Source organism: Lemur catta, chromosome X (assembly GCF_020740605.2).
Source record: "Lemur catta isolate mLemCat1 chromosome X, mLemCat1.pri, whole genome shotgun sequence".
Taxonomy (NCBI): Eukaryota; Metazoa; Chordata; class Mammalia; order Primates; family Lemuridae; genus Lemur; species Lemur catta.
The window spans coordinates 54,654,909-54,722,417 of record NC_059155.1 but is presented as its reverse complement, the minus strand read 5'-3'; the positions used below and the strand labels follow the sequence as shown (position 1 = coordinate 54,722,417).

General features: G+C 47.8%; 2 protein-coding genes across 3 annotated transcripts; one reads left to right on the top strand and one right to left on the bottom strand.

Moving 5' to 3' along the window:
• Window positions 1–18,212: 18,212 nt before the first annotated feature.
• On the top strand, window positions 18,213–23,381 carry TSR2 (TSR2 ribosome maturation factor). 2 transcript variants are annotated; one of them, XM_045537602.1, is made up of 5 exons: window positions 18,213–18,304; window positions 18,467–18,557; window positions 21,081–21,172; window positions 21,890–22,066; window positions 22,296–23,381. In XM_045537602.1, the coding sequence occupies exons 1-5, from the start codon at window positions 18,221–18,223 to the stop codon at window positions 22,428–22,430; spliced, it is 579 nt and encodes a 192-aa protein (XP_045393558.1). In that variant the 5' UTR covers window positions 18,213–18,220; the 3' UTR covers window positions 22,431–23,381. The 2 variants fall into 2 exon arrangements, with proteins under 2 accessions (XP_045393558.1, XP_045393559.1); XM_045537603.1 differs by lacking the exon at window positions 18,213–18,304 and adding an exon at window positions 19,813–19,917 and having other exon boundaries at window positions 18,488–18,557.
• FGD1 (FYVE, RhoGEF and PH domain containing 1) lies at window positions 23,333–66,568 on the bottom strand. The gene is made up of 18 exons (XM_045537601.1): window positions 65,467–66,568; window positions 45,161–45,334; window positions 44,662–44,839; window positions 44,093–44,534; window positions 42,372–42,461; window positions 41,491–41,639; window positions 40,023–40,179; window positions 39,780–39,918; window positions 33,599–33,657; window positions 33,327–33,473; window positions 32,833–32,925; window positions 32,586–32,665; window positions 27,528–27,558; window positions 26,917–27,018; window positions 26,420–26,545; window positions 26,081–26,242; window positions 24,846–24,989; window positions 23,333–24,278 (listed from the first exon to the last, which is right to left on the bottom strand). The coding sequence occupies exons 1-18, from the start codon at window positions 65,771–65,773 to the stop codon at window positions 23,973–23,975; spliced, it is 2,886 nt and encodes a 961-aa protein (XP_045393557.1). The 5' UTR covers window positions 65,774–66,568; the 3' UTR covers window positions 23,333–23,972.
• Window positions 66,569–67,509: the final 941 nt, after the last annotated feature.

The following is a 67,509-nucleotide window of genomic DNA, read 5'->3' as shown; positions in this document are numbered from 1 at the left end:
TTCTAGGATAAGAATACAGCAGTAAACAAAATAGACACAGTCTTTGTCTTTGTGGAGCTGAAATTCTAGTTGGAGACACAAACATTAAATAATTGATTGTACAAGTATTTAACTGCAATGAATGCTAGGAAGAAAAAGTACAAAGTACCTTGAGATTGTGCACTTAGGCCCTAAGCTATTCTTTAGTATTAGGGAAGGTTTGCCCTGAGAAAGGGACAGTTAACATTAAGCAAAAGGATGGGAAGAGCATTCCAGGCAGAGAGAACAGAATATTATCAACGTCTAGAGGTGGCACACCTAGGGGAACAGAAAGGAACCCCTGATTGTTATGGCACAAAGTGAGGAGGAAAAGGAGGCTAAATGAAGCCAGAGAGGTGGCAAGGCCCAGAAGTGACTTTGTAGGCCAGCCCTTCTTTTTTAAAATTTTTAATTGTGGTAAAATACACATAACATCAAAGGTACCATCTTAACCATTTTTAAGTGTACAGTTCAGTGGCATTAAGCACATTCACATTGTTGTGCAACCATCACCACCATCCATCTCCAGAACTTTCTTCATCTTGCAAAACTAAAATTCTGTACTCATTAAACAACTCCCCATTCCTCCTTCCCCTGAGTCCCTGGTAACCACCATTCCGCTTTCTCTCTCTAATTTTGATTACTCTAGGTACCTCATTTAAGTGGAATCATGCAGTCTTTATCTTTCTGTGTCTGGCTTATTTCACTTAGCATAATGTCCTCAAGGTTCACCCATATTGTAGCATGTGTCAGAATTTCTCTTGGGCCAGCCCTTCTTAAACTGTAATTCTGCTGCTTTTTGGACATACTTTGATGAACAAGGTTGTAGGCCATGCTAAGAATCTTAGGCTAAGTTCTTGAAATCTTAATTTTTGTGCTTTCTTTTTTGCCTTAGCTTTCCTGGTTCTTCAACTAGGAAACAAGAACATCCATGTTTGTATTAGTTTTCCAGGGCTGCCATAAAAAAGTACCACAACCTGGGTGGCTTAAAACAACAAAAATTTATTCTCTCATAATTCTGGTGGCCAGAAATCCAAAATCAAGGTGTTGGTAGGATTACTCAGTTCAGGAAGCTCTGAGGGAAAGTCTGTTCCATGCCTGTCTCCTAGTTTCTGGTGGTTGCCAGCAATCCTTGGCATGAGATGCATCACTCAATCTTTGCCTCTGTCTTCACATGGCCGTCTCCCTGTGTGTCTGTCTTCTTGTATCTAGGTCCAAAATTCACTCTTAAAAGGACACCGATCATTGGATTTAGAGTCTACCCAAATCCAGTATGACCTCATCTTAACTGGAATACGTATTTCCAAATGAGATCACATTCACAGGTTCTGGGTGGACATACATTTGGAGAGGCCACTATTCAACACAGTACATTGTTGCTTCAAAGATAATTAGGATTGTTACAGAAGGAACATAGAAAGATGTAGACAATATTCAGTTTTTTGTTTTATTTTACTTCTAACTTAGGCTTTTGAACAAAGTCAATGTACTTTGACTTTGTGCAAAAGAGAATCCTTAACTGGAGGAGAACATATTTTAATGAAGATTGGAAGGAGGGGAGAGAAAAATTGAGACCACTTTCTGGGGCTCTCCCCTTATCAGGTACTACTTGAGGGTCACTTAATTTGATAAGGAAGAAGGAGTAGTGACAGTGACCTCAGAGGAGGTCGAGGGGCCTAAGAAGAAAGTATCGAATGGAAGGGCCACGAAAACGGGCAGGAACAGATTGAAAACAGTGCTGAGCACTGTTGGTGACAGTTCAGGGCACAGCACCTAGTAGAAAAGGACTGCTCCTGATGTATGTAGTAACAGGAGAGGCTATGGTACCTACCAGGGCAGTGCAAAGTAGCAGCAGAGCCCAAAATAAATAGAAAATCTGGCCAGGATAAATGAAATTCCACCAGGAATCTTTGGAAATGTTGGGGAAGGTACTGAGGTTTTCCAAGGTATATTGGCTAGGATTTGAGCCGTTTTATGAGAATGTTTAAGAACGAGGAAGTGGCCGGGCGCAGTGGCTCACGCCTGTAATCCTAGCACTCTGGGAGGCCGAGGCGGGTGGATCGCTCGAGGTCAGGAGTTCGAGACCAGCCTGAGCAAGAGCGAGACCCCGTCTCTACTAAAAATAGAAAGAAATTATAGGGACAGCTAAAAATATATATAGAAAAATTAGCAGGGCATGGTGGCAAATGCCTGTAGTCCCAGCTACCTGGGAGGCTGAGGCAGGAGGATCGCTTGAGCCTAGGAGTTTGAGGTTGCTGTGAGCTAGGCTGATGCCATGGCACTCTAGCCAGGGCAACAAAGTGAGACTCTGTCTCAAAAAAAAAAAAAAAAAAAAGAAAAGAAAAGAAAAGAAAAAAAAGAACAAGGAAGCCACATCAGGCTGTACTCGTACTCTTTGGGTACATCCAGGCATAAAGCATTTAGGTGACTTTTGGATTTTTTCAATATCAATGCCTTGTCTTGAAGCTCCCTACAACATTGAAACCTCTATCACATTCATTCATTTAACAAACGTTTATTGGGCACCTACCATGGGCTAGGTTCTGGGGATGCAGGGATAAATGAGACAAGCAAAGTCTCTGTCCTCACTGGTGTAGTCCCGAGTAGCTGGGACTACAGGCATGCGCCACCATGCCCGGCTAATTTTTCTATATATATTTTTAGCTGTCCATGTAATTTCTTTCTATTTTTAGTAGAGACGGGGTCTTGCTCTTGCTCAGGCTGGTCTCAAACTCCTGACCTCGAGCGATCCACCCGCCTTGGCCTCCCAGAGTGTTAGGATTACAGGCGTGAGCCACCGTGCCCAGCCCTCACTGGTGTTTTATGTTTTATGGTTGGGAAGAGAGACACCAAATTAATAATTACATATGTGTGTGTATATATTGTATGAACAGCTCCACAACTCTTGAGGTGCAAGTACAGTCACATCTTTTGTAAATCTCCAAATTAAATTAAAACTGGTTTGAGCCTTCACAGTCCAGATTAGCAAGAAGTTCAGTACCACCCTCTCTGGCTCTTCTCTTTCTCTGGTTTATCCAGGAATTTACACAGTCTGCAAAAGAGATCAGCCTGAGGGGGGGAAAAGCCTCCACTGCCATGCTTACCATTGTGCCTCATTGCCACAAAGTGTCGCTATTGAGCACCAGTCTGCTTCCATCTGGTACCGCTGGTGTACTCTAGAACAAAGCTTTGCTGACCCCACCTTCCAGTACAGATCAGTGTGGTCCTGATCCTCAAGTTGCAGCTCTAAGTGACCAGTCATTCTGAGTATACACTCAGCTCTTCTCCTCAGAGACCTCACTGTCTCAGATTGAGTCCTGTGTTTGCCCATCGTAGACCCTCCCTCTTTTCCATTCCCTAAGGATTTATCCCAGGGGTTGTGAGCCCCCCTTTTTTTTTGAGACAGAGTCTCACTAAAGGGCTAGAGTGAGTGCCGTGGCGTCAGCCTAGCTCACAGCAACCTCAAACTCCTGGGCTTAAGCGATCCTACTGCCTCAGCCTCCCGAGTAGCTGGGACTACAGGCATGCGCCACCATGCCCGGCCAATTTTTTCTATATATATTTTTAGTTGTCCAGATAATTTTTTTATTTCTATTTTTAGTAGAGACGGGGTCTCGTTCAGGCTGGTCTCGAACTCCTGACCTCGAGAGATCCACCCGCCTTGGCCTCCCAGATGCTAGGATTACAGGCGTGAGCCACCGCACCCGGCCACGAGCCCTTTCTTTTCAAGCCCCTGAACTTCCCTTTCTTGGGCAAAATAACTTTGTTGCCTCCAAAGGGAGCCCAGATGTGATGAACACACAAAGGTTTGTTAACACTTCAGGAAAGAAGGACCAAGGGTCACCAAACATGAAGCAAAGAAGACCAAGGGTGAAGTGGACATTTATTTGGTTCTTGGCCACCGAGCATTCATTCTCCATTCTTTTGGTAATAGCACCCTGATTTGGAAGATTTCAATTATCACTTCTCCCACTGGATATAGTCTGGTAGGACTGTCAGCCATGATATCTTGCTTTTCTCTAGTCAAAGAATGGGCACATGATCCAAACTAAATTAGCTAGACCTTGAGTAAGTAGAGCAGTGCTTCTCCAAATTCTATTTTATTTATTTATTTTTTTTGGTGACAGAGTCTCGCTCTGTTGCCCGGGCTAGAGTACCGTGGCATCAGCCTAGCTCACAGCAACCTCATACTCCTGGGCTCAAGCGATCCTCCTGCCTCAGCCTTCCGAGTGGCTGGGACTTCAGGCATGCGCCACCATGCCCAGCTAATTTTTCTCTATATATTTTTAGCTGTCCATACAATTTCTTTCTATTTTTAGTAGAGACAGGGGTCTGGCTCTTGCTCAGGCTGGTCTCGAACTCCTGAGCTCAAACGATCCGCCTGCCTCGGCCTCCAAGAGTGCAAGGATTACAGGCATGAACCACCGTGCCCGGCCTCCAAACTTTAATATGTACACTACTCACCTAGGAGTCTCGTTACAATGCAGTTTCTGAATCAGTGGGGCCTGAGATCCTGCGTTTCTAGAAAGCTCCCAGGTGATGCCAATGTTGCTGATTCATAGATCAGCCTTTTTTTATTTTTTTTAATGGTGGGTCTTGCTCTGTCATCCAGGCTGGAGTGCAGTGGTGCAATCATCATAGCTCACTGCAGCCTTGAACTCCTAGGCTCATGCTATCTTTCTGCCTCAGCTTCCCAAGTAACTGAGACTACAGGTGTACACCACCACACCAGGCTCATATATCATCCTTTCAGTAGAAAGGGAGTAGAGTAAGCAAACAGCTGGAGTCCCTTCACCTAGATGAAACAACCTTAATAATCCATCAACTCACAGCTGCTCTGGATCCTGTCCTCTCTGGTCTGAATCTTCACCCTTTCCTTCCCTTCTGCAAGCTCCCTATATTTTTACAGTAAATTATTTTTGTATTTAAGATGACAGAATTGATTACTGTTGCTTGCAACCAAAGGAAAGAAGGAGGAAAGGGAGAGAGGAGAGGGAGGGTCAGAGGGAGAGAGAGAGATTTTTCTTCAGCATGCAATCCATAAAGTAGGTGAAAATACCATTGTCTCTCCATACTGCCAGCACCTAGTTTTCACCTTTTATGCATTGCTGATGTCATCAAATACATTCTAAAAAAATACATTCTATGTATTTATTTTTTTATTTAGAGATAGAGTCTCACTCTGTCGCCCAGGCTGGGTGCAGTGGCGCCATTATAGCTCACAGCAGCCTCAAACTCTTGGGCTCAAACAATCCTTGTGCCTCAGCCTCCTGAGTACTTGGAACTACAGGTATGTACCACCATGCCCAGTTATGGCTATGTGGCCCAGGCTGGTCTCAAACTCGTGGGCTCAAGCAATCTTTCCACCTCAGTCTCCTAAAATACCAGAATTACAGGCATGAGCCACTGTGCCTGGACAAATTCATTCTATTTTGTGAGCTCCTTTGGGAGACTGTAAAGGCTCTTAAGAGGTCTTCAAAGTGATAGAAAGTTTCTTTATCCAGCAACAACTGGAAGAAAACTTTGGGGCACTATATGCATACATGCTTGGTTGTTTGTCTAGTTTTGCTGCTTTGGTAAAGAAAGAAGGTCTGCACATCACTGTGATTCTTTGCATTGATGTCAAAGTCTCCATTAAATAATTGTTCTGGTTCATCCAGTTACTGGAAGGCCAAGTATTACAAATACAGTGGTTTATTAAAGGCTACGTGGCTGGAGAGAGATATGATTAAGGGGTTATCTGAGCTTCATGTCCCAAAATCATTGTTCTCATAAGCTGGGTCTTTATAACTTCAAAAGTCAAGACAAGGTATGAATTTCTCAGTGTGTACCTGAGACAGATTGCTATCAGCTGATATGGTCATTTCAGAAAGTTCCTCTTTAAAAAAAATAAAATTAAAAACAGACTCAAGATCTCTGTGAGGGTTAATCTTTGAATAAAACTCTCACATGAAGTCCCTGGTTCCCACAGATGGAACGAATGCTTGGGGACATGGGCATCATTGTGGATGAGGCCCAGCCAGCAGCTGGGAATTCCAGGAACTGTTCAGCTCTGGTTTCTCCCAGGCAAGGTAACAGAACACTCTTATGGGGTTTCCATCTGGGGTCATATTTGGTATGAAACAGATGCCATAGTGGAGGAAGCAAAAATCTGGGTGAGCTTTGCTTGTCCCCACTGCTCTCACAATAAGTGTTCCCAGCCTGGCCAACATTTTCCCCAAATGACTTTGTCTCCAAGTGTCCAGAATTTTTTTGACAGCAAATAGTATGAGATATTATGTCCACTCAAACTTGGGATTACAAATTAGGCTTATTATTTCCTATCACATAGTAATTTAACAGGGTTGACCCACAGAGAACAAAACTTGAATCTGTAACAATTCAGTAATTAGAATTTAGAATGCTATTCTGGGGGAGGGTGGTGCTTTCCTCAAAATCATTCTAACAAGGCTGGGTGCGGTGGCTCACACCTGTAATATTGGCACTCTGGGAGGCCGAGGCAGGTGGATCGCTAGAGGTCAGGAGTTCAAGACCAGCCTGAGCAAGAGCGAGACCCCGTCTCTACAAAAATAGAAAGAAATGATCTGGACAGCTAAAAATACATAGAAAAAATTAGCTGGGCATGGTGGCACATGCCTGTAGTCCCAGCTACTCGGAAGACTGAGGCAGAAGGATTGCCTGAGCCCAGGAGTTTGAGGTTGCTGTGAGCTAGGCTGACACCACGGCACTCTAGCCCAGGCAACAGAGCAAGACTCTGTCTCAAAAGCAAACAAACAAACAAACAAAAAAACCAAAAAACCCCCAAAATTGGACCTTTGCCAGGCACAGTGGCTCATGCTTGTAATCCCAGCACTTTGGGAGGCAGAGGTGGGATGATCACTTGAGGCCAGGAGTTTGAGACCGGCCTGAGCAACATAGCGAGACCCTGTCTCTACAAAAAATAGAAAAAATTAGCCAGGTGTGGTGGCATGGCCTCTAGTCCCAGTTACTCAGGAGGCTGAGGCAGGAGGATCACTTGAGCCCAGGAGTTCGAGGCTGCAATGAGCTACGATTGTGCCACTGCACTCCAGCTTGGGCAACAGAGCAGGACCCTGTCTTAAAAACAAAATAGAACAGAACAAAAATAAAAACTGAAGCTTCACTGGGTGCAGTGGCTTACACCTATAATCCTAACACTCTGGGAGGCTGAAGCAGGAGGATTGCTTGAGAGCAGGAGTTTGAGGTTACAGTGAGCTATGATGACACCCCTGTACTGTACCTGGGGCTACAGAGTAAGAGTCTGTCTAAAAACAAAACAAAACAAAAAAACAAAAAACTGAACCTCCTCCCAAAATTTCAACTTCAAACATACCACTCTCTAATCATTATTTCCTGGTCCTCTTGCTGACTTGTTCTTATACCTGTCCCTCATAAAAATTCTCTCTCTCTCTCTCTTTTTTTTTTTTTTTGAGACAGAGTCTCACTCTGTCACCCAGACTAGAGTGCCATGGCATCAGCCTAGCTCACAGCAACCTCAAACTCCTGAGTTCAAAGCATCCTCCTGCCTCAGCCTCCTGAGTAGCTGGGACTACAGGTGTGTGCCACCATGCCCGGCTAATTTTTTCTATTTTTAGTAGAGACAGGGTCTCACTCTTGCTCGGGTTGGTCTTGAACTCCTGAGCTCAAGGGATCCTACTGCCTCAGTCTCCCAGAGTGCTAGGATTATAGGCGTAAGCCACATAAGAATTCTTCAACCCCATCTAGTCCTCTGATTCTTTGGCCCCACCACCTATTTATTGCCCCTCACTGCCCTCGTGTCCTCACTTCCCTCTTTACCCAGTGTGGTAGTCAGAATTCTCTGATGGCCCCCATAATATCTCTTCCCCCTGTTATGATGCCCCGTATAATCCCCTTCCTTTGAATGGGGTGGGACTTGTGACTTGCTTCTAATAAATAGAAAATGGCCTAGGTGATGAGATTTCACTTCCCTGATTATGTTCCTCACCCCACCCGCCAGATAGATAGGTAGATTGCTAAATATATAGAGATGATATAGATAAGATGCTATAGGTATATATACAAATATAGAAACAGATATGGCTCCATCATGCTAGCATGCAAGGAATTCAACTGCTGGCCTTGAAGAAGCAAGAAGCTGCTATGCTGCTGTGTACTACCTATGGAGAGGGCTACGTGGCAGGCAGCCCCTAGGATCTGAGGGCCTTGATTCTGTAGCCACAAAGAACTAAATTCTGCCAACAACCATGTGGGCTTGAAAGAGGACTCAAACCTCATGTGAGACTGCAGCCCTGGCCAACATCTTGATTGTAGCCTGTAAGTCGCTGAACAGAGAACCTAGTTAAACTGTGCCTGGACTTCTAACCCATGGAAACTATGAGCTAATAAATGTATTTTTTAAGCTGCTAAATTTGTAGTAATTTGTTATGCAGCAATAGAAAACTAATATACCCAGCTTAGATTTCATTATCCATTGTTATAATGACTCCCTTGCAAACATCCTTACTATTCTGGCTCTTGTGGCCAACAGATACCAAAGTGACCTCCATTAATCCCCACCACCTGGTGTTCATGTTCTGTGTAATCTCCTCTCCTTGAGTGTAAGTGGAACCTGTGACTTGCTTCTAACCAACAGAACATGGCAAAGGTGATGGGATGTCACTTTCCTGAGATGCCATCTTGGTATACTGGAGTTAGAGAGACTCTGTTACCAGCTTTGAAGAAGTAAGGTGCCATGTTGTGAGAGGGCCATGTGGCAAAGGACTCACTATTAGCAGTTGAGAGCCATTTCTGGCTGAAAGCTAGAAAGAAAATGAGGACCTCAGTCCTACAGCTTCAAGATTAATTCTTACAACAACCTGAGGGAGCTTGGGAGTCTAGTCTAATTTCCCTAGTCAAGCCTCTGATGAGATTGCAGCCCTAGCTGACACTCACATTGCAACTTAGACCCTGAAGGAGAGGACCCAGATAATTAGTTCCAAGAGTCCTAACACACAGAAACTGTGAGTTAATACATGGGTGCTATTTTAAGCTTCTAAATTTGTGGTAATTTGTTACACAGCAAAAAAAAAAACCAAAAACTAATATGGCTCCTTCCTCCCATCTTTATACTGACTTGGCCAAACACAACTTGGGTTAGTCAATATTCTGCCTCCTCTACATCCACATGAGAGCAGCTGAATGTTATTAGAGGAAAAAAAAACCACACACGTCAATGATTTCATTCTAAATTATCGATTGCAGACCTCAAATGGGCATTACTAGCACAGCAATACTGTTATGACCACTTCCCCACTCTCAGAGATAACCATTTCATACCTTCTCCTCTCCTCCCAAACCTTGCTCATCACAGCCTCTGTCCTCACCTTCAGTGGATGGCCTCACATCGCCCTTCATTCAGAAGATAGACACATTTAGGCCGGGAGTGGTGGCTCACGCCTGTAATGCTAGCCTTCTGGGAGGCCGAGGCAGGTGGATCACTCAAGGTCAGGAGTTCGAGACCAGCCTAAGCAAGAGTAAGACCCCCGTCTCTACTAAAAATAGAAAGAAATTATTTGGCTAACTAAAAATATATATAGAAAAAATTAGCCGGGCATGGTGGCACATGCCTGTAGTCCCAGCTACTCGGGAGGCTGAGGCAGTAGGATCGCTTAAGCCCAGGAGTCTGAGGTTGCTGTGAGCTAGGCTGACGCCATGGCATTCACTCTAGCCCCGGCAACAGAGCGAGACTCTGTCTCAAAAAAAAAAAAAAATAAATAAAAAAGAGAAGATAGACACATTTGGATGGGAATTTCCTTATCTCATTACCAAGCGGAATCCTCTTTGCATCCAACTTCCTCTTCTTCTTCTCACTTGTCACATAGAGGAACTGTCCCTCCTCATATCAAAGACAGGTCCCTCCACTTCTCTTAACTCCTCTCCCCAACTCAAGGACTTTGCTCCTTTGGTTACTTCCCTCTACTGCATCACCGGTTTCTATTCTTTGGGTCCATTCCCATCAGCACATGCACTTGCTCCGTTATCTACCCTCTTTAAGAGCCCCCCTTGAATTCCATGAGCTCTTCTGGCTACCTCTTTCTTGTTCCTTTCACAAAAAAACTTCTCCAGATATAAGTTACACATTTCTGTCCCCACTTCACCTCCCATTCCCTCCTCAACCACCTCCAGTCTAGTTTCATACCACTTCACAGAACTCTTGTCAAAGTTACCAAAGACCTCATGTTGGCAAATCCAACAGACTGTTTGTTTGTTTGTTTTGTTTTGTTTTTTTGCTCATCCTACTTATACTTTCAGTAGCATCTGACAGTCAAATCAATCCCTCCTTGAAATATGTTTCTTCTCAGTCTCCGTTGCTGACCTCTAAATGTTGAAGTTCTCTGAGCTTGTAGACCCAACTGCCCCCTTGTCATCTCCACTTGACTATCTCACAGGCACCTCAAATTGAACATGTCTAAGACAGAAATCTTGATATTTCCCCCAAGTCTGTTCCTCCTCCCACCTTCCCCATCTCAGTACAACCAGCAGTTATTGAACTATTAATAGAAAGCTGAGAATCATCCCTTTCCTTCACCTCCTCCACACTCAGTCTATTATGGAATACTATTGATTTTACCTCTAAAATTTATCTTGAATTTGTCCACATCTCTCTGTCCCCACTATCTCTAACCTACATCAAACCACCATTATCTCTTGTCTCCCTGCTTCTACCTTTACCCCTCTATAACTCCTTCTCCATATAGTAGCCAAAGGGGTCTTTCAAAAATGGAAATCAGATCATTTCATTTACCTGCATAAAACATTTTCTATTACATTTATTTTTATTTATTTATTTATTTTGAGGCAGAGTCTTGCTCTGTCACCCTGGCTAGAGTGCCGTGGCGTCAGCCTAGCTCATAGCAACCTCAAACTCCTGGGCTCAAGCAATCCTACTGCCTCAGTCTCCAGAGTAGCTGGGACTACAGGCATGCACCACCATGCCCGGCTAATTTTTTCTGTATATTTTTAGTTGTCCATATAATTTCTTTCTATTTTTAGGTAGAGACAGGGGTCTGGCTCTTGCTCAGGCTGGTCTCGAACTCCTGAGCTCAAACGATCCACCCACCTCGGCCTCCCAGAGTGCTAGGATTACAGGCGTGAGCCACCTCGCCCGGCCTATTGTAAAGCTATTAACTTCACAGTCTCATGCTCTGAAATTTGTGTTAGTCCTGAGAAGCAGACACCAAGATGGGATTAAGTGTGCAAGGATTTTATTAGGAGATATGCTCATGTGAGAAAATGGGGAGGGTTCCATGGAAGGCAGAATGCGATGTGGTCTGACCCAAACTAAGGAGGGAGGGAGGGAAGGTTAAGTGGAAGTATTCTAGACTGCCGTGCAAGGAAGGTTTGGCTAGGCTGTCCAAGATTTTTTGAGCCAAAGATTCCAAAGTATCTCTGCTACACTCAGTTATTGGTTGGGAGTAGCTCATGGGGAAGTATTGCCTTTGCACAAATGTCGGATGGGTTTCAGAACAGCAGCTGGGCCCTTGATCAATCACACTCCCTATAGTTTAGGGTCTGTGACATCCAGTCTCATGGCTACTATGGGCCCATACTGGTGGCTTTCTCTGGGAATTCTCTCTAGAGTTTATTTTGGGCATGTTATCTAGGGGCTCAGATATTAGGTTTTCAGTCTGAGGGAACCTATTTCAGAACATGGGCTCACCATTCTTCTAAGTAAAGTATCACAAGAATGGAAAAGCAAGCACCACATGTACTCACCATCAAATTGGTACTAATTGATCGACACTAATGTGCACATATGGAAGTAACATTCACTGGGTGTCAGGCAAGTGGGAGGGGAAGGAGGGGATGAGTAAATTCACACCTAATGGGTGTGGTGCGCACTGTCTAGGGGATGGACAAACTTGCAGCTCTGACTTGGGCGGTGCAAAGACAATATATGTAACCAAAGCGTTTTTACCCTACAATATTTTGGAAAAAAAAAAAAAAAAAGAACATGAGCTCAGTTTGTACTTTCAGTGGGTGGGGGGATGAGTCTGTGGGCTCAGTATGTGAGGGATCCTTCTGGGAATTCAGCCTGGGCCCACTTGCAGGGTATCCATCCCCACAACTCCTTCAAGGAGCTAAGTTTGGGGGCTCAGTACTATGGCTCTACCTAGAGGCTCATTATGGATACATGACTTTGAGGGTTTAGATGTTTACAGTTCAGTCTTGATACACTCATTCTGGTGGTTTGGTAAGGAGAGGATTCAATATGGGAGCCTGATATTTGGCCTGAGATATAACTGAGCCTCTCACTAAGTGAGTGCCAGTTGCAGAGCTCAGGCTGGGTGGCTGAGTCTGGTCAGCTTTGGAAGGCTCAGATAGTGGGAGCTCAGTGTGGGATATTTTAGCCTGAGGTCAAGCTTGGGCATTCTCAATGTGAGGACCTAACCTGAGGTTCTCTGTGTGTGGGGCTCTGTCTTGGGATCCCAGGCTGGGCCTTAGTTTGAAACCTTCTATCTGGAACCACCCTTTGCACTTAGACACCAGAAGTTCAATGTGGTGGTTCAATCTACATTTCAGTCTTAAAACTCAGTCTGAGGTCTCATGTTGGGGGGTTGAGTTTGGGCTTAGGCTTTGGGAGTTCAGTCTTGGACACTTTGATATGGCCATCTGAACACTCAATCTAGCCTGAAATGTTTGTGCTATATTAGGATACTTAAACTGGAATACATGGACTTACAAAGTATCATGCATAGAATCTGGGGTGTCCTGTGTATTTGGATGTGAAAAGAATAGATTTTATTTTCAGTAACCTCTAATGAAATTGAGCATTTCTCCTCTTGGCACAATGGGGCAAATTTGGAAGTAATAAAAAAGAAAAAAAAGAAATAAAAAAGAAATTGAGTATTTCTTTCAATAATGAATGTGACAACCAATCACAGTAGTATTAAGAGTTCCTACGACTTTGTCACCAATACACAGATTTTTTTTTACAGCAGATCTCTTAAAATATTGTTTACAATCATCATTACTTCAAAATCACAGTAGTGATTTAACCTGCTAGCAGATCATAGTTTTCACTGCATTAATACATATATTACAATTCGTTTCTGGTATTTTTTTTTTGTGTGTGAGACAGAGTCTCACTGTGTTGCCTGGGCTACAGTGCCGTGGCATCAAGCTCACAGCAACCTCCAATTCCTGGGCTCAAGCAATCCTACTGCCTCAGCCTCCTGAGTAGCTTGGACTACAGGCATGTGCCACCATGCCTGGCTATTTTTTTATATATATATTTTTAGTTGCCCGGCTAATTTCTTTCTATTTTTTTAGTAGAGACAGAGTCTCGCTCTTGCTCAGGCTGATTTCGAACTCCTGAGCTCACACGATATACCCTCCTCGACCTCCCAGAGTGCTAGGATTACAGGCGTGAGCCACACGCCCAGCCTAGTATTTTTTTAATTGTAGTTTTTAAATTGGAAAACAAATATGCAACTTGGAATGGTTTTTTTGTAATATTTTTGATAATTGTATTTTAAATATACTTGATTTCCCTTGTAAACCTGTATTTTATTTTATGCATTTAAAAACATTATTTTGGGAAAGGATATATTGGCTTCACCAGATTGCCAGATGAGTGTTCAAGGCACAGAAAAGGTGAAGAAACCTGTCATTTAGGATCCTCAGCCTTGGACTTCAGTCTCAAGGCCAAATCTCAGTGTTCATTCAGAGGCCTTGGTTTCTTTAGAGGCCAGAGGGGGACTCCATGGGTGGGAATATCTAACAGGCCTACTCTATCCATGTATGTTTGAGGCCTCAGATCCTGGGAACTTGAACTGAGATTCTCAGTACCTTCCTTTGGGCCCTTTGAACTCAGCCTAGATTGCTGAGTCCATGAAAATAAGTCTTTGGAGCTCTGGAGGGGCCTATGCCCCTGAGGTTCTCAGTCTGGGAATGTTTTTATTTATCATCACATACCCTGTTGCTTCTTGCCTCTGTGGATTTGCACACATTGTTTCCTCTGCACAGAAGGCTCTTTCCTCCTTTTGGTAACACCCCCCACCCCAACACACAAACTCCCCATCACCCAGCAAAATTCCACTCAAACTTAATCAATCAGCTCAGGCACCATCTCCTCCAAGAGGTTGCCACAGCCCTCAAGGCTGGGTCAGGGACCCTCTGCTGGCCTCCCATGGTCCCCTGTGCTCCTTTCTTCTCTAGCATTACACAGAGATGAAATTATCGTAGAAATAATAAAGCTTAAACTTCAGGACGCCGTGCTTACACAGGCCACTTCCAGGTCTCTGATTATTGAGCATGGTCAATTTGAAGAGTGTTTAAGCTTTGTCACTGCACAAGAAAAGTTAAAATACCCTGAAATCTTACAGCTCACATGTAAAAGAAACTAGATAATTCAAAAATTTGATCCACTGAATTGAACTGAAATAATTCTTTCCCTTTTTCTCAGCTGCCGTCAAGGTGCTTGGTCCTTCTGAGAAAGCTAAGGTCATGTAGGGGTGAGGCCCTCACTTCCTCCGGCGACTAGCGCCAGCCCAGTACTCACCGGCGCCATGGCCTCCGTCTCCAAGCTCGCCTGCATCTACTTGGCCCTCATTCTGCACGACGATGAGGTGACTGTCACGGAGGATAAGATCAATGCCCTAATTAAAGCAGCTGGTGTAAATGTTGAACCTTTTTGGCCCGGCTTGTTTGCAAAGGTCCTGGCCAATGTCAACACAGGGAGCCTCATCTGCAGTGTAGGGGCTGGAGCGCCCGGCCCATGAATTGTTTTATAATTTTAAACAAATACTTTTGGGGCCGGTGCGGTGGCTCACGCCTGTAATCTTAGCACTCTGGGAGGCCGAGGCGGGTGGATTGTTTGAGCTCAGGAGTTTGAGACCAGCCTGAGCAAGAGCGAGACTCCGTCTCTACTAAAAATAGAAAGAAATTATATGGACAACTAAAAATATATATAGAAAAATTAGCCGGGCATGGTGGCACATGCCTGTAGTCCCAGCTACTCAGGAGGCTGAGGCAGGAGGATCGCTTGAGCCTAGGAGTTTGAGGTTGCTGTGAGCTAGGCTGACCCCACGGCACTCTAGCCTGGGTAACAAAGTGAGACTCTGTCTCAAAACAAAACAAAACAAAACAGACAAAAAAGAAATACTTTTGTATCTAATTTTGTACTATGTTTCTTGAAGAGAGCTTGCAAAATTGTATATGATTCAGTACCTTCAAAACATAGTTTCATCCTGGGCACTGATCACACTCTATAATCCTCGAATAGTCTTCTGTACCAGACTTCAAAGTTAAATTTCATGAACTAGCAGTATTTCAGCACAGGGACAGGCACAGAAGTGTCAGAACTGTTTGTTAACATGGTTTAGTGCAAAGTTTGCAACCTTTACTGTGTGAGGGAATCATCTACATTACTTTTTTAAAAACAGAAATAGTTATTGAGATATTATTTACATACAGTGCTTCATCCATTTAAAGTGTACAGTTCAATGGTTTTGAGTATATTTACAGGGTAAACTGTGTTAGTTTGCTAGGGCTGCCGTAACGAAATACCACAGACTGGGTGGCTTAAACAATGACAATTAATTTTCTCACAGTTCTGGAGGCTAGAGGTCTGAGACCAAAGTGTCAGCAGGTTTGCTTTCTTCTGATTTTCTCCTTGTCTTTCTCCTTAGCCTTCTTGCTGTGTGTAGAAGTGATTGTCTCTGTGCACACACCTGTCTTGTGTCCCTCTTTGTCTTCATCTTAAACTCCTCCTCTTCTTAGTTTTTTGTCTGTTTGTTTTTTTAGAGATAGTCTCGTTTTGTTTCCCAGGCTGGACTCAAACTCCTGGGCTCAAGGGATCCTCCTGCCTCAGCCCACTGAGTACCTGAGTAGCTGGGACTAAAGGCATGTGCCACGCCTACAATCTCTTCTTTATAAGGACATCAATCATAATGGATTAGGACCCACCCATATGGCTTCTTTTTACCTTAATTACCTCTTTAAAGGCCCTGTCTCCTAATACAGTCACATTCTGAGGTCCTGGGGGTTAGGGCTTCTAAATATGAATCTGGGAGTGGTGGACACAATTTAGCCCATCATAGTAACCGTTACCTCATCTAATTTTAGAACATTTTCATCACCACCCAAAGTAACCCTGAACCCATTAGGGGTGACACTCTATTCTCCCTCCACAATTCTCCCTCCACCCAGGACCTGGGCAACCATTCATGTATTTTCTATTTCTATAGATTTGCCTATTCTGTACATTTCATACAAATAGTATCATCCAATATATGGTCTTTTTTTGACTGGTCAGTTGTGATGTCCCCTCTTTCATTCATAATTTCAGTAATTTGAGTCATCTTTCTTTTTTTTTCCTTAGTTAATTTAACTAAACGTTTATAAATTTTGCTGATCTTTTCAAATAACTGACTTTTGGTTTCACTGATTTTCTCTATTTCATTTATTTCTGCTCTAATCTTTATTATTTCCCTTCTTATTCTTGCTTTGGGGTTACTTTTCTTTTCTAGTTTCCTAAGGTGGAAGCTTACGTTATTAATTCGAGATCTTTCTTCTTTTAAATATGTACTTCTACAACTAAAAATTTCCCTCTAAGTGTTGGCTTAATTGCATCTCATAAATTGTTATGCTATATTTTTGTTTTCATTCGTTTCAAAGCAGTTTTCTAATTTTCCTTGTGATTTTTTTCTTTAACCCATTTGTTATTTAGGAGTGTGTTAATTTGCACATTTTTGTGAATTTCACGTTTATTTTTGTTAATGATTTCTAATTTTACTCCATTGTGGTTGGAGAACATACTTTGTATTATTTCAATCCTGTTATATCTATTGAGGCCTGCTTATGGCCTAATATATGATCTGTCCTGGAGAATGTTCCTGTGCACTTCAGAAAAATGTGTACAGTTGTCTCTGGGTACTCTTGGGGGATTGGTTCCAGGATCTCCCAAGAATACCAAAATCCATGGATGCTCAAGTCCCTGATATAAAATTTCATAGTTGCTGGGTGTGGTGGCCAGCGCCTGCAATCGCAGCTCCTGGGGAGGCTGAGGTGGGAGGATCGCTTGAGCCCAGTAATTTAAGGCTACAGTGAGTTATGATCATGCCACTGCACTCTAGCTCGGGTGACAGAGCAAGACCTTGTCTATAAAATAAAATGGTGTAGTACTTGCATATAACCTAAGGACATCCTCCTGTATACTTTAGATCATCTCTAGATTACTTATATTAATAATACCTAATACAGTGTGAATGCTATGTAAATAGTTGTTATACTGTATTGTTTAGGGAATAATGACAAGAAAAAAAAGTCTGTGCATGTTCAGTACAGATGCAATTTTTTTCCCCAAATTTTTCTGTCTGAGGTTGGCTGAATCCACGGACGTATAACCCACAGACACAGAGGGCCCACTGTATTCCGCTGTTGTTGGTTGCAGTGTCCTATAGAAGTTAGGATGCTTTTTTTAAAATTCAGATTTTCAAGTAAAAAAAAAAGTAAAAAAAAATAAAAAAAATAAAAAAAATAAAATTTAGATTTTCTAGGCTATGCTCATTGAGTCCTCTGCCTTGGGGCCTGGAATCTGTATCTGTAATAAGTTCCCCATTTCTTTCCTGCGAAGTACCCACGGATCTGGAACCCATGGCCCCACATGTCCTCCACGTTTGGTGTCCTTTAAGAGAGTAACTGTGGGCCAGGCGGGGTGGCTCACGCCTGTAATCCTAGCACACTGGGAGGCTGAGGCAGGCGGATTGTTTGAGCTCAGGAGTTTGAGACCAGCCTGAGCAAGAGGGAGACCCTGTCTCTACTAAAAAATAGAAAGAAATTATATGGACAGCTAAAAATATATATAGAAAAATTAGCCGGGCATGGTGGCGCATGTCTGTAGTCCCAGCTACTCGGGAGGCTGAGGCAGGAGGATCGCTTAAGCCCAGGAGTTTGAGGTTGCTGTGAGCTAGGCTGACGCCACGGCACTTGCCCGGGGCAACAGAGCGAGACTTTCTCAAAAAAAAAAAAAAAAAAAAAAAAAAAAGAGTAACTGCGGTGGTGTCATCGATCGCTCTGATGCACTTTTCTATTGTTCTTGTCTTGCTGCCAGGTCTGAGGAAAAAGAGAATCTGTGTTCCTAAGCTCGGCTTCCGGCTCATTCTGCCTGGGCCAAGCTGCTCAGGGATGGGCCGCCTGCGTGTCACATGCAGCGGGCGGCATGATGGCGGGTGCTGGGGAAGATGTGCGCTCTCTTTTCCGGGCTGGGGTCCGTGCGGTGCTGGAGGCCTGGCCGGCGTTGCAGGTGAGTGGGGCCACGGCAGGATGAAGATTATTGCCCGGGGCAGAACAGAAATTGATTGGGCCCGGCGCCTGAGGGTTGGCTGGGTGGCGTAAGCGCAGGACCCTGTGGCCACCCAAGGCCAGCTCCTAAGCTGACGTGATGGCTTTGGGCCTGTGTTCGCAGATTGCTGTGGAGAATGGCTTCGGGGGCGTGCACAGTCTGGAGAAGGCTGAGTGGCTGGGGGGTGCAGTGGAGGATTACTTCATCCGCAATGGTGAGTGCATGTGCGGCCCTGCGACCCGTCTGTGTAGGGGTGTAGCGAAGGGGTGCCCCATTCTGGAGGGCCTGCATTTCCTCTTGAGCAATCGTAGGTTGGTACCTGAAGCCGAGGTGGAAAAAGTACAGGCTTTGGAGGCAGAATCCTGGGTTCCACTGCCTTACGGGCTTTGCCACTGACGTATGGTATCACGCAGGACAAGGCTTAGCTCCCCTGAAACTAAGTTTCCTAGTTGCTAAAATGGGTATAAAAGTGTCTACTCCAGCGCTGTCCGATAGAAATATGCGAGTTGCAATTTTTAGCAACCACTTTGATAACGTAACGTGACGCAGTTGAAATTAACAATGTGTTAGCAAGCTTAATGTATCCAAAATGTTTCAACATGTAATCAGTATGAAACATTGAGATATTTGTTACACCTTTTTTAGTATTGTTTTCAAAATCTGGTGTTTTACAGTTTCAGCACATCTCAATTTGGCTTTAGCCTCATTTCAAGTGTTCCGTAACCACATGCAGCTATTGGGACAGCAAAGATCTGTATTTTTAGGCTTGTCTTGAGTGTTATACAAGAACAAGGGGCCTGACAGAGGGTCTGTGCATAGTATGTGGTTTTTACAAAATTTCTAGCCTTGGAGATGACATTAGGCAGAGTCATTTCTCTCGAGAAAGTTTACTATCTAGTCAGGGATCCAGACAAATACATAGACAGTTATAACCCTGGGTGATGGGTGTTCTAATAAAGAGGAGCTCAGAGTGCATGGGGTGACATGAGACAGGGGAAAAGGCTTCTCAGGGGAGGTGGTGATTGGGCTGGGTCTTAGGGATGAGAAGTTCACTAGGTGGGGAAGGCAGAGAGAGCAACACTCAAATTCTGCAGTATGAGGAGGTAACGCGTTATATTTGGAAAGTAGCAGGGAGCTCAGTATTGGAGTAAGGGTGTGTGCACATGGGGGTGGTGTGGAGGAGTAGTAGAGAATGAAGATGGGGGATGAGGAGTCCTCCCAAAAGGGTAAGACATGGAAGGCCTCACGCGCCTTTGATGTTATTATTTTGGCCAGTGCTTGCCAAAATGCATGCTATGGAAGACTAGTCCTGTTAGATGCAGTGAAGAAAAAGCTTCTCCAGTCAAATTATGTAAGAAAAGCTCTTTTCTTCAGCTCCCACTTGAGTTTCGACACTTATAAGCATATTAAAGGCTTGGATAAGAATAAGAACCACTAAAAGAAACCTGTTTGCTTTTTTTTCCCATTAGCCTTCTATGGATAGCTTCCCTTAAAACTCAGCAGAACAGATATTTCTCAAAGGCAAACTATGAAACACTGCAGTAGGTGATAAAAATTCATGGGCAGGTTCTAAGGTGAGTAATAGGATGGGATTTACTGGCTGGAAAGTTCAGGAAGTAATCATTATGGAGCATGGATTGGAGAGGGAAAGACTGATGAGAAGGCTGCTTTTATCTAGAAAATGATGAGGCCTGAAGTAGTATAATGGCAATAGATATGGAAAAGAAGGGGTGGATTAGGGTCTTGGAGAGTGCTTGGTTGTAGAGGGGAGGGAAAAAGAGGCAGGATCCTGGTTTCAGTTGCTGGGTGGATTAGGTGCCTTTCATGGAATAGAGGAATCCGGGAGGATGAGCCGCAAGTTTGGAGGGTAAGTCTGGCTTTGGGTATGGAGGGTCTGAGGCACCTGTGAAACACCCAGGCACAGAGTAGTCTGAGTTGGAGACAGATTTGGGGAATATTAGAGTTGAGTGGTGGGGACAGCCAAAGGGGTGGATGAGCTCTCCCAGGGAGAGCATATGGAGGGAAGAAGGGTGAGGAGCTTTGTGGAAGACTTTCTTGAGTTACTCTCTAATTCAGAAAAAATAGAGCATGGGCCCATAAGATAACTGAAGTCCAGAGAGGAGGGCTTAACAATAGGGTGTTGTTGTCAAGGTCATGATAGTTTCATCATTGGTAGTACTACATCCATTTCTTCTTACCTATCCCATTGGTCTGTGGCCTCCTGTATTAGTGGAGCCACAGTTGTGAAGATCTCTACACTTCAAAAACTTCAGCCCTTGAGTGATGGGAAATTAATATGGACTATGGGTCTCCCCTGTACCAGGCATTGTGCTGGATGACTCCACATTACAGACCTTTGAGGAGGCCACCATTTGCCCCACTTTACAGATAAGAAAACTGAGGCTCAGAGAGGAATCAGTAGCTTCCTCAAGGTCACACAGAGGGGAGGCTGGTTAGAATAGGCTGAACAAAAGAGGGTGAGTGTGGGGCTGGGAGCTGTGGGAAGAGGGCTTAGGATTCAAGAGATTAGAAATTAGGTATTAAAATTTTGTGGGTTTTTTAAAAAAAAAAACATGTAAAAACCTAAAATGCAGAGCACTCTAGCAAATGAAAGACTCATACTTTGGGCCTTTACCCACCAACCAGATGCAGATCTACCAAGTAGGTATTGAAGAGTAGTCAGGAGTGATGAAGTTGGCTGATCTTTGACCAAAGGAACCTGCCCTTTTCTACTCAGCTGACTTGGAGCTAAATGAGGTGGAGGACTTCCTCGGGGAGCTGATGACCAATGAATTTGATACGGTAGTGGAGGATGGGAGTCTGCCCCAGGTAAGCTTAATGTGGGGATAGCTGCCATCTCCTTGCCTGCAGTCTTTGTGTTTTTTTTTTTTTTTTTTTTTTTTTTTTTAGAGATGGGGTCTCGTTCTTGCCCAGGCTGGTCTCAAACTCCTGAGCTCAAGCCATCCTCCACCTTGGCTTCCCAGAGTGCTGGGATTACAGGCGTGAGCCACCACACCTGGCCACTTGCAGTCTTTCTTTTCCCCAAATGTCTGTTTTGGGCCAAGACTCTTGGCTCTAACCATTCTTCTCTTGGGTCCTGCACAAGACCCTTCTATGACTCCCTGTTGCCTAGAGGAACAAGTCTAGTCTTTCTAGGTCTTTCCAAACCCTGCCTCTCTCTCCATATACCATTCCCAGGCAGGCCTGTTCCTCACCCCCATCCCAAGGGCAGGCCAGGCCAGGCCAGGCACATTTTCATCCCTGCTCTGGTTAACATTGCTCCCCCTGATAAGATTGCCTTCCCTTTTATATCTTTTTCAAAAACCAGTTCTAGTGCCTTCTCTGCAATTAGGCTCTCCTTCGATGCTACAGACCCTCACCTGAGCCCTTCATGTGTGGTTGCTTCTTTGGTGAACTCCTTGGGGAGGAAAGATACATGTTCTCTTCTGGAAAATTCCAACCCCTGCCCCACTCTTGCTGCAAACACGGGCTGGTTGCATAGTAGATTCTCTCAAAAATCCAAGCTGGTTGAATGTTTCTTTGTAGGTGAGCCAGCAGCTGCAGACCATGTTCTACCACTTCGAGAGAGGTGATGGGGCTGCTCTGAGGGAGATGGCCTCCCACATCACTCAGAGAAAGTGCAGGTCCACGGCCACTGCACTTAAGACAGACAGAGAGACTAATGAGGATGAAGATGATGGGGGCAGTGTGGAAGAGATGGAGGTGCAGTGGGTGCCCCGTGGGTGTGTGTGTGGGGGACACAGGTGTTTTCAATTTTCTGGGAGAGCAAGCTAGATTCACAGAGGGGGGTGGTTGTGGTGGTGGTGGTGGTGGTATTATCTAGAGAGGGCAGGGAACTTTCCTGAAGTCACATAGCCAGTCCTAGAAAAGCTGGGAGCAGAGCCTGAGTCCCCATTGGCCAATGTATTTAGCTCTCGTATTTCCCCTCCAGGTCTCAGCTACAAATGATGGGGCTGCTACAGATGGAGTCTGCTCCCAGCCTGAACCCTCTGTTCCAGAGTCTCAGACTATTAAGGAAGAAGATATAGTGGAAGATGGCTGGACCATTGTCCGGAGAAAGAAATAAGGGCGTCTGGAAATGGTTTGGGCCCTTACTTGCTAGTTTTGAAACTTGCTTTGTAGGGGCTCTTTTGGAGGGTTATAGACCTCTGGACTGGTTACCCCACGCTTATCCTCTTTCCTGTTCCCCTATCCAGCTCCCTCCAAGGGAAGAAAAGCCCTAGGGTCCTTGGTTTTGGGAGTGATGGGACCTGGTCCAGCATTCACCCTGGGCCTTAATTTACCATCTGAGTGATGAGGACGGGTTTCCCAGCACAATGTCTCTTGGGTGCAGTCATTGTGAAGAGGGGGATGAGTGGGTGTGGGTGTGGCTGGAGGAGCTAGATGCTGGTTGACAGTGCGCAGGTGGATTTGTGGAGGGAGAGGACCAGCAGGAGAACCAGTACGCAATGCTAGGGGGCTGGCTGGGTCAAGACTGGTGAGATGAACATGCAAATGGAAAAGAAAATAGTTAAAGATGTGAACGAAAGTAGCTGTGGAGCCTCTCCCTTATCCCACCCCACCACCACACACACACAGGGCAGCTGTGTACCCCTACCCAAAACATGGAACCGCACAGGAGTGTTCCCTTCCTGCAGCCCAGCCTCCAGCCCTGCATTCCTTCAGGAATTCTAAGGCCATGGTTAGGTGGTGAGCTTGGGAGAGCTGGGCTTTGTTTTCTATCTCCTCCAGCTTTTTTCCTCACTCTTTATCCCATCCCATTTAGGTCTAGGGATGAGGCTTGATATCCTAATAAATAACAAATACCTTATTGCTTAATCTGTGGCTTGTGTGAGTAGCCTTGGAATCAGCCTCTAGGAGCCAAGCTTCAGAGTTCAGCAAGGGAGCGGTTTCTGGGCCCACCCTAGCAGCCTGGTACTTTAGACAAACAAACAGATGCATGAACAGAGCACAGCAGGGCTCTGAAAGTTACTGTAAGCCAGAAATAAACTGTATTTTTCTTAAAAAAAACAAAACAAAACAAAAAGTATCCATTGTCCTCCCCCCATTCCCCTGTCCTGCCCAGTGGCCCTGCCATGGGTCTGGACGATAAAATACTGGGTAGCCTTGGGGCTGGGTAGAAGCCGTAAGCCATGGGAGAGGCAGGAAGGGTCTAGTCACCACCCCAAGTGGAATCGTACATGTGAAGACACTGACTGAGGTGGCAGGGGTGGGTTGGGGCCCCAGGGTCAGTGGCAGAGCTGGCACTTGAATCCAGGTTTCCTGCCTCTGATGCTTTGGAAGGAATTGGGTAGAGGCAGGCTCTGTAGGGTGTTGGGGAATTGGGGGTGGGGGAATGGCCTAATTAAGGTGGGTCTAGCAACAGCTCCCACCCTCCCTGGGTATAGGGATTAAGAAAAAATTAATATCACTGTAGGAATATTTCTTTAAAAGCCCACGTTTTGTGAAAAGATGAATTAAAAAACCCAAGACCCAGCATTCGGGATTGAAAGTGCCCGTGGTGGGAAGTTCAAGTATTGACTGAGCTGGGAGGGAAAGGGCTGGAGCCCCCAGTTGGACATGGGCAGCTAGAGTGTGGGGTGGGGGCTCCCGGTTCCCCCCAAATGCTCTAGGTCTTGTCTCGGGTCTGGGGGGTTTCGGGGGGTTCAGCAGTGGCTCCTGAAGCTGCCACTGGTGCCTCTTCCATCTCCCTGTCCTCAGACAGTGTGGGCCCTGGGCAGAATGTGTCGCCACGGCCTGCCCGGCCAAGCACGGCCATCCAGCGTCGCTGTAGCTCCTCCGTTTCAGGGCTGAAGTACCAGCTGAGGTGGCTCTGGGTGATCTTGAAGACATGCCTTCTGTCAGGCCGCTCCCCTGCCTCAGGAGGCCCCACCTCAAAGCCAATGAGGGGCAGGCTGCGCTGGGCTTTCACATCCTAGGGAAGAGGGACAGAGCTGGGGTCACCCTGGGGCTGGACCTTCCCCCTGCCTCAACTTCTAACTAGTTTTGCATCTGGTCCCCTCTTTTCCTACCCGTGCTCAAGAACCTTCTGTGACTCTACTGTTATCAACAGGAGAATGTCTGAACTAGGGCTAAAATGTAGGCTGGTTCAAATCCCTGCTGTCTCCTACAATCCCACAGCAGCTGAGCTGTTCTCTTTCGTGTACCAAATAATGTTTTCAGGCCTTTGCACTATTGTCCCATCTGCGTATTCTTCTCTGCTCCAAACTGGACCTAGCAGTGTCCCATCTCCACTCCTGCTTCCTCTAGGAAGCCAGCCCCCCCAATCTCACCCCAGTTTTTCCTACATACCTTGGCCCACAATCACTCCTTGTCTCTGGCTGGTCTTTGTCTCCCAAGGGTGGGGCTTCTGATTTCCCCCTAGGTTGAGTTAGGCTTACCCTATCCCCCAAAGCCAAGGAGAGGTCAAGGACTGGAAGGAAGTGGGGGAAGCCTGGCTTTGCCAGGTGGCTGAAAGGACTCAAAGGAGTAGGATGCACACCTGAGGGGCTCCATAGATGTACAGCACCAAGGGTTCATTCTCCGGGACCACGAACCATGCCTTGTGCCATCCTTTCCCACCCTTCTCCATGTAGTGCAGGAAACTACAGATGACGCTGTTCTCCGCAGCCACTGAGGCCTGTTTCTGTTGCCAGAGACAGGGGGTGAAGGAGGTGGGGGTGGAATCAGTGTTGACAGAAGGCCTAGCCTGGCTCCTCTTGGCATTAACACCCCTTTCAGTGTAGGGATTGCTATTCCCATGTCTCATGGAGACCCTGAAGCTCAGGTGGCAGGAATGATTTGCCCAGTGTCACCTAGTGAGTCAGCTAGAGTTGAGATTCAAAGCCAGGCTTGTCTGCCTGGTTCAGGCCATGGCTGCTGCCTCTAAAAGCCAGTAGAAGGGGTGTACAGATCTCAGTGGCGGCATCTAAATGCCAGTCAGGTGTTCTTTCTTCCGTCAGTCCATTTTTTCCTCAAGTCATTCATGCATTTACAGCTCACCTGTTTTCATTTCATCACACATCTATTTCCCTACACTCAGCAAGAGGCAGTCTAGCGTCTAGCATTGTGGGTGTGGTGGTGGTGGGGTTGTTGGTTAAGGATCCCGGCTTGAGATAAAAGTATATTGACTTGGAGGGAGAACACCAAGAGCCGTTGTGAGGATCAAATGAATTAATATATGCAAAGCATTTAGAATAGTTCCTGGCACAGAGTAAGTGCTCTTAAGTGTTAAAATAAATGCCTTGATTTGTTTAAAAATGTGTGTATGTGCACATGCCTAGAAAGATAGGAAGGATATGTGTCAACAGTGTAACTTCTGGGTATAAGGAATGTGGTGTTTTATTATTTTTTTCTTTATATTGTCCTATTTATGCTACTTTGTAATAAGAAAAGGCAATTTGTTAATTTTTAAAAATTCCAGCTCTGCCACTCATTTGTTGTGTATCTTGGGCAAATAACCTCTCTGGGCCTCCATTTCCTCATTTGTAAAATAGGGTAATAATGGCATGGACAGAATAATTACTGTGAGAATTAAATGTCTGAAGCATGCTAATAAAAATTACTGTCTTTCATTCACTCTGGTACTTAATTTACTCAAGCCTGGGTCACTTGATCAGTGGAAGCACATAGCAGCCTATGGTTTCAGAGCGGCCCAGGCCTTCTCACGCACACTGGGTAAGTGGTTGGAGCCCATTTGGTCACTGTGAGAAAGCTGGTCAGGGGCCTGGCTCTTACCTCCAGGATGGACCTCCGGCGCTGGGGAGTATGCTGGCTGCAAGCTGGACTGCTCCCGGGCACCCCGTGCAAGGCCACATAGCAGTCAGTGCACACACGGTTGGAGCGGTTGTTGTCATAGACGAGGCGGGCCCGGAACTCAGAGCACTTCCCACAAACCACCTGGGGTGGCAAGTGGGTAAGAGCAGCCTGATTCTAGCAGGCCTCCCCCTTCAGTGTACCAACTCCCACAGCAGACTTGTGGCCTCCCCCCACTTGGAGGGTACCCACTCCCAAGTGGGCCTTCCGGCTGCCAGCCTGTCCCCTCCCTAGCTCTGCCCCTGCCCCCCCAACACTCACATGCCCGCAGGCCTTGCAGTGGTGCCTGCGTTTGGTGATGGAATTGAAGGGCTCCTGGCAGCGCATGCACATGGTTACTTCCTTTTCCCGGATGGGTGTAGGTGCCCGCTTCCCAAGATCCACGTTCTGGGGGGGAGGGTCGGGTCCCAGGTCAGAGACGGCTACTGTCCCTCCCAGTCCAGCCAGCCCTTGCCCCTAGGCTTGGATCATCATGGCGGGAGGGTGGGTGGCAGCAGACACTTTGAGAAGACCTGCCTTGAGTCCTAGCTCTGCTCCTACCTCACTGGGCTACTGAAGGGGAGTCATTTCTTTCTGGGCCTTGGTTTCCCCAGTGATTTCTCTGTGACTCTACCAACAAAAGACTGTGCTTCTGAGGTCATGCATTGCCTCTGTGCTCTTTACCCTCTGGGAACTGGAGAGGATCATCTCAGGGTCAAGTGAGGACTTGGAGGCCTGGAAGGGGTCCCAGTGCAGGGGGAGAGAGTGGGGACTCTTACTGGAGAGTTGGGGGGGGTGTCTTCATCTTCCCTGTTTGTTGAGTTCAATAGTTTGAAGGTCTCCAGCGTCTGTTCATGCTTCAGGAGGGTGGAGTTGATGGCCTGAGGAGGAGGTATAAGAAATGAAGTCCGATCACCCTATGGGCCATCCACTTCTACTCTCACCTCTCTTTCCTATGCCCTAGCCTGAAGTCGGAAAAGTTGGGTTCTAGGCCCAGCTCTGTCCCTGTTAGGCAGATGACCTTGAGCAAATCCCTTCTCAAATCTAGGTCACAGTGTTAAAATTGTAAAACGGGGGATGGGGAGCAGTGGCTGAAAAACCTCAGGCGGACTTCCTGACCATTGTCTGGGTTTAAAACTTTACAGGGCTTGACTCACTGGGATTATACCCTCAGAGTAACCAGCTTTCTAAAAGAAGAGTTTGTGAGTTTCTGCTTAACCTCTGCACCCCTTAGCTTGCTTATCTGTAATATGGGGATGGTAAAGTTTGTTGGAAGGCAGGTGTCCAGGCCCATTCTGGTCAGATGTGTTTTGGGGGAGAGTCTACCAACCCCACAGAGACCTGTTAATACTCTTCCAGCCCCCTACCACAAAGCCTTCTTGGATGTTACCTGGACCCAGTCTTTCTTCTCCTCCTCAGTCCTTGGGGAGAAAAAAAGAAAGATGTTGGGTTAGGCAGGCCAACAAAAAGCAACTGGAGTGGTAAAGAGCAGGTATTTTGAAGTCAGACAGACCTGGGTTTGATCCTCTGCTTCTTCATTTATTACTTGTGTGACCTTGGGCAAGTCACTTAAACTGTTTGAGTTTATTTATTCAACAATTACTAATACCTTCCAGACCCTGTGCTAGGAACTTAGGCCCCAGAGAGGACCCTGCTCTCAAGGAGCTCGTGGTCTAGTGGAGGAGACAGACGGGGACAATGCCAGGGGATGGATCAGTGCCCTGCAAATAGGGCTGAGGAGCCTAGAGGAGGGGACATGCCCTAGCCTGAAATTTGGGTGGGGACTTTTTTTAAATTTTTAATAAAACAAAAATATAAATAGAGATGGGATCTCACTATGTTGCCCAGGCCAGGCTGGTCTTTTTTTTTTTTTTGAGACAGTCTCAACTCTGTTGCCCAAGCTAGAGTGCCATGGCATCAGCCTAGCTCACAGCAACCTCAAACTCCTGGGCTTAAGCAATCCTACTGCCTCAGCCTCCCGAGTAGCTGGGACTACAGGCACGCACCACCATGCCCGGCTAATTTTTTCTATATATATTTTTAGTTGTCCAGATAATTTATTTCCATTTTTTTGGTAGAGATGGGGTCTCGCTCTTGCTCAGGTTGGTCTCAAACTCCTGAACTCAAACGATCTACCCGCCTTGGCCTCCCAGAGTGCTAGGATTACAGACGTGAGCCACCGCGCCCGGCCGGGTGGGGACTTTTAAGGAAGGTTTTCTCAAGGAGGTGCTAGGCCTCAGGTAGAAGGGTAAGGGTGAAGTGTGTGAGAAAGACTGTGGAACATACAAGAAACCACATCAATAATTTTGTGTTGCTGGGATGTCAAGTTTGAAAAAGGGGGGCAGTTTTGTTTTTTTTTTTGAGACAGAGTCTCACTCTGTTGCCTGGGCTAGAGTGCCGTGGCATCAGCCTAGCTCACAGCAACCTCAAACTCCTGGGCTCAAGTGATCTTCCTGCCTCAGCCTCCCGAGTAGCTGGGACTACAGATGCATGCCACCATGCCAAGCTAGTTTTTCTATTTTTAGTTGCCCAGCTAATTTTTTTTTTCTATTTTTTCTAGTAGAGAGAGGGTCTTGTTCTTGCTCAGGCTGGTCTGGAACTTGTGACCTCAAGTGATCCTCCCGCCTCAGCCTCCCAGAGTGCTAGGATTACAGGCATGAGCCACTGTGCCCAGCCAGTTTTTATTTTTTTTCATTTGTAAAATGGGGATGATGATTATCACTATCTGGGTTGTTCTGATCAGTAACTGAGGTGACTTGTATCAAGTGCCCAGCACGATGTCTGGTACACTAGAGGCTCAATCACTGTGAGTTCTCCTTCCCTTTGCCCTCCTTCCCTGACTCTCCTGCCTCTGTCCTGGTGCAGCCTCATGAACTGCTCACTAGGAATAGGATCCAGCCTCTCTGTTGCCTCCTATCTGGTCTCTTTTAATTTCCTTCCATATCTACACTCCAGACATCAAAAATATTTTTCTAGGCCGGGCGCGGTGGCTCACGCCTGTAATCCTAGCACTCTGGGAGGCCGAGGCAGGTGGATCGCTCAAGGTCAGGAGTTTGAGACCAGCCTGAGCAAGAGTGAGACCCCATCCCTACTAAAAATAGAAAGAAATTATCTGGCCAACTAAAATACATATAGAAAAAATTAGCCGGGCATGGTAGCACATGCCTGTAGTCCCAGCTACCTGGGAGGCTGAGGCAGGAGGATTGCTTGAGCCCAGGAGTTTGAGGTTACTGTGAGCTAGGCTGACACCATGGCACTCACTCTAGCCTGGGCAACAGAGCAAGACTCTCAAAAAAAAAATGTATTTTTCTAATGTGAAAGTCTGACTGCATCTTTAGAACCACTTCATAAAAAATTAAGGGTTTGAGTCAATATTTAGCTATAAGAATGTCCACTTAAATGTTACTAATATTTATTATAGTGAAAAATTGGAAGCAGCTTAAGTGTCCAACAACAGGGGATCAGGTAAAAAAAAATGATGGCGCATCACTACTGCAAGAGAACATTAATGATGTAGAAAGATGTTTATAATATGTTAAGTGAAAAGAACATATATAAAATATACCTAGTATGCCATTTTTGTATAAAAATATTTATGTAATATGAGTGTTTACATTTGTCAAAACTCATCCATGGTACACTTAACAACTGTGCGTTTCACTGTATGAAAATTTTGCCTCATGAAAAGTGGGGGCTTTAAACGAATACTGGGCTCTAGTTAATGATTTGCATGCCAGACTCTCGAGGGGTGATGTGTAGTGAGGGATGCAGCTTATTTTGAAATGCATTAAGAAAATCAAATGGATTCGTGGATGGATAAAAGGATGGATGCCTGTATGTGATAAAGTAAATTTAGCACAATGGTAAACACTTATAGAATCTAAATGGTGGGTTTATAGGTGTTCACTGTATAATTCTTTCAACTTTTCTATATTTTGGAAAACTTTCATAATAAAATGTGGAAAGAAATGGCCTGAAAGGGGTTATTTCTGGGTGGTAGGGTTCTGGTGAGATTGTACTTTATTCTGATTGTATTGTTTTAAAAAATTGACTCATCTATATTTTCTAATTCATAATTTATTTGCAATAAACAAGTGCTGCTTTTGATTTTTAACAGCCATAATAGTGTTTCTGGCCATTCATGCTGAAGTATATATGGGAGAGGTGACATGATATTTTTAACTTATTTTAAAATGGTTCTGCAAAGACATATATGGCAAAATGTCAATAGTTGTTGACTCTTAAATCAGTGGTTCTAAACTCTGATGCATACATTAAAGTTACCTGGAGAGCTTTTTTAAAACGTTCCATGTTCAGGGTATACTCCATACCAATTAAATCAGAATCTCTGGGGGTGGGTCCCAGGCATCAGTATTTTTTAAAAAGCTCCCCAGCTGATTCCAAGGGTCGCTGAGGTTGAGAACCGGTTGTCTCAGTTGTGGGCATATGGGTGCTTGTTGTATTTCTACTTTTCTGGCTATCTGAAAATTTTCATTAAACAAAAACATTTTTGGAGGCAGTAAAAGTGATAAAAGTGATTGGAAAGGAAACCTTCCATGCCTTCCCACTGCCACTAGGAGGAAACCCTATACTGCTCAGCGGCCCCTTCTAGGCCCAGTGTCCCTCTGCAGACCTCTCCCTCTCTGCAGACAACGTGTCCCTATCACGTGGCTTGTCACTGCCCTGGACAGCCGGCAGTCTGCTTTGTTTTCATGGTAGGCCTCTGTGAGGCTCTCTCAGTCTCCCTGAGCTTCAAGGCCAGCTCTAGGCTCACTTCATCCTCCAGGAGGACACCCTTTAGCCCACATTCATCTGTCCCTCCCACCTCCATGCAGCCCCAGCCAGTCATTTCTCACTTTCTCTCAGCCTGATGTGCATCCAATTCTCTGGCCCTGACTGTGACCTTGATACCCTTTCACTCGGGCCCTCAGAAGGCAGCATGGACAGTGGTTAGAAACATGGACTCCAGGGCCAGATGGCCTGAGCTCCAGTCCTAGCTCTGTTCCTTTCTGGCTCAGGGCTCTTGGACACGGCACATAACTGTTCTATTCGTCAGTTTCCTCATCTGTAAGATGAGTTGATGGTAACAGTAGCTACTTCAAGAGTTGTCGTAAACATTCAACTAGTTAATTTAAACTTAAATTTTTCAGTTAAAATTCACTTAAAACAGTACCTGGCACAAGAGTAAGTCTCCATGAAATGTGAGCTATTATTATAATCATCCAAGTACGAGATGGATATGAAAGCTCTTCTGTTAAATGGCTGGGCATTTTACCCATGCTATTATTTTTAAATTTGTGTTCTAAAAATTTTCAAGCATACAGAAAAGTAGATAGGATAGCACAAGTATAATAAATATCTATAGATCTACTATATAGATACAAAAATCTATATTTTGCTATATTTACTTCATTTATATGTATATGCAGTCATGTGTCACTTAACGATGAAGAGTTCTGAGAAATGCGTCATTTAGGCAACTTTGTTGCAAGAACGTCATAGAGTATACTTATAAACCTAGATGGTATAGCCTACCACACACACCTAGGCTATATGGTGTAGCTTATTGCTTCTTGGCTACAAACCTGTACAGCATGTTACTGTACTGAATACTATAGGCAGCTGTAACACAATGGCAAATATCTGTGTATCTAAACATAGAAATGGTACAGTAAAAATACAATGTATTATAATTTTATGGGACCACCACTGTGTATACAGTCTGTCATGGACCAAAACATCATTAAGCAGCACACTGTATATGTGCACATATATGTATGTAGGTATATATGTGTGTATACATGCATGTGTGTGTATATGCATACGTATCTTGGGGGTGATGAACCATTTTAAAATAATTAACAGACATCATGGTAATAAATCCTTAGCATGTATCACTGAAAGGCCATTCTCCTATATAACTACTATACCATTATTACACCTAAGAAAGTTAGCAATAATTCCTCAATATCCAATGCTCAGTTCATATTCAAATTTTCCCTATTGTCCCACAAATGTGTTTTAGGGCTGTTTTTTCCCAAACTAGGCTCCTATCATGGACCAAGCATTGCATTTGTTTGACATTTCTCTTAAATCTATGAATCTACAATAAACTATTGATAGTGTTATTCATGTTAGGATTAGTATCCCACTCTTCCCTCTCCTCTAACAAAACCCACCAGAAGAAATTCTTGTTTTTATCAGGGAGAGCTTATTCATTTTCCAAAAGGCCCTCCTGGCAGGAGTGTTACCTTTCCCCACATCATGAAGTACTCACCCTGGGTCCAGTGGTGTCTAGCCCTCAGGGATCACCCCCAGTGCTGAAGAGCAAGCTTGCATCTTTGGGGAAAGGTGCCTACCCTTTCTCTGGAACAATCTCTAGGCCTGGAACGCCTCAGCATATCTGAAGGAAAGAGGGGCCTGGAGAGGCATAGGCAAGGGCAAGTACCTGGCCTGGAGCTCCAGGGAGCGCTGCTTTCCTGACACCAGGAAGGTCCGAGGCAGATTGAGGTTGGAGCTTTCCTTTAGCTGAATGGAGGGGAGAAATGGGCATGGTGAGGCCTACTGAGCTCCACAGGGCCCTAGCCCTCTGTACACATGCACACACAGACGCGGGGTCAAGACTAGCATGCCTTTGTTTCTCCCAACAACAATGCCCCACTCCAGGTTCCCAATTCCCACCTCCAGGTGCTCACCTCCATGCCATCTACATCAATGCGTGCCCGCACGCTAAACTTCTGGCCAAGGAGCCGCAGCCTGGGCACGCAGTAAAGGAGGCGGTCGTTGAACTAGGAAGGAAAAGGTTTGGGATGTATGTGCAGGGGACCTAATGGGGATGTGGCCCAGCTCCCTACCCCTATTGGACTCCTGAAGCTTTATTGCTGAGGACTCAAGGTAATACATGGAGAAAAGACAGCCCTGCTTGGGCACAGGAGTCACAGGGAAAAATCCTAGGCATGGAAGAAACTTCCTAGTGGGTGGCCTTGGGCAAGTCACTTCCCTGTAAGACTTAGTTACCTCATCTGTAAAGTAGAGAAAAATAATTCCTAGTGTAGGTAGTGAAAATACAATGAGTTACCAGAGGAGAGAATGGCTAGTGGGAGGTACAGTCTTGAGTAAGCATCAGGTCTATATGTGTGTGTGTGGAGGGGTGGCATGGCCCACCCACAACCCCATGCGTGGCACTTACTAGTATGAGGTATCGGTCTTGAGTGGTCCCATTCTTTGCTGACAGCTTAAGGATGTGGCCTTCTTTTATGAGCTCTTTGGTGGGGCTGACAATGTCCTCCTCACCCCCTAGCAGCTCATATACCTTCAGCAGCTTGTGCATTCGCTCCTGGCAGAAGACAGGGTTGCCAGCCTCCCCTCAGATGCCCACAAGTCACAAGCTCCCCCGACCCCAGGACAGAGACACCATTGGTGGGTGGCCAAGGAAGGGCAGGGGCTAGAAGGGCCACTCACCATTTTGCGGATGGCAGCATTAGAGTGCTCTGCTGCTGTGGCTATCAGCTCCAGGGACTCTATAGGTATGTAGAGAGGAGGTCAGATGGGAAACTAGCAGAGAGGAGGCTCCCATGGGACTTCTCTCCTCTGTGAAAACCTCCTCCTGGCTTGACCACACCCTCCCCATCCCATAAAGCACTAGCCTCAAAGATTTCCATAGCAACATCATTTAAAATCAGAAACTGTCTCAACATCACAATAACAGACTCACAGTACAAGGAATAGCTGGCAGCCAATAACATACAAGCTTGCCAAAATCATTATTATCATCAGTAACAACAGTAAAAGCTACATATGTAACTGGAATGACACATACCCATGTTTAACAAGTTGTCTCTGGATGGTGGGACTATGGGTGGTTTTTATTGTCTTCTTTAGATTTTTCTGTATTTTCCATATTTTTGACAAAGAACATGTATTACTTTTATAATCAGAAAAAAGCCACATGAAGAAACAAAGAGATGATCCTATTCTTTGTCTGAATAATTCTGATTATAGGTATCTATGCTAAAAAAATACACATTCTATGCACAAATACACTTTCATTGTCGTGGTGTTGACAACAATGCCAAACTGGAAACAAAAATGTCCAACTACAGGGGTTCAGTTAAATAAATTATGGTGCCTTCATATAATGGAATATTAAACAACTTTACAAAGTGATACTTACACAGGGCTTTTAATAATCTGGGAAATGCTCAGGGTATTTTAAGAAAAGAAAAGGATACAAACTTGTATATACAGAATGATCTCATTTTTACAAATATACATGTTTACAAAACATCAGGAAGAATACATGTCAAAATGTTGATCATGATTATTCTTTGGGTGCTCAGACCACAGGTGATTTTTTCCCCCTGCTTCTTTCATCTTTTCTGTAATTTCCATATTTCTTATAGTGACCAGGTATCATCAGAAAAATAAAGCTGAAATGAGCCCCTATATATCATTTTTTTAAGAGATAGGGTCTCACTGTGTCACCCAGGCTGGGGTGCAGTGGCACAACCACAGCTCAAGTGTTCTTCCTTCCTCAGCCTCCCAAGTAGCTAGGACTACAGGTGCATGCCACCATGCTAGACTAATTTAATTTTTTTTTTTTAGAGACAGGGTCTTGCTATGTTGCCCAAGCTGGTCTTGAACTCCTGGCCTCAAGAGATCCTCCCACCTTGGCCTCCCAAAGTGCTGGGATTACAGGTGAGAGCCACCACGCCCAGCCCTCTATATTATCTTCACACACTAACAAATCCCACTCATGCTTAAGGCCTGGCCGCAGCTTCACTGCATCCCACTCTGTATGTGCTAGATTTCTCCACTCAGAAGATGCACCTGTACTGGAGGAGCACAGGTGCTTCTGAAGAGGGTCCATACAGTTGGCAAACCAAGTCTTGTTTTCCTACGAGGTTCTCTCTGCATGACCAAGTGTTGATACTCTGGAAGACCTGTGGCCCCTGTCCCAGCTCAGACCTCCACATACCTTTCTGGTGCCAGGCTCTAAACTCCAACCCCTCTTCCACCCTGGCTTCCAGTAGGGGCTTTCTCACACAGCTTACTATCACTCCTCTGTTCAAATCTGCCCATGGCTCCCCTGTGCCTGCAGGATAAAGACCTAGCCCTTCAGCCTGGCATTTAAAGCCCTTGGTGATCTGGCTTCAGCTGACCACTCCAGTTTCCTCCACGTGCACCTCCCTAAACTAAGACTCAGAGAGAAGGCAGCCGCCCTAGGTTGTTTAGGTAGGGGGCAGCAGAGTTGGCATCAGGGCTGGGGCTGATCTCTCAGCTGCCTTTTCTCCTACACATTCTGCATTTCCCCCACCCCAGGGTAGGGGGCAGGCTGGCTGGAAGCCGTAGGCACACAAGCTCAGGCCTGTGTACACCGCTGGGCTCGGACTAGAGGCTTTGCTATAAGGAGTTCCGTCTAGAGATGTCTTATGTGGAGTATAGACTGGCATTTCCAGGAGGCCAGTGTCTGCAGGCTCTGTGTAGGGGTTCAGTGTGGGGATGTCAGTCCAGGATTTCACTTGGGGGTTCAGGCTAGGGAGTGCAGTTTGGGGAGCTTGATGTAGAGGCTTGGTCTGGAAGCTTTAGTTGGGCCTGGACTTAGCAGTCTGGGATCTTGGTTTGGAGTTCAGTCTTGGGCTCAGTGTAAGCAGTTGAGGCCAGGAGTTCCAGCTAACCTGGTTTGGAAAGTTCAGTCTGGGAGGTGGAAAGTGGGCAAGTCAGTCTGGGGAACCAGAGATATGATTCAGTGGGGCTCAGCCTGGGATTTTAGTCTGAGGGATAAAAAACAGCGAGTTCAGCTTAGGATCTTAGGCTCGGAAGCTTAGTGGGCACACCTCAGGCTAGCTCTCATTCAGAGATTCTCATTCTGAGCAGCTCAGAAAACCACCAGACTGGGAAGCTCTTTCTGGGAGTTCCATCTTTGGACTCAATATATGGGAGCTCAATCAGCCAAGCTCAAGCCCTGAGGTTCACTCTAGGGGCTCGGATAGGGTTGGCATTGGTACAAAACAGGAAGCTAAATTTGGTAGGCTCGATCTGGGGGCTGATTTTAAGGGGATTCAGTATGGAGGGTGTTAGCCAGGGCATTCTATCTTTTTCTTGGATTATCTCATTTATCTGCAAAACAACTCTATGTGGTAGGTTAGGGTTATCACCCCCATTCTACATGTGACAAAACTGAGGCTGAGAGGCTGGGAAGCTTGCCCAAGGACACAGAGTTGACAAAAGGGCCTTTCTCTGGAGCCCACTCTAGGGAGTTGACACTGGCAGCTCACTTTGGGCGTCCAGTCCAGGGAGCTCATCTGGGGAAATTCCACCTGGGCATGTCATGCTGGGGATCCAGTATGGAATTAAAACTGCAGTATGGAATTAAAACTGCAGAACTGAGTCCTGGGAGCTCAGTGTGGTTCTGTGGGGGTCTGAGTGGAGAAATGAGATGGGAGGCTCCTTCTGGGGACCCCAGTCGGATAGGTATAATGTGTGGAGACTCAGTATGGCAGTGAGTGGCCCTTCTTGGGTCTCAGTAAAAAGCCCAGTCTGGAAACCTTAGTCTGCTGGACTCAGCCTGACAATATCAATCTGTGAATCCAAGTCTGGGAGACAGAAAACAGGGGGTTTCGTCTTGGGGAAGTCAGTCTGGAAATTGAGACTGGGAAGATCAGACTAGGTGCTTAGCCTGGGTGGCCTAATTTGGAGGACAATCTAGGGTGTTAGTCTGGGGGCTCAGAAAGGGACTCTCAAAAATAGGGGTTTCCAGTCTGGGGACTTGGGCTAGGGAGAGCACAGTCTGGAATTTGTCTGGAGCTTAGTCTGGGCTGCTCAGTCTCAGGGTTTCCTCTGGGTTCACACTGGGGAACTCTGGGAGGGCTCAGTGAGGTTTCAGTGTGAGGGATACTAAATGGGGGGATTAATCAGTTTGGCAATACCCATCTATAGACTCGTGGCCAAGGAGATCAGACTGGGAAGCTCTTTTGGGGGAATCTCACTCTGGGACCTCAGGATGAGGACTCTGATTGGGAAGCCACTCTCAGGGCTCAGGGTGGGGAGAGCATTCTGGAGGCCTATCTGGGCATCTGCAACTGGGACCTCAGACAGGGCTTAATCTGAGAGCTCGGGCTGAAGATGTCAGGGCTCATCTCAGGGAATCAGTCTGGAAGGTTCTTTCTAGAGGTTTAGGTTATGTGGCTCATCCTGGCACCTCAGTGGGGGCTCTTATTTGGGGTACTTACTTGGTCTGCAGATGTCCATCTGTAGAACTCAGCTAGCAAACTTTCTAGGGGTCTAGTTCTTTCTAGAGATCCAGGCTTGGCAGCAACATGCCCCATCTGGTGGGGTGGAGGGGGCTCAGTTTGAGAAGAGGACACAAATGTCTGCTCTCCATTCTTTTTAAGAGATGTGGTCTTGCTCTGTTGCCCAGACTGGAGTGCACTGGCACGATCCTATCATAGCTCACTGTAACTTTGAACTCCTGGGCTCAAGTGATCCTCCTACCTCAGCCTCCTGAATAGCTAGGAATACAGGTGTACCCCACCACATCCGGCTAATTTTTTTCCATTTTTTATAGAGATGGGGTCTTGCTATGTTGCCCAGGCTGGTCTCCAACCCCTGGCCTCAAGTGATCCTTCTGCCTTGGCCTCACAAAATGCTGGGATTACAGGCACAAGCCACCATGGCTGGCCTGCTCCCCATTGTTGTGGCTTCCAAAACTGCACATTTTCCTGGTTTTCCTCCCAGGAAAGGGCTGCTCCTTTTAAGTCTCCTTTGCTGATTCCACCTCCCTGAGCTTTGTCCTTGGCCCCCTTTTCTCTTCCATTTACACTCATCCCCTTTGGTGATTTTGGCCAACCCCATGGCTTTGAATACTATCTATGTGCCAATGACCTCCAAATCTTTCCCTGGAATTCTAGACTCATCTAACTGCCTAACTGGCAGCTCACTTTGAATATGTCCAAAATCAAACTCCTGAGCTCATCTCAGGAACCATCACCACAGTGAAAAACCTGCAAATCATTCTTGACTCTCTCCCAAGGCCCACATCCACTCTATCCTAGTCCTTTCAGTGCTAACTTTTGAATAGAATATATCCTGAATTCAACCATTTCTCATCACTTCTACCACTACTATCCTCATCCAAGCCAACTTTTCTCACTTAGATTACTGTAAGAGCCTTCTAACTGATTTGTTGGCTCTCTTTTGCTTCCCAAGTAATCCAGATCAAAACTTTCCTATGGCTACCCACCACACTCAGAATAGAATCCATCTCCTTATCTTGGCCTTCAAAGTCCTATTCCTCTCTCCAACCTCACTTCTACCATTCTACCCTCACTTGACATGTTTGGGTCACACTGGACCTCTTAAGAGTCGGTTCAGAGATATGCAAGCTGCCTACCACCCCACCTACTCCAATCTCCCTCCCGCCTTGGGGACTCTGTACCTGCTGTTGCCTCTGCCTGGAATGTGTTCTACCCCAATTGGCACATGATTACCTTCTTCTTGTTATTCAGGTTTTGACTCAAATGTCTTCTATCCAGAGAGGCCACCCAATCTAAAGTAGGCACCCCAGTCACTGTCACATCATTCTCTTCTAATTCTCTGAATTACACTTAGCATCTATCTAATATTCTCCTGTATATTTATTACTTTTGTTTATTGTCTCTCTCCCCAACTAGAATATATGCTCCCTGAGATCAAGGACCTTGTCTGTTTTGTTCACCTCCGTATCACCAGTGCCTAGAATAATGTACAAATCATTGAAGTGCTCAGTAAATAGCTGCTAAGTTAATGAATGAATGATTGGAAATAACAGTCTGAGGAAGAGAGAAAGTAGGGTACACTCTGGGGAGCTCTATTTGGGGTATGACTCTATGGGGTGGGGCTGACACCAGAATGAGACTTTTCTAGTGGTTCAATGTGTAAGGAACTCAGTCTGGGGAGGAGGTATCTCAACCTAGAAATCCAAATCTGAGAGGTAGAATGTACGGGGTCCAGTCTGAGGTGCTCAGTTCTGGAGAGGTGAAGTCTGTGGGGCTCTGATCAGACTTGGACATTATTTTGGGAAGTTTATTCTGGGTAGTAGCTGGTGGACATGGAATGAAGCTCTAAATCTGGAGGATGGAAAATCAGGAGCTTGATGAGACAGGGTTCTTTCTGGGGAGCTCAGCTATAGGGATTCAGTGAAGAGGGCTGGGCCTGAGTGGGGTCAGTCTGGGCTTGCAACCTGATGGCATAGTCCCTGAAGGTTCAGGCTCAGTTTTATTCTGCACTTGGTACAACTTCATTTAGGGATGAGTCTGGGGGTCAGCCTTGGGGTCTTGGCCTACAAAGTGGATGGCTTCCTTTAGGGGATCATTCTGGGCATGCTCCTCCAACTCTGGGGTTCTAGTTGGGAAGTTCAGACTGAGGGACTTCTGCATGTTCTGTCTGGGTACTCAGACAGGGATCTCAAATTGGAGGTTCATCCTGGGGTCTCACTTCAGAGCCTCAATGTGGGCCTGTTGGTTTGGAGATCCTACTCTGGGATCTCAATCATGTAACCACGGAAGGCTGACATGTGAATGAAGTCTTGGGGTTCCGCCTAAGAGGTCCGGCCCAGGGCTATCAGTGTGGGGGAGCAGGGCAGGACCTGGGCACACACACTCACTTTGGGCATCCTTGCTGTCCGGGGAGCCATGGGGCAGCTTTAACAGATAGTCCTTGAGAAGCAGCTCATAGCGGGGGATGCGCTGCACAGGCTCCAGCATGTGGTGCTGCAATGTCAGGTTGCCACAGGCTTCCTCCTTCTGTGACAGGAGAAGCAGAGGGGCTGAGGTCTGGCTGCAGATTCCCCCCAAGTCCCTGAAGACCTCTCCTCCCCCAGGCTGCTCCATCCAGCTTTGTCACTTACCTGCACCTCATGGATGATGACTTTAAACTGGGTGGAGCGCTCTGTCCAGGTGTTGACCAGCTCCACAGCCCGGTCAAAGTTCTTCACATACTCGCCATACATCTTGAGGAAAGGCGCCAGCTTCTGCAGGATGTCCCCAATGCGTGGGTAGCGGTCCCTGGGGTGGAGGCAGGAGCTGATGTGGTCCTACTGATTCTCGAACCCTAGAATCCTCCCCTACAGGTCTCCAACCCCAGGCAGACCGCTCATCTTGGTCCTGGAAACCCACTTCTCAGCTAGTCTGCTCCTTAAGAAATACTGCTCACATCACGGGCCAATTAGGCTATATAGGCTAAGAGGCTCAGCTTGACTTGAGACCACGGTCTGGAACGCCACCTGCCCCAACTCTGCCCTGCTCGAGCACCAGAACTGATGTGTCTTAGAATACCTGCCCCGACCTTACTGCCAGGGCCACTTCATGCACTGATTATTGACTCTGTGCCCAGCCTTGTGCTGGGTGATGCTGGGGACCCGGAAATGAGTCACACACATCCAGTTGAGCCCTGAGAGGGTCACTGTCTGGTAGGGGAGGCAAAGTGACCATGCCCGGTCACATTCCTCCTTGGTCACAGTGTGTTATGGGAGACAAACAAACCAGACCTGGTCCTGGCCCTCTAGGGTCACAGGCTGGTAGAGAGACATGGGAACCAGGCTTCAGGCCAGCCCTCTGTGGTCACAGTCTGGTGAGGGGGACACCCTTTATGTAATAGGTATGGGGAACATGGAGATAATTTTAAGCAGGGGTAACATGGTCTGACTGTTGTTTAGAAAGACCATTTTGGTGGGTGGTGTAACCTCTATAGGGTGGACTGGAAGAGGAGAGCCTGGAGGCTGGGAGGCTGCCTATAAGCCCTGCCCTTCTACCTCAGGACTCAGGCACCATTTCCTCCCTGAATCCTACTCTAATCCCCACACTAGCCTTGGTCCACTTGTCTGGGTCCCCACAGCCTCCCATTCCCAGTTTTATCACAGCACTGATAAAAATAACAACATCTCACATTCATTGAACACTTATTATATACCGAGTACTAAGCTCTCTATGTGTATTAACTCATTTCATCCTTAAAACAATCCTACAAGGTAGGCGGTTATTATTTTCCCCATTTTATAGATGAGGAAACTGAGGCATAGCAACTTAAGAAACCTGTTCAAAGCTAGCAAGTGGCAGAGCCAGAATTCGAACTCAGCCAATTTGGCTGCTAACCTTACACTCTTGAGGGCTATGCTATTCCGTGATAATTCTCTGAGTCCTGGTCTGTGTTCCGCATTAGACTGGGAGGGCCTAGAGGCGGAGCTTGGACCTGATTCTTTCTGTGAAAGTCAGTAAGAGGAGAGGGCAGGCAGGGATGAACTCTTGTGTACACATCGGGGTCTGGGCTTGGAAGGCACACAGACAGGGGAGTGGGCAGCCTAGGTCTGGGCCCCTCACCATTCCTCCATGCGCTTCTCTAGCTCAGGCAGCAGGAACTGCTGGTGGAAGCAATAGATGGAGCAGATGTTAGAGAAGATGCCATGGACAACGTCGGCGGGGAAGGAACTGCGGTTCCGAGCCTCTTCCAGCAGCCGGGCACAGAACACCTGTGGGGCAGGGCAGGAGTGCTCAGTCCAGCTGGGCCTGGGACTTGGCTGGGGAAGGGGCAGCTTGTGGGTGAGGGAAGTGTTTGTGGGCAGCTTTGTGGAGCTTTGGGATCAGTGTTGGTCTTGAGACTGAGGAGAGAGGGAATGGAGTTAGGGTTATATATGGGGTTGCAATTCACATTGTCAAGGTTAGGACCTGGAATTAGGCATTGGAACAATGAGAAGTCAGGATCAGGGTCAAGGTTGGAATTAGATTCAGGTCAGAGAGAAAGTTGGAATTAGATCCATTCAGTTAAAAAACATTTTTGAGTGCCTACTGTGTGCCAGGCACTGTCCCAGAGGCTAGGATAGAGCAGTGAACATAGCAGACAAAAATCTCTACTCTCAGTGATTCCAGTGGATTTGGGATCAGGAATAGGGCCAGGGTTAGAAGGAGTTTCACAGCCAGGGGTAAATTCAGGATCTGGGTCAGAGTTAGTATTAGTTTCAGAGTCACAGTCACGGCCCAGGGTTAGGAGAGTGAGGGTTAGTATGAGGATCAAGCTTGGGGTCATAATCAGAGTTAGCTTCAGAGGCAAGCTGACTTCAAGGTCAGAGAGGGGTCTTATCATTTCCAGATTTCTGGCCATGATGGCGGGGACAATGGTGGGGTTGAGCTCAGGCCCTATCACTTCTTCCTTAGAGCTCACCTACCAGGTCCTGGGGCCCTGGGACCCCTGAAGGGTCACTCACCTGATCCAGGAGATGGAGCCTGGAAACATAGGCCTTCTCAGTTTGCAGGAGCTCATTGGCAATGTGAAACACCTTCTGCTGCACAGTCAACTGGAAAGGAGAAGAGGTAATCCCCTGAGCCATCACCCTCTACCCTAGCCCTCCCCCAAGCCCCCAGAATTCTTAGAACAGCTCACATGCTACCCTAAGCTTACTGCCAGCCTGTGATAACGCTGACCCCCATCTCTAGACCCATGAGCCCCCCAGCTTCACCCCTGACTCTCCAGTCTATCGTAAAGCCCACTACTCAATTCTGATGACATGCACTCCCTCATTCAGCCAGCCACTCATTCACCCATTCATTTGTTCTCTCTATTCATTCAGCATAGTGTAGTGGTTAAGCATGTGGGCTAGGAAGCCAGACTTCCTAGGTTCAAATCCTAGCTCTGTCATTCACTAGCTTGTATAAATTGTTTGCTCTGTATTTAAGACTCCTCATCTATAAATACAGATAATAATAAAACCTAAATCCATTTGTAATGGAGACAATTAAATAATTTTTTTTTGAGACAGGGTCTAGCTCTGCCACCCAGGCTGGGGTGCAGTGGTGTGATCATAGCTCACTGTAACCTTGAACTCCTTGTCTCAAGTGATCCTCCAGCCTCAGCCTCCCGAGTAGGTGGGACTACAGGTACATGCCACCATGCCCGGATAAGTTTTTTTCCATTTTTTTTTTTTCAGAGATGAGTTCTCACTATGTTGCCCAGGCTAGTCTTGAACTCCTGGCCTCAACTGATGATCTTCCTGCCTTGGCTTCCCAAAGTGCTAGGATTATAGGTGTGAGCCACTGTGCCCAGTCTAAATGATTTAATATAAACATAACACAGAAGACTCAAGATGAAGTAGTCTATAAATGTTAGTTATTTATTCACCCACTCAGTTCACTATCAACAAGGTCTTGCTGAGTACCTGGGGTGTGAGAAAGACACAAAAGTATAAAAATACATGAAACTCTTTGCCTGTTGACTCCATTTCCTATTTATTAGACCATATTTGCTGAGTACCTGCCATCCCAGCAGTCCCTAGCCTTAGCCCCCACTCTTGAGTTTGGTCCTGGTGGAGCAGAAATTCTGGCTGAGACCTAATTCAGGCGCAAGGATGCCTTTTGAAGAAATGGTAGGCTGCCAGGGCACAGAAAGGGGTCCCTGCTGCCAAGAGCCTTTATTTCCACAGCCTCAGGTTTCCACGGGGCTCTAGCTCTTGTGCCCATCCTCTAGCTGTTGGGAAGTCTCTTTGGATGTCAGAGACTTTCCATTTTATAAATAAAGAAACTGAGGCTTGTGGTAGGGGAGTGGAGAGAGAAGAGACTTGCCCAATGTCACACAGCTACTGAGTCACGGGATTTTCCAAATGGAACAGGCTTTAAAGAGTCCCAACCAGGATGCCCATCTTCCAGATGGAAAAACTGAGGTCCAGCTCGTGGCTCTCCGAAGAGGGTAGAACAACCTTCCTAGAGGGCATTTGGAACTGTGCATGGTCGTTTAGGTAGTCACAGTGACTGCGGGCAGGGCCAGGGGTTTGCTACTGGTATTTAGTACCAAGAGACCAGGGAAGATAAATATCCAAAATGGAAACAATGTCCTATTTTGAGAAATACTGAACTAGGGGAAGAACCAAGCATAAAAGCCAGGCTCCGGGTTTCTCCACGTGGTCCTGCCTCTTGGTGAACATGGGTCAAGTACCTCCACAGACTCCTGTCTCTCCAGCGGGGGCACTGGGATTTCTCTGTCCTTCTCCTCATCCTCCTCCTCGTCGTCCTCCTCCTCCAGGTCACTGTCAACCTCCTGGGAACCAGGCCGGTGGGGGTCGGCCAAGGCAACAGGAACATTGGCCAGGGCAGGGGGCCCAGGGCAGAGGCTGTGGCTGGGGGGCCCGTCATCACTGACGAAGCAGGTCTCCTCACTGTTGGATGGCGAGCTGATGCTGTCAATGCCGCTGTCCCGGTTGGGTACCTTCTCGCCGTCCCGGGGCCCAGGAGCCAGCAGGAACAGGCAGCGGGAGGCCTCACCCTCAGGGAGCTGGGGCACTGGTGGCTGCGGGGGTGGCTGTGGCAACATGGCTGGCTCTGGGGGACCTGGGCTGGGGCCAGGGGCTGGCCTATCCGAGGCGACAATCACAGGCTCTCTGAGGTAGGTGGCGGACACACATGGAGGCAGGGTATGAGCTTGACTGACAGGCCTCTCCTATGACTATCCCTTCCTGTCCCAGGTTCCCCCATCTCCCCATAGGGTCGTCCAGGGACCAGACTCACCTTTCAAACTTCTCAATCAGTGAGGATACTGCTGCAGAACTCGGGCTGGCTTCTACCCTGGGGGCCAGGCCCTTGGCCACTCGGGGGTCTGCAGGTAGTGGGCGTGATGGCGGAGGGGGGATAGGCTCAGGTGGGGGCGGCATCCGGGGCATCTGCAGGTAGCTGGGCTTTGGGGGGACTGGAGAGATGGATGGGGAAGAGGGAAGGGAGACCTTAGTCAGTTGGGTTTGGAGGTGGTTGTCATGGCCAGGCCACAACCCCCTCCACAAACCCTAGTCTGCACCTTTGCCTGAGGTGGCACATAGCAGGCCTGAGGTGAGATCCCAGTAGGCACGTATTAGCCCCATGCCACAGCTCCGCTGCTGGGTAGGTAGCACTGCCCTTGAGACCATGGTGCCCTCCTGTCCTAACAAGCTCTCTTCTCTGCCACTGGCCAACTTCTCCCCTGCTCTGTTCCCTCCCCTTGGCCTTTTCCCTGCTCCTTTCTGGAACCACTTACCCTGTGGCTTTGGGCCCGGTACCCGCTTCAGTGGCGAAGGACGCTGGCTGGGGGTTTCGGTGGGGGGGCCTGGGTCTGAGCGAAGCCGTTGGGGACCTTCTGGATGAGGCTCAAGGCTCTGGCCGGGGTCAAGGGATAAACTTTTAACCAGGATGCGGCTTCCCTGGTGCAGCCCTGCAGAAGGGAGAAACTGAGTGTGAAGTGACTGACTTTACCCCTCAGGGGACCAGGGAGTTGCCTGTCTTAGCAGGTATTTAGGGTGTTGGGTTTCCGTGAGTCCCTTTCCTGGCCACATTGCTTTTTTGGGAAGCCCCTACCCCAGCCCTCAGATGGAGAGCTAGGCCCAGGGCTGGGGCTGGCTGTTTTTATCAATAGATAAGAGTTCTTCGTGATGAGTGCACTGGTTCCATGTATGTCAGCAGGCATTATAACCAGGGAGTGCACGTGTTTGCAGCCCTTGTTTATACAGCCCCAATGGTATGGCGAGCATAAACCATACTTCACCCTTTTTTAAGGCCCTAAGAATATCTGGATGTTCTTGTCTAAAATTTTATACAGCTGAGTGTACATAAAAGTGATGAAATTGTATTTTTGTTTTTGAGACAGAGTCTCGCTCTTCTGCCCTGGCTAGAGTGCCGTGGCGTCAGCCTAGCTCACAGCAACCTCAAATTCCTGGGCTCAAGCGATTCTACTGCCTCAGCCTCCCGAGTAGCTGGGACTACAGGCATGCGCCACCATGCCCGGCTAATTTTTTCTATATATATTTTTAGTTGGCCAGCTAATTTCTTTCTATTTTTTTAGTACAGACGGGGTCTTGCTCTTGCTCAGGCTGGTCTCGAACTCCTGAGCTCAAATGATCCACCTGCCTCGGCCTCCCAGAGTGCTAGGATTACAGGCGTGAGCCACTGTGCCCGGCCTGAAATTGTATTTCATGAGCAAAAGTTTTTCTTCTTAAAATCCCAGCTTCTTACTAATCTGTACTACCCTCCTTTACTTCCACATTCACACATACTCAGCATCCAGAGTTCAGGTCACAGGAGCAATTTTAGAACGGCAAGTAGCAAATTGGGACAGTAGCACTGTCCCTCCTCTCTCACTGCATGTTCCCTAAAGTCACCTCTGTGTTTGGCCTTGGAGGAGATGACAGGTCATGCTTATAGAGAAGATTTGGTCTGGGAGGCAATGAGGGTCTCCCAAGGGATGACATGTTCCAAGAGAAGGAGTGTGGCGCTCACGTGGTCCTGGCTGGGCAGGGGGCTGTGGGAGTGCCTCAGATGATAGAGAAGTCAGGTGGGGCCTGAGAGGAGAGGGAAAAGCCTTGGATTCTAGGCTGACAGCCAGACATCCATCCTGTGGCAGGAGAGAGCCACAGAAAGCCCTTACGTAGGGAGAGATGCAGGCAAACAGGTGTGAGGACAAGAGAGTGTGCAACACTCAAGAGCTCCCAGAGGTACCACCGGCACATGCTGTCAGTTAAGTTATGGCACAGAAACATGGTCTCTCACTCACAGCCACAAAGGGTCTGTTACCCTGTATTACACGTAAATGACCAGTCACAAATGGGCCCGCTCAGTCACAAAAACACACGGTGTTATTTACACTGTTTCACACAGCTGGGGCTACACAAATTCAACCATCCATTCACCTGCCGTCACACTCCTGAAAGCCTGGTTACCCAGTCACAAAGACCCAGGGTCACAACCTCACATATGATCATACAGCCTCACAGCATCACACATACCTGCAAACACGGTCATGCACAGTCACAAAGACACACAATGGCAATTCTAGCATCTCACACACAGCTTCACACAATTGCCCAAACACATACCATCATATATCCAGTTACACACTCCTCAAACATGGTTCCACTGAGTCACAGTGTCATTTATACTGTGTCTCACAACTGCAGGGCCATGGAGTGTCACACACACCATAACACACACCATAATGTGCTTTCACGCACACCTGCAAATATGGTTACACATAAAGATTATAGTTCCACAGGGTCCATTATAGCATGTCAGAAACAACCTTACACAATAGCAAAAGAGCATAAAATCACATGCCACCACATACTCAGAAACACAGATACACAAACACAGATACATGGCATATAGCTGGCCCTTCATATCCATGGGTTCTACGTCCTCAGGTTGGTTGGTTGAAAATATTTGGAAAAAAACCTACAAAAAATAATACAACAAGACTTAAACCTAAGGTGTGAAACTGTAAGAATTCCTGAAGAAAATGTTGGAAAAACTCTTATAGACATTGGCCTAGGCAAAGAATTTATGAAGAAGACCCCAAAGGCAATCACAGCAACAACAAAAATAAATAAATGGGACCTGATCAAATTAAAAAGCTTCTGCACAGCCAAGGAAACTATCACAAGAGCCAACAGACAACCTACAGAATGGGAGAAAATATTCACATGTCACATATCTGATGAAGGGCTGATAACTAGAATCTATATAGAACTCACGAAAATCAGCAAAAAAAAAAAAAAAAATCAAACAACCCTATCAAAAAGTGGGTAAAGGACATGAACAGAAACTTTTCAAAAGAAGATAGACTAATGGCTAACAAACATATGAAAAGATGCTCAACATCTTTAATCATCAGGGAAATGCAAATCAAAACCACAATGAGATATCACCCAACTCCAGTGAGAATGGCCTTTATCAAAAAGTCCCAAAATAATAAATGTTGGCGTGGATGCGGAGAGACAGGAACACTCATACACTGCTGGTGGCACTGCAAACTAGTACAACCTCTGTGGAAAGCAATATGGAGATACCTCAAAGAGCTACAAGTAGAACTACCATTTGATCCAGCAATCCCATTACTGGGCATCTACCCAAAAGAACAAAAGACATTCTATAAAAAAGACATCTGCACTCGAATGTTTATAGCAGCACAATTCACAATTGCAAAGATGTGGAAACAACCCAAGTGCCCATCAATCCATGAGTGGATTAATAAAATGTGGTATATGTATACCATGGAGTTCTACTCAGCCACAAAAAACAATGGTGATCTAGCACCTCTTGTGTTATCCTGGATAGAGCTGGAACCCATTCTACTAAGTGAAGTATCCCAGGAATGGAAAAACAGGCACCACATGTACTCACCATAAAATTGGTATTAAGTGATCAACACTTAAGTGCACATATAGTAGTAACATTTATCGAGTGTTGGGCAGATGGGAGGGGGAAGGAAGGGAAGGGTATATTCACAACTAATGGGTGTGGTGCGCACCGTCTGGGGGATGGACACACTTGAAGCTCTGACTCGGGTGAGGCAAGGGCAATATACGCAACCTAAACATTTGTACCCCCGTAATATGCTGAAATAAAAAATACAATAATAAAAATAATATAAATAAAAATACAGTGTAACAACTATTTATATAACATTTGCATAGCATTTACTAATACATGTATTAGGTATTATAAGTAGTCTAGTGATGATTTAAAGTGTTTGGAAGGATGTGCCTAGTTTATATGCAAATATTACACCATTTTATATAAGGAACTTGAGTGCCTGTGATTTGGGTATCCTCAGGGGGTTCTGGAACCAATCCTTTGTGGGCACCAAGGGCTGACTGTAATTTACTGTGTTATACTAATGAAACAAACATGTCCATGGTGACCCTGGGTCTTAGCCATGGGCTCTGGGATACACACATGGGACACTTGCCTCTTCCTGGTCTAAACAGTCACAGTGTCACATGTGGCCTCTGCTACAAAAACATACAGCTGCGACACACACAAAGACATCCACATCATCCTTTACTGGGTCACACAGGCAGAAAGAGTCGCAGGGGATTTTAGGTCTCTCAGTGCTACAGAAAGGAGTAGCCCAAACCACAGGGTTCCAACAGCTTCCTTAGGCCCCTGACCCCACCCTGGCTACATCCCAGCGAGGTAGGCCTTGGGGGACTCAGGCCGGGGTCATTCCCCAGCCCTGAGGGAACATGGTACCACAGGCCCCAGGCTGAGCTCCCCTCCCCAACCCTGTACCTGGCTTTGAGTCCTGTTCCTCACTTCCTTTCGCACTTGAGCAGGCAGGGCCTGGCCAGGACGGCCAGGGCGGAGGAGGTGCTCCTCTCTGCTCAGCTGCTCTGCTTACCCTGCCCTGCTCAGCACATCCTGGCCTGGTCCTGCCCTGCCCTCCCCCTGGGCGTGGGGTTGAGGAGGATGAATCACCTGGAGGGCGGCACAGGCAGAGACGCGGTTGGAGAGACACATGGCCAGAGAAAGGGAGAGACAGAGTAGCTGACAGGGCCAGAGATGCAGTGAGTAATGCCAGGCAACCCACCACGCAGAGACTCCCTCTCCGCAGGTATACACATAGGTCCCACGGTCACCGGTGCCTCTCGTCTGCCTTCTCCCACCTGGCTTGGTCTCCACACCTCTAGGCAGGTGGGTCTCCCTGGGCAAGCCCTCCCCACCCTGTCCATAGCAGGGCAGCAGGGCCCCTGGCTGGGGGTTCTCTCCCTCTGCTCTACTGCTGGTCCTCTGGGTGGGGTGACCATACCACCCTCCATGGCCCTGTCCTGGCCCACCCTCTGCTTCCTCCTCACCCATCTCACCGGGGAACCCACAGATAGGCCTGCTTCTCCATTCTCTCTGCAGAATAGGAGGCTGAATGAAATTCAAAGATTCCGGGACACCCTGGAGTCCCAAGTGAGAGGGGCAGGGACTGTCAGCAGTTTCTAGTGAGGAGATGAAGACAGAGAGGGGGCAGTGACTTGCCCAAGGTCGCACAGCAAGTCAATGGCAGACTTCCAGGCAGACTGGTCCTGGAGGATTCCTTTCTTACCTTGCTCTCCAAGGAGAAGCTGGAAAAGACGGGAACCAGGAGGGGTAGGGGTGGGCCCCAGTGCTTCAGAAAGTCACAAACTGCAGTGTGGTTAGTGAGAGGGACACCTCCAACCCTTCCCACAGGGAGATCAACAACAGGATTCTAGTTGAGGAGCCCAGGCCTGGCCAAGAACCAGGCTAGATTCCACTGAGAGGGAAAAGCTTCAAGACCCCTCCTTCTCCTGTTTCAGTACTCCCCCTTCCACGTCTCTCTGCCTACATTTGCCTGTCTCCTCCTTGACCCCACCTCTTTCTCTCTCCAGGGGGCTGGATGAATAAACCTTCTTACAGTCTAGCTCAGATCATGCTACTTAACCTGCACAAGAACCTTCTGTAAGTCCCCACTGCCCACGGGAAAGTAGGAACCTCTCAGCTAGGCTTCTGCGGCTCCTCCCGGACCCTGCTGAACTCTCTGGCTTTTTTTGGCATAGTTTGGGCCCCCGATATTTCTGAGCCTGGTAGACTCTGTGCTGGGGGATGAGAACATCCCATCCCTGCCCTTGGGGAGCTCCCAGGGTCGGCCCCCTCCCTCTTCCTAGAAACCACAGAGCTTCCCCCCTCCCCACGTCCCATCCCATCGCCATCATTGGTTTTCCCCAGCCCATTTTTCTTACGGTTGATAATCTACAACATTCCCTCTCACACACATACTCACACCCACACCTCCACACATGACAAGGTCCTCCACCAGCACTGCTCTCTCCATGACTGGGTTTACCAGAGTCCCCAATGTCAATTAGCACAGAGATCACAAAGGAGTGCCTCACACACATGAAGTCATACCGCCAAATGTTATATCACTCTGTGAAAATGTACCCAGCTGCACACCAACTGTACCTAGCTCTCAAAGACCTAGAGAGAACCACAGAGGTTGGCAAAATTGCATACACACACACACAACCACCACTGCCACTCGGACATCTCTTGTCCCCTACAGAAAGCATATCCTGGGCATTCCAGGAGTGCCAGAGCACTGCCCCAGCTCTGCTGTGGGGGTGAGGTGTGTACCCTCCCCACTGCATCCGCACCCCTCCGGGCCTTTAGCAGGCTGGAAGGGCAATCTTTTTTCTTTATCATTCTTTTCTTTTTTTTTACTATGTCAGCATATTATGGGGATACAAAAGTTTAGGTTACATATCTTGCCCTTGCCCCCCCTCCCCCAAATCAGAGCTTCAAGTGTGTCCATCCCCTAGACGGTGCCCATCGTGCTCATTATGTATGTATATGTCCATCCCCTCCTCCCCACATCTGCCCAACACCCAATTAGTGTTATTCCTAAATGTGCTCTTAGGTGATGATCAGTGAAACCAATTTGATGGTGAGTACATGTGGTGCTTATTTTTCCATTCCTGGGATACTTCACTAGTGGAATGGGTTCCAGCTCTATCCTGGATAACACAAGAGGTGCTAGATCACCATTGTTTTTTGTGGCTGAGTAGAACTCCATGGTATACATATATCACATTTTATTAATCCACTCATGTATCGATGGGCATTTTGGTTGTTTTCACATCTTTGCAATTGTGAATTGTGCTGCTATAAACATTCGGGTGCAGATGTCTTTTTTATAGAATGTCTTTTGTTCTTTTGGGTAGATGCCCAGTAACGGGATTGCTGGATCAAATGGTAGGTATACTTGTATCTGTTTAAGGTATCTCCATGTTGCTTTCCACAGAGGTTGCACTAGTTTGCAGTCCCACCAGCAGTGTATGAGTGTTCCTATCTCTCCGCATCCACGCCAACATTTATTGTTTTGGGACTTTTTGATAAAGGCTGTTCTCACTGTAGATAAGTGATATCTCATTGTGGTTTTGATTTGCATTTCCCTGATGATTAGAGATGTTGAGTATCTTTTCGATATGTTTGTTAGCTATTAGTCTATCTTCTTTTGAAAAGTTTCTGTTCATGTCCTTTACCCTCTTTTTGATAGGGTTGTTTGATTTATTTTTTCTTTTGCTGATTTTCGTGAGTTCTATATAGATTCTAGTTATCAGCCCTTTATCGGATGTGTGACATGTGAATATTTTCTCCCATTCTGTAGGTTGTCTGTTTGCTCTCGTGACAGTTTCTTTGGCTATGCAGAAGCTTTTTAATTTGATCAGGTCCCATTTATTTATTTTTGTTGTTGCTGTGATTGCCTTTGGGGTCTTCTTCATAAATTCTTTGCCTAGGCCAATGTCTATAAGTGTTTTTCCCACATTTTCTTCTAGAATTCTAATAGTTTCACACCTTAGGTTTAAGTCTGTTATTCACCCTGATTTGGTTTTTGTGAGAGGTGAAAGGTGTGGGTCTTGTTTCAGTCTTCTACATGTGGCTATCCAGTTTTCCCAGCACCATTTATTGAATAAGGAATCTTTTCCCCAGTGTACGTTTTTGTCTGCTTTGTCAAAGATTAGATGGCTATATGAGGATGGTTTTATATCTGGATTCTCAGTTCTGTTCCACTGGTCTGTGTCTCTGTTCTTGTGACAATACCAAGCTGATTTAATAATCACAGCCTTGTAATATAGTTTGAAGTCTAGTAAATTAATACCTCCCATTGGATATAGCATCTCTTATGTTTTCCTGGATAGAGCTAGAACCCATTCTACTAAGTGAAGTATCCCAAGAATGGAAAAATAAGCACCACATGTACTCACCATCAAATTGGTTTCACTGATCATCACCTAAGAGCACATTTAGGAATAACATTAATCGGGTATTAGACAGATGTGGGGGGGAGGGGATGGGTATATACATACACAATGAGTGCGATGTGCACCGTCTAGGGGATGGAGACGCTTAAAGCTCTGATTTGGGGGGGGGGTAAGGGAAATATATGTAGCCCAAACTTTTGTACCCCCATAATATGTTGAAATTAAAAAAAAAAAGAGGCATGGAAAAAAATACCTCCCATTTTCTTCTTATTGCTTAAAATTGCTTTTGCTAAACGGGGTTGGAAGGGCAATCTTGACCCTTACCCCCAGGGAACTCCCGATCTCAAAGACAAAAAAATCTGGATCAGGAAAAGCTAAATGGTAGCTCAGGACATGGAAAGGGGTCAGACTGTCAGGACTGTGGAAGCTCAGGGAAGGGAGAGGTCAGGGACAGGAGGGACAGGGTGACCAGAGAGAATGCAGGACACCAGTTACATGTGAATTGCAGATAAACAATAAAAAATAATTTTTAGTATAAGCATATCTCATGCATACTTATATAAAAATTTATTAGGCTATGCTAAAAAATGACTTGTATATGTATTAATATATCTGAAATTCAAATCTAATTGTACTTTTTGGGGGGCTAACTCTGCCAACCCTAGCCAGAGACAGCTTCAGAGTGAACGCGGCAGAGCCCGGCCTCCAAAGCAGCATCTGGCAGCCAGGGTTCCCCCAGACTCTTGTCCACTTAAGCTTCACACAGGCTGGGGGCTCTACGCAATATCTTCTGCAATGGGCCCCTGAATGCTCATGACAGTGATGTTATTTTAGGGATAACCTTGAACCTGGTCTTCTTTATTAAAAAAGTCAATAATTTTAAAAACATGATACTTGGCTATTCCAAACAAGGGTGGTATCATCAAGATCACTAACTGGACTACATGGATTTAAGGTGTTGTAGCACCTGTGTTAGAAATAGGTGGTTTAGGAGTCACACAGACCCCAGTGTAAATCCCAGCACTACCATTTACTAGCTGTGCAGTCCTGGGCAAGCCTCTGCATCTGAGTTTGTTTCCTTGTGGGGAAAACAGGATAATAAGAGAAGCTCCCTAGTTTGGAGGAGTCTATGAGACAACGAAGGACAAGAGCACAGTGTCCCCCAACATACACAAAGCAATGCGGGTTAAACTTGAAAACCAAACAGAATCACATATCCACAAAGACACAAAACTATACACACAGATACGGAAACCCACCGGCTGCAGGCTGCAACCCAACATAAAGCTGCTGGTACACTGACAGACACACTCAGCCAGAGATGGACACAAAACCCAGCCCCACTCACCAGGACAGCCTGAAGATCAGGGTGAGATTCCTATTAGTGGCGTCAGTGTAGTGAAAAGACAGTGGTGCCCTGTCTCCCCCATTCAAATTCAATTCAAAATTCAAACCACACGAGAAACTGTGAACTAAGTGTCAAGAAGTGTAGCTGAGGTTTGAATTTTCCCATGACAACTTATTGTTGTTGAAATGGCAAAATCATTCCAAAAATTGTTTCTGGTTGCTGCGTGCCCCTGCTTGGCAGGTGTCCTGAGCACATGCTTTTGGGTTTACTGGCAGAGTGGGTCCAGTCTCTAGCTGGATTTGAGGACAAAGACTCCTCCTTTTGTCCATTCCGCTGGAAATGCACCCCGCTTCTCCCTCACCTCTTTCTCAGAATTTCAGCTGCCAGCGTTTCCCCTTCCCTGGCCAGTAGCACCCCCCTCTCCCTTCTCCCAGCTGTAGCCCTGGCTTCATCTCAAGACTGCTATTAGGGCCCCAGACTGGACCTTGGCCATTAACTCCCTGGTGTCCTGGGGCAAGCAGCTTCATAGCTCTGGACCCCAATTTCTCCATTTGTAAAATGGGGAGAATATGTGTGTGCTGCTCATTGTGAGGAATCAGTGAGATACCAGGGTGGGCAGAAGCCAGCCCTCGCATTCAGGCCTCCTGACAGCCATACAAACTTCTCCCTACAGCCCTCAGATCTCTGCCTTTCCTGGCTGAGAGGTAGGCCCCAGGGACAGCTGAATTCCTGGGGGTGGGGTGGGGTGGGGAAAGGGAACAGAGGGAGTGGAGAAGAAAGAACAGCAGCAAAAAAGAAAGTGCCTTTTGGGAAGCCAGCCCTGTGGTGGGAAGAGAAATCCCTCAGCTTGAGGAAAAAATCAAGGGATAAAGGCATAACTGCCCCACCTCTTCCCACCTGCCCCTAGAATGTGAGCTTCAGCCTAATTGCCCCACTCCACGTTCAAGACCATACTGCGCCTTGCTTGGCCTGGCAGATGTTCTCTCTGATAGTTCAAATGTAAGGCTCTGTCAAGTGTGAAATGTGCAGAAGGAGCTGTTTACAGGAACCCTGTGGGTAGTTTGGAGGTTCCTTTGCTGAAGCCAAGTAGTCTTCTGAACATAAGAACTCTTCAGAATAATGGAGGCACCTTTTGTAGAATGAAGACACTTTTGGAAAGTGGGAGCCATTCTGGCAAGTAAGGAGCTTCCTAAAGAGTATTCCATCCTGCAAAATGGAGAAACTTTCTGTGAAATAGTGTCTCTTTGATGAAAAGGCCCTTTCTGTAAAGAGAAGTTTCTGCAAAATGGAAGTGCCTTCTTCAAAGTGGAGGAACATTCTGTAAAGTGCGGACAGTTCTATAAAGACCCTTTTGTAAAATGGATGAGCTGTCTATAAATGAAGGACTCTTTGACAAAATGGAAGACTCACCTGTTAAATGGAGGAACTCCGTTTTGTAAAGTGAGGTCCCTTCTGTAAAGTGAAGGATGTTTCTATAAAGTGTGGACTCCTGTGTAAAGTAAGGAACTCTGTGTAGAAAGGGACAGTATAAGGCAATAGGGAATGGTGGGGACTGGGGTAAACTGGAGAGCACATGCCTCACCTAAAGTAGGGACAGAAGCTCCTCTCCTGCATCCAGTTGTCACCTTGCAGTAAGGGGCCCTGTATTGTCAGATCTTCCAATATTTCAAGAGGATCCAGAACTCAAGATTTTTATGTGAAATCCCCTAATTTTAAAAACTGTGAGCAGGCCAAATGAAACTTGTGAGTCAAATTCAACTTGTGGGCTATCATATTGTAATATCTGAGTTAGATGGTCCTTAAGGCCCCCTTCCACCTCTGCTGTTTGCCTCTTGCCCTATCTGCCATGCTGTAAGCCCTTGGGGGTCCCCTCTCCCACCCTCTAGAAGGGCCCAGTCTCCTCTGGGCCTGAGCTGGCTCACGCAATACTTGTCAGGAGTTCCCTGAATTGGAATCTGCCTTTTGCTCTTTCTGGCCTAGTTCACCTTCTTCCCTGTGCAGGATGCCTGGAGAGCAGGGGATTATAAGAACATTGGGAAATCTCTGGAACTCACGCTGTTCACTTTTTAGCAGAGAATATAAGGTATGGGGATTCAACTGTTTGTTGAACACTACTCTGGGCCAAGTGCTGTGTTGATGCTTTCCCATATGGCATCCTCCTAACAACACTCTGAGCTATTAGCCCCATTTTACAGATGAGGAAACTGAGGCACAGAGAAGCAAAATAACTGAGGATACACAGCTAGAAGTGGCTGAGCTAGGACTGGATCCCAAGTGTGTCTGTGTCCAGAGTCACACAGCATGTCTTCAGTGAATGTTTGCTGAGCTGGGAAAGAAATTACATTTGGAGGGGGCAGGGGAGAAGATTTTCCAAAGGAGGTGGTTTTTAGTTGGGCCATCCAGGATGGAGTGTTTTTATAGGTATAGATGGACGGGGAACCATCCTGCAGACAAGGAAAGAAAAGTGGGCGAAAGTGTGGATCCTGGGGAGGGGGTATGGGTGAAGTGTATGTTTGAAGGGCAGAGAATCCCAGGTTTGCAAGAAGGCTCCAGAGCAGGAGGAAGGGACAGGAAAGGCCAAAAGATGCAGGCAGGCAGGCACCTCCCCACACATACCACCAACACCACCATCAAGACTCAGACCTACAGTAGGGGGCATACAGAGACAGGCACGGAAACCAACAGACACACACATGATCTACAGACTCACACACAGAAACATCTGGAACCTCCCACAGCCTTAGATAGAGCCAAGGTGATATACAACACATACAAAACCAAAGACACATGCAAACCAACACACAGCCAAACAGAAACAAGAACATTAAGACACACACAAAACAGACCCATGGGGACAAAGACGGCCAGGCAACCAGGCACATACACGCGTGTACACACAAACCTCGAAGCCACACGAGAGCACCAGCAGCCCATCCCTCTTCCAGTCGCTTGATTACTGTGAGGGCCTGGCCACCTCCTCCCTGCTTCTCTGGACCAGAGAAGGATAGCTAGCGGGTGGTAGCTCCACCCCGCCAACCCCGGGAGGAGCTGGGGACTTCAGAGGACAGGAAGGGAAGGGAGTGGAGCTGCAGCTGGGAGCACTGGGGGCAGTAATTACCCAGTGCTGGGGCTGCCACGCTGGCTGAGATTCCCCTCCCCGTGAGGCAAAGCTGCTAGGGGGATGGTCCATCTGACCCCTGCCTTGACCTCAGGGACCCCAACACCCACCCATCTCTCTTCCCATCCACCAGAGGCCTGGTCAAATCTGAGACTTGGAAACAGAGGGATTATGGGGAAAAAAGGCAGATAATAAGATAAAGACACCAGGACAAGGAGGGAGAAGACAGAAAAACTACAGAGACCTAGAGATAGATATAAAGGAAGACAGAAGGGAAACAGAGACAAAGAGGTCCACATAGGGCATGGGAGTCAGTGAGGGATACAGGCCCAGAGAGGTAAAGGGGCAGGGATAAAGGGGGCAGGCCAAGGCCATTTGTTGAACATGGCGTGAAGTGACTTGCCCAAGGTCACATGAAGCTTTAGAAAGCGGCAGACCTGGGGTTTGGGGGCTCTTCCCACCTCCAGCCCCTGCCAGAGACATGGGGCCTAAACGGAGACCCCCCCCCCCGAGGGAATTCTTCAGAGAGAGAAGCAGTCAGGGAGATCCCAATCTCCCTGTGCCTAAGAGACGCACAGGGAAGGAGACCCAGCCTTCCCTGCCCCTGCCCCACCGCCCTGGGTGGGGGAGGGGCCGCGTCCACACCTGGAAAGCATTAGGTAGGGAGGCCCGGACTAGGGGAGCTGGAAAGAAGCTGGAGGGGGTTCAGGGAAGGTGACGGTGAAGGCGAAGGCGGTGGCGTGGGCGGCAGCGGCCTGGGCCTAGCAGGCCTGGGCGGAAGGGCTTCCATGCCAGCTGCAGCTCCCAGGGGCCAGCCCTGCCAGTTCCGCCTTTCCCGCTTTCCACAGGCGCCTTCCCTCTGTGCCTTAACCCCTTCCCTGCAGGGGCCATGAGAAGCGCCACAGAGGGCTAAAAGCTGCTGGCACCAGAAGGGCCTGCTGATCCCTTTCAGCCTCAGCCACACACCTGTGCCCCTCACCCTCCTGCCCTCACTCTGGGGCCCAGACAGGCACATCTGATGCCTGCTGGGCGCGCTGTCACCTAGATGTCCTGTTTTCAGGCTCCGCAGACTCGGTGCATCCTGAACACACCCCTTCCACAGCCCCTGGTCTGCTCCTCCCCCAGCTTTCTCTACCCCAACAAGGGCACCTCCATCCACCAAGTTGCCCAAGTCTGAGGCTGGGGGGCTTTCTCCACGACCCCTTCCTCTCCCTCAACTCAAATTCCAACCGAGCCCCAAGTCCTGTAGACTTGACTCCTCAGTCATTCCAGAACCCATATACTTCCCCCGCCCCAGCCTCCCAACTAACTGGTTTCCCTCCCATCCTCAGGGCCCTCCACGAGGCATTCTCCACACCACAGCCAGCTTTCGGAAAACACAGTCCCCTTCCATTTCTTCAGCCTTGTGAAGGGCTCCTCTTGCCTTCAGGGTGAACTCCAAACTTCCAAGCACAAGGACAAGGAAGGCCTAGCTCTTGAACGCTTCCCTGCCCCCACCCTCCAGCCACAATGGCCTCTTGTCTGTTCCTCGAAAGTGCTCTCTTCCGCCTGGGGCTTTGGCACATGTTGTTCCCATGGCCTGAACTGCTTTTCTGCTTCTCCCTACCTCTGGACTCCTATTTATCCTTCAGGTCTCAACTCAAGTGTCCTCTTTTGCCTGCCTGCCCTGCTCCCCATCACCATGTGTTCCTGCAGCATCAGTGCTTGGAATTACTTGTAGTGTGTCTTTCCTGTTAGGGATGAGCTCCATGAGGACACGGATTGTGCCTGTCTTGTTGCCCACCCAGCATCTAGCACAGGGCTTAGCACATGGTAGTCACTCAATAGACACATGCTAAATAAAGAAATGCCCTCCTTCCTCCCCTCTTTCACTCTCTCTTACTCTATCACCAAGTATTATTGATGCCATATTATATGCCAGGCAAATATGATGATGTGTTACAAATGGGGAAACTAAGATCCTGAGAGGGGAAGGGAGGCCTGGAGGGACAGTGAACCAAGACAGAGCCAGCAGTGCTGAGGCTCCTTCAACTACTGCCCTGCAGCTTTGTCTCCAGTCTTGTGTCTTGAGGCACCTTTTGGAGGTGTGATGCCTTCGAGGTTCAAGGAACTGGGCACTGGAGCCCCGAGAGGCTGGACTCAGTGCTCCAAAGATGTTTGCTCTCTCTCCAGATGAGGGAACTTAACTCTGCAGCAGGGCTATCCAGTGGCAGACTATGCTTCCTGCCCTCATTCCAGACAGGTCCTAGCCCCACCCAGCCAGCGTCTGGCCAGCTCCACATCTGCCTAAGGCATTTAGCTAACTGGCCCCCAGAAAGCCATGTCTGTCTGGGGCATTGTTAGCTACCACTCACCCTTGAGGGAGCAGGCAGCCCCAGCCGGGCCCTCCCCAGGGACAGAGGCCCCTGAGAGGGCCGAGGAGTGGGGGTGCCAACCATCTGCAACTTGGAAACTTCAATTCTTTTAGTCCTGTCTGGGGAAGTCCTTTTCCCAGATACCCAGAGTCTTTACATTTTGTTGTGTTTGTTTGGAATGCCCCAGCTGACTAGGAACCAAATCTGGGCCTTTTCTCAGACACTCCCCTGGAATCTCAAACTACTGCACTCCAAAAATTCCCAGCAGAGCCCACCACTGCCTCCTGCCCAAAGCCCCCTCATATTTCCATGAGCAAACCCCCTCTATGGCCCCCCCACCAGGCTGCCCTCTATAGGGATAATACTGAGGGAGCCACACAAATTTACTTTATTGATGTTTGATTTGCTTTTCAGGAGCACTCCCTCAGTTCTTTGCAATAGCCAGCTACCCTGGGTGTACGTAAAATGGATCTCACCTTCATGCAAATATGCTTTAAAAACTGCTTATCTTCCCCAAAAAGGTTTTTTGTTTTTTTGAGACAGGGTCTTGCTCTGTTGTGGGCTAGAGTGCAGTGGCATCATCATAGCTCACTGCAACCTCAAAACTCCTGGGTTCAAGTGATCTTCCTGCCTCAGCCTCCCGAGTAGCTCGGACTACAGGCGCTTGCCACCATGCCTGGCTAATTTTTTCTATTTTTTATAGAGATTAGGTCTTGCTATATCGCTCAGGCTGGTCTTGAACTCCTGGGCTCAAGTGATACTCCCAGCCTCCCAAAGTGCTGGGATTACAGGCGCAGGTGTGAGCCACTGCAGCCCCCCCCAAAGGCATTTCTAAGGCAAAGTTTGTGCAAGTAATGAATGATACACCTGAGGGTTACTCTGCTTCCCTCAATGTCTGTTTCAAGGATGGGTCTGGCCCTGAGAACCATGCATACTCTCCCCATGAACCATTGGGTGGTCCATGGTATACATTGCTTGGGAAAACTCCCAAACATCTCTGACCCAGACTTCTCTTCTGAGCTTTCCAATACACATGCAAATGACTGATGGGATGTGCCCCTAGGCCTCTCAAACACGACTTGTCTCAATTACAATTGACTATCTTCCCCCAACCAGCTCCTTCTTTTGTATGTAGATGGCTCTATTAGCATCCACCAGGTTGTTGTTTGTTTCAGAAAAAAACCTGGAGCCATCCTGGACTCCCTGCCTGTCTCCCAGCTTCCACCCTTGCACCCCTTCCATCCGTACTCCACATGCAGCTATGGGGAACTTCCAAACACCCAATCTGAGCCTATCAGTCCCCCGTTAATAATTTCTCTTTGCCCTCAGGAGAAAGTCCCTTCGCCAGTCTTATCTCTCCGCTCCATGTCTCCCAATACCAGCCCTGTCCCCCAGTGCCAGTGTTCCATGTCTTGGTGCCTTTGCTCCCACTGAACCTTACCTGAACTGCCCTCCGTGTCCCTCTCTAGCTCTACAAACACTTTGTTTTTTTTTGAGACAGAGTCTCACTCTGTTGCCCAGGCTAGAGTGCCGTGGCCTCAGCCTAGCTCACAGCAACCTCAAACTCCTGTACAAACCCTTTCTTGATACCCCTCTAGAGTCCTTCCTTAGGGAGAGGCCCTGCGCTGGGCACTGATGATGCCAGGGTTTCCTCTGCCTAGAGTCCCAGAAATGCAACTGCCTTCCAACTTAAACTGCCAGCTGGCAGCCATTCACCAAGAGCTAGGAGGGTAAACTGAGGTAGCCAGTGTTTGTGTTTATGTGGGTGAGAGGTTGACTTACACTCCCGTTGGGGTTGGGAGTTGAGGGAAGCCCACATAGGGCCCTGGGGCAAAAGCCTTAGAGGGGGAGGCCCATGTATTCACCTGACCCTAATGATGCTGACTCACCCTAGCACCCATGGCTAAATCACTGCCTCCATCTACCCAAAAGAACAAAAGACATTGTATAACAAAGACATCTGCACTAGAATGTTTACAGCAGCACAATTCACAGTTGCAAAGATGTGGGAACAAACCCAGCACCCATCAATATATGAGTGGATTAATAAAATGTGGTATATGTATACCATGGAGTTCTACTCAGCCACAAAAAACAATGGTGATCTAGCACCTCTTGTATTATCCTGGATAGAGCTGGAGCCCATTCTACTAAGTGAAGTGTCACAAGAATGGAAAAACAGGCACCATATGTACTCACCATCAAATTGGTATTACCTGATCAACACTTAAGTGCACATATAGTAGTAACATTCATTGGGTGTCGGGCAGATGGGAGCGGGGAGGAGGCGATGGGTATATACACACCTAATGGGTGCTGTGTGTACCGTCTGGGGGATGGACACGCTTGAAGCTCTGACTCGGGTGGGGCAAGGGCAATATACGTAACCTAAACATTTGTACCCCCATAATATGCTGAAATAAAAAAGAAAAAAAAAATCACTGCCTCTCTGAGCCTCTACTGCCCTATCTGGAAAATGGGCTTGACCAGTGGTTTCCACTCTAGGCTGTATATCAGAATCACTTCAGGAGGTTTTAAAAATAGATTCCTGGGTTCCAATCCCAAGATTCTGGAGCTCTGAGGTGGGGTCTGGGAATCACATTTTGTTTTAAGGTCAGCAAGAGATTGTGATGCTCACTGTTTGAGAAACCCAGAACCATACAGTGTCTAGGGACTTTTCTAGCTCCAATTGTAACTCTTGGAGTTCCTGAAGATGCCCCAGGCTCCAAATCTGAAGGAGCTAGTACCTCCTGCTGCCCCTCCACTGGCTTAGTTTCCCCCACTACCCACAAAACAGCTCTAACATCAGGTGCAACTCCTTTGACTGAGCTCGGGTCAGGCACCAATCCCCCCCCCAAACCCCTAGCATCTGGAAGGACATTCTAGGCCTCAACCCTGAGGAACAGGGCAGGTGTCTCCTCAAATTCCTATAAGCAAATCTATACTTGGGAACCCCTTTCTGACTCTCTCAAAGCCCTCTCTGGCATCTCACTGGGTTGTCCCACTGACGCAATGAGGCCTTAGGTTTAATCAACCTGGAAAATGGGCATAATAATTGTCCCTCCTATCACCAGGAATCAGGAAAACTAAAAGAGAAAGCAAATTCAAAGCTCTTTACACGGATAAAATATAATTCTTATTTTAAAAGCCTCCCCCCCGACCCCCAAGGTGGGCCACTGGGCCCTAAGGACAGTGATTCAATAAAGGCCTCAGCAGTCTGAGGGAGGAAGCCAGCAGGCGCAGGAAATCTTAACATGTGGACTAAAATGTCTCAACCCTTTAATTGAAGCTCAGGAAACCCTCTCTCTCTCTGTCTTACACACACACCCTACAACCGCCAACCCTGCCCTCTTAGGGCCAATTATAGGCAAGTCCCGTGGAGAGAGAAGCAAGTCACTTGTGCCTACCCCTGGGCCGGCTGGGCAGTGGGGGAGGCGGGCCTCTCACAACCCATGCTGCTGTGAATCACATGGCCCAGTGCCCGCCTTGTCAGGGCCTGAGTAATTCCTCCGCCTCCTCTTCAAAAGGTTTTTCTCTCTTCTTATTTTTTAATTTCATTTTACTTTTAAAATCTCCTGCTTTCTGAGGATTTACACTATGTTGCAGGCTTTACAACCAGTATCTCATGGACTCCTCATGGCACTCACTTTCCCTTCTCAGGAAACTGAGGTCCAGAGAAGGGAAGTCACTCACCCAGGGTCACATAGTGAGTGAGTTACAAATGGTTGGATGGGAGGCCAGGTCCTTCCCTGACATCCTTCTTATTCCCAATCCTCATCTTGATTTAAAAAAAAAAGAGACATTCACCATACAATTATAGAGGCAGGGACTTCATTGGGGAAAAGGATCCTGGGAACTTTGTGTTTCTTTTTTGGGGAGGAGGGGAGTGGTTTAGGAAGAGTATTATGATTTTCAATTTGAAAGGATTGGTGGATTGGAAAGGCATGCTCAGAATCACTACCATATATTGATCAGAGAGGCCACAGGGGTCGAGACACTACCCAGCTACTGACTCCCAGACCAAAATTATCTGGAGGGCAGGAATTCAGTGTCCTTCTCTTAGGCAATAGTTACTGAGGGCCTACTATGTACTCCTTTAGTATCTGTTCAGGCATTTATTCAACAAGGATTTATTGAGCACCTACTGTGTGCTAGGCACTGCGCTAGTCGCTGGGGATACAACAGTGAGCAAAACAGATATAATCCCCTTGCCCTCATGGAGCTCACATTCTAGTGGAGGAAGACAGGCACTAAACAAGCAACACAAACAATTAGATAGTTGAGAATATACTAAGTGCCAGGATGGAAGCACATTGGCAGCTGCAATGTAGACTCACAAATGGCCCTATCTAAAGTGGTCAGGGAAGGTCTCTTGGAGGAGGTGACATTTGAGCTGAGACTTGAAAGATGAGAAACAAGCCAGATGGAAGGCTGGGGGAAGAGCTACCAGGCAGAGTGAAAGCAAATGCAAAGGCCCTGGGGTGGGAGTGCTTGTGGTGTGTTTTGGGATCTGAAAGAAGGCCCTGCAGTAAAGGAGTGAGTAGCCTGCTTCATACAATGTCTGCCAAGGTGAGTTTGGAAAGCCAGCAGAAGCCAACATGTAGGGTAGGGCGTTAAGGGCCTGGTTTTAGCTGGCTATTTCCAGCCCACACCAAGGAAGCCCTCTGAAATCTCTCAAGAGGTTCCACGACTAGCCCAAGGTCATGACAGCAGCAAGGGGCATATCCCGCCCAGGCTTTATGCTTCACCACTGCTACCTGGTACTGGGCTACAGTCTCAAAGACCTGTGGAGTCGGGATGTGAGCCCTGGGAGCCCCCAGAGACTCAACAACTCCTTCATTCCCAGCGGAAGGCAGGGCAGACATGCACTGCTCTTCTTCCATGGCTCTTGGGTGCAGGCCCACATGAGAATGTCCCCAGATGGGGGAGGTCCTGCTGGGCTGCTCCGGTCTGTATAATGCAAAGGCCTTCCCAGGTAGTGGTGTGGCCCCAGCCTGACCTAGAGCTGCTCCCCACCTCTTCAAACACAAGAAACCATCCTGATTTCTCCTCACAAAACAACCTCGTGGCCCTGCACCTCTCTAGCTTTGCTACAACTGGCTCCTGCCCTGTTGACACTCCTGCTGTCTCCCTACCTACCAGCCCCCCCAGCACTCTCCTCCAGCCTGACTCCCAAGGCCCGTCTCTTCCACCTTTCTCTCTCATCAGCACCTTCTACTCCCTCCTTCCCTTGTCCTCCCACCACACACACCTGGCAAAACCCCAACCTTGGATCAATCCACCATCCTTTTTTTTTCCACTCACACTCCAAGGCTGCTGAATAGTACAGGAGAAAATCACATAAGCAGAAGGCTTGGCATTACTTTCATGGTCTCCAGCCTCAGTTTGGGGAAATGGAAAGACCACAGACTTTGGACACAAATACATTTGGTTTTGAATCCTGGCTCCATACTGGCTGTGTGACCTTGGGCAAGTTACTTAACTTCTCTGAGCCTCAGTTTCCTCCCCTACAAAATGGGACTAATAATATCTACTTCACAGAGGGCTTCTGAAGTTGAAATGAAAACCCATGTAAAGCACCTAGTCCAGTGCCTGACACAATGTAGGTGCTCGGCAAATGGAAGAGATCCCTTCTTTTCTCCTATTCCCCCAACGAATCCCTGGGTCCCCCAACCAAATCCCCGTTGCTGCCTTGCAACCCTGCCCCTTTTTCTTGGAGTGTTCCCTCTCCCATTAGCTTCAGCAGACAGAAGAGAAGGGTGTCAGAGAGGTTGAGGGGCATAAGGGACAGAGAGAGGAAACAGGGATAGTGGTTGAAAGGACTGGACAGAGGGCCAAGGGGCGGGGGTGGGGAATGAGGGGACCCGGAGGGCCCTGGTGAGAGGGCCAGCCCCGAGGTGGGACTTAGAGGGCCCGAGAACAAGAACCCGCTCCCAGTACCAGGCCCATGGCCCGGGCTCCCATGCTCCCTCGATCACTCACCAGGCCGAGGCTGCGATCCCTCCAGGTGGTAGGAGAAGCGCAGGGCCCGATGGTGCTGTGGACTGGGGCCGCAGGGCAAGACCCGGGGGCCTGGAGCAGCGCCCAGGCTGGCGTCTGAGGGTCCGGAAAACTGGGGATCCAGGCAGCCGCCGAGAGCTGAGCCTGAGCCCCTGCGCACCGGCAGTCCAGGCTCCGAGGCTCCAGGGTCCGAGTCGGCACAGGCCGGTGGACCGGAGCCGGGGGGGTTCGCGGCCGGGTGTTCGGGCTCCGAAGGCCCGGCGCCCCCCAGGGCTCGGTGGCCATGCATGGTCCGGGCCTGGGCGCGGGGCCCGGGCTCCCCGCTTGGCTCCAGCTCCTGGGGCGGAGGCGCGGGCGGAGGAGGCCGGGCGCCCGGCGGAGCAGCGGCCTCAGGCTCGGGGGGCGGGGCTGCGGGATCAGCCCCACTGCGGAGACTCGAGCCCCCGGCCCGGGCCCGGGCCAGCAGCCGTGGCAACGGTGGCAGTAGCAGCAGCAGCCGCGGCCACCGCCGCTGCCGTGCCAGGCATCTCCGGCCCGGCCCCGGTCCGGGAGTGGGCTCGGCGGGGCCGGGGGCCCGCTGGGGAGCGCTGTCTGTGCGGCTGCGGTTGGGCGAGGGTCGGGGGGCTACGCTCGGCGCGGGCTCTCCTGTGACCAGCGAGCCACTTCCGTGGCCCCGGGGCGAGTGGTTGGTCGGATCCGAGTGCGGGGGTCTCTTCTTTCTCCCCGAATGGGAATCGATCTGGGCTCTCCTGGCTGGTCGGAAAGGGTTCTTCCTCCCGCCGCAGCGGAGACTGGGGGCGGAGGAGAGGGGAGGGAGGGGAGGGGAGGGAAGAGAGGACGGCGGTGGCTGGGGGCGCGCGTGTGTGCCGCGCGCCTGGGCTGCAGAGCTCGCCTTCAGCCAGTCCTCCCAGACGATGCTCCAGCCGCGGGGACAGGGGATCAGCCCGGGCCAGGCTCCACCGTCCTCGCCAGCCTCAGCTTGGATCTCGGCGGCGGCGGGCGGGAAGGAGCCCTAAGAAGGGGGATGGGCAGGCGGGAGCCGTGGCTGAGACAGCCGCAGCCACAGCGGCGCTGGGACCCAGTTACCGGGGCCCCGCCCCTTCGCCCGGGATTAGCGCTTGACCACGCCCCCTCTCACGGTCCCGCCTCACTTCTCACTGCGACCGCCCTCAAGGCCTTCCTTCTGCCCCTTAAAAATTCCCCCTCAGCCTGCCTTCCTCGTTTCTCCCTGGGCCCACACCATCAAGTCTCTGGGCTCAATCCCCCAAATCTGCGCTTCCATCCCATCTCAGGTCTTTCTCCCTTCACCCCTCCTGCTTTTTTGAGACAGAATCTTGCTCTGTCGACTGGGATAGAGTGCAGTGGCGTCATCGTAGTTCACAGCAACCTCAAACTCCTGGGCTCAAGCGATCCTCCTGCCTCAGCCTCCCGAGTAGCTGGGACTAGAGGCGCGGGCCACCACTCCTGGCTAATTTTTCTATTTTTAGTAGAGACGGGGGTCTCTCTCTTGCTCAGGCTGGTCTTGAACTCCTGAGCTCAAGAGATCCTCCGGCCTCGGCCTCCCAGAGTGCTAGGATTACAGGGGTGAGCTACAGCACCCGGCCCTCCCCTCACTGTTTCTTCTCTTTTCCAGAAGTCTTTCCACATGTTCCAGAGTTTCCCTAGGGCTTGGCTTATAGAGGACCTGTCCCTGGTACTCTGCTTCACTCTGCTCAGACCAGACATCATGGTCTGTTGTCACTCTTACCAATAGCCTCAGTTCCCTGGTCTGTCGCATCTGCCTGGCAACATCCCAAGCTTACATCAGTCCAACTGTCCTCCTTTTCCATGCCTGTGCCCAGACAGCTAAATACTGCTGAAGGAAACTGTTCAACCTCACAGATTTGTGCCACTATAAACCCATGGTTTCCAGCTTCTACCAGGCCCTCAGTGCTGACCTACAACCCTACTAGTCAGCTCTTTTTCCCATCCCCCACTGTGGCCATTTCAAACCTTCTCCCCTCAACTTCTCCGTCTGTCCCCTAA

Excerpts from the sequence above, each read along its gene's own strand:
- TSR2 (XM_045537602.1), top strand. The coding sequence starts at position 18,221 with ATGATGGCGGGTGCTGGGGAAGATGTGCGCTCTCTTTTCCGGGCTGGG. Across the intron at positions 18,305-18,466 it reads AGGCCTGGCCGGCGTTGCAG|ATTGCTGTGGAGAATGGCTT; the intron begins GTGAGTGGGGCC and ends CTGTGTTCGCAG. Across the intron at positions 22,067-22,295 it reads GCAGTGTGGAAGAGATGGAG|GTCTCAGCTACAAATGATGG; the intron begins GTGCAGTGGGTG and ends TTTCCCCTCCAG.
- FGD1 (XM_045537601.1), bottom strand. The coding sequence starts at position 65,773 with ATGCATGGCCACCGAGCCCTGGGGGGCGCCGGGCCTTCGGAGCCCGAA. Across the intron at positions 33,658-39,779 it reads GGACAGCAAGGATGCCCAAA|AGTCCCTGGAGCTGATAGCC; the intron begins GTGAGTGTGTGT and ends ACATACCTATAG. Across the intron at positions 32,926-33,326 it reads AAGACCGATACCTCATACTA|TTCAACGACCGCCTCCTTTA; the intron begins GTAAGTGCCACG and ends TTTCCTTCCTAG.